Source organism: Diadema setosum, chromosome 9, assembly GCF_964275005.1.
Source record: "Diadema setosum chromosome 9, eeDiaSeto1, whole genome shotgun sequence".
In the NCBI taxonomy this organism is placed as follows: domain Eukaryota; kingdom Metazoa; phylum Echinodermata; class Echinoidea; order Diadematoida; family Diadematidae; genus Diadema; species Diadema setosum.
Window position 1 is genome coordinate 20626337 of NC_092693.1, and position 68889 is coordinate 20695225.

The 68889-nt window shown below is 38.0% G+C and overlaps 2 protein-coding genes across 2 annotated transcripts; one reads left to right on the forward strand and one right to left on the reverse strand.

Moving 5' to 3' along the window:
• Window positions 1–7308: 7308 nt before the first annotated feature.
• Window positions 7309–32144, reverse strand: LOC140233109 (uncharacterized). Its single transcript, XM_072313223.1, has 8 exons — window positions 32110–32144; window positions 18480–18626; window positions 14822–14871; window positions 13102–13150; window positions 11997–12248; window positions 10416–10631; window positions 9446–9713; window positions 7309–8493 (listed from the first exon to the last, which is right to left on the reverse strand). Exons 2-8 carry the CDS (start codon window positions 18589–18591, stop codon window positions 8094–8096), a joined length of 1347 nt encoding a protein of 448 aa, XP_072169324.1. The 5' UTR covers window positions 18592–18626; window positions 32110–32144; the 3' UTR covers window positions 7309–8093.
• A 24966-nt stretch (window positions 32145–57110) lies between these two features.
• On the forward strand, window positions 57111–60448 carry LOC140233475 (E3 ubiquitin-protein ligase NRDP1-like). Its single transcript, XM_072313594.1, has 3 exons — window positions 57111–57349; window positions 59228–59693; window positions 60258–60448. Exons 1-3 carry the CDS (start codon window positions 57179–57181, stop codon window positions 60446–60448), a joined length of 828 nt encoding a protein of 275 aa, XP_072169695.1. The 5' UTR covers window positions 57111–57178.
• The last annotated feature ends 8441 nt before the right edge of the window (window positions 60449–68889 follow it).

Below are 68889 nucleotides of genomic sequence, written 5' to 3' on the forward strand. Positions count from 1 at the left end.
ATTCAAACGGGACTGGATAGGGAATTTTATTACTCATAACATGAATGGCATATCATTGCCACCAGATATCATTATTGGTGTGAAAAAAAATGCATTTTATGTCAAAATGCATGGAAAAAAGTTGCACTTTAGTGATTTGCATTGACTTTTACCTAATACTTGGTCGGCCACTTCTTGGCAAATCTTTGACCTCTCCAGTTTCCTGAAAATTTGCTCTAAGTTTCCTTCCTGGCCACCTCCTTAACCGAAATCCCAGCTTCAAGGAAAGCTGCAGCTCTCCCTCTTTCAAAAATTTGCAGACGCGGCATGATGCAAAATGGCCAACCCAAATTGGAATTAAAAAGCACATGGCTTCGACCAACATTTTCATATTGAAAAGGCCTATTGTTTGAAAAGTATGCATAATATCTGTTTAATAGGGAAGCACATTGTACCTGAAGAAATTCCTGAGAATAATTACTTAACAATTTAAAAAGGTCATTTGCTAACTTGCATAGGAAATGCACACAATATGCTTCATTGAACCTTAATTAAGTGCAACTTTTTTTCCCATGCATTTTGACATAAAATGCATTCTTTTCACGCCAATAATGATATCTGGTGGCAATGATATGCCATTCATGTTATGAGTAATAAAATTCCCTTTTCATTCCAGTTTGAATTTTGAAAATCGGTAAAATACTTTTTGAGATATAGCCAAAAATGCTAGGGGGAACTTACTTTTTTGGTTGAGTGTATACATGTATATGTATATGTATATAATTATCTTACTTAATTGTTACGGATGTGTACGTCTCAATATTATATCAATCATCCACTGTACATCCATGATGTAAGTAATTCGGACCTGTCCATTCATTTTGTTCAAACGCTTCTGAATCATTGATAATATGTATGAAAAAGAACTAAATTGCGTGGTTTTTCGATAGATGGCATGCTGTACAATTGCCCTGAACGTATTTTTTTTTTTTTTTTTTGCAGCTCTAATTGGATATTGCATGTTCACAATTTTTATTGTGCATATTTTCGCCACTATTGTACTGCATTATGTCATTTATGTGCTCACTTAAGAAATGCCAATATTTTTTTTTTCCTTCGGAGACAAGAACTCTACATGCAAATGAGGATGACATCGTCCGATCACCAACATTTAAAGGACGACCCTGGGGTATTATTTTCATCAACCAATGCTTTGTCAGTGGTTTTCATTAACAAATGATTTCTGTAGCTTCAAAACAGTTGTCATTGACAGACAAGTTTGCCAAAACAATTTTAGGAAATGATTTTAAAATGAGAGTGGGAAGGTCGGGGGTCATTTCTCTTTTCTTTTTCTTTTTTTTGCGTTATTATAGGTTTTCCCGGCCAATTTCGCACTTCTGTCAGTCAATTTGATAAAAGGTTCATTCAATTTAGCGAAAATCCTCGTCACTGCACATTCTGTCATTCAAAATTGCAACTTGTTCGTTCAATTTAGTATTTCGATCAATGAAATTCGCACATGTGCCTTTCGAATTCGTAAAATGGGCATTCAAATTGGCACGTGCTCTTCAGTCATTCAAATTCGCCAGCACTGGCGGAAAATGGTATTTCAGTCATTCAATTTCGCGTGTGGGCAGTCTAATTCCAAACATGTTCATTCAAATTGGCGTAATTTTATTTCTATTTTGAAAAGGTGAGAACGGTGATATAAGTATTTAAATGTGGATTTTTGTTTCATCCACACACTGTTAAGTATACAGTAAAGGTATCTTTGACTCTAAATAACTCAAGTTTGTTGTAACTCCCCTCTTCCTTCATATATGTGTTATCAGAACTATACATGCATCAGTACCATAGATTCACTTCACTTTCTTATGTCCAGTCATGGCAGCACAAGTTAGAAACAAGCGTATCTCTCAAGAAGACAGGGAAAGAATCATAGAAGCATTTGAGGGTAATAACCTTGATGATTGATGGCTAGAGCTGATTCAAGAACTTTATCCCTAATGGTGATTAACGCAGTATAGCACCCACCAAATGAAAATAATGAAACATGCAGATGACAGAATTAATCACGACGTAAATTGAAACCTCCTTCTCCCATAAAATGTCAAAACAAACTTAAGATTAATGTATCTGTGAATGAAATAATGCTATCAAACATCATAAACACATTCACATATTTTGAAAGTACTGTTGCAAAGATGACATCAAAATAAAGAATGAATATGAAATTATGAAATGTTATTATGCTTGCAAACAATACTTATGATGAATGACAATGAAAAAAAGGAATACAAACATTAACGTGTCTGCTAAATTGATTGCGGTAAAAGCGAAATTGGATGCCCAAGAATCGAATGAACGAGCGCAGCGTATACGTGATCACGTGACTTTATCATGCTAAATTGAATGAACGATTTACGAAATGGTGCTTGTCTTACGAATCTGAACTGAAAAAGTGCTGATTCGAATGATGTTAAAGGTAATTTGAATGCTCCAAAATGACTTTGAATGAAAAGATTATAAAATTGAAATACCGAACATGACATCTATATAGGCTAAATTGTGCTAAATTGAATGCAGCAATTACGAATTGGACTGAAAAAGATGCGAAATTGGCCGGGAAAACCTATATTATTCCGTATAATGTACGCGGAATCACTGCACGGAAGGGAGAGTTAAACGAGGTCATCCCACGAGACTGACACCCACGAGTCATACAGCCCATGAGTGCGACACTAGGCAGATAATGTCCATGAGTTCGCTCGTTTTTGTTTCGTTTCGTTTTATTTCATTTCCGACACATGATTACAACATTTGAATACACATACTAATGATACAACAAAGCAATGAAAAGCAAACTATATGGAGAGTGATACAATTTTGTAAATTTCAAGACAAGTACCGAAAAAAAAATGGTTGGAAATGGAGGGAACTGGTAAGAGCAGTTCGGCAGTACAGGTAAAATCAGCTCATTAGTTCGACATTAGAGCACGAGGCTTAAAGGGACTGTATGAGTGTACAGTACTGGCTGAGGTGGGGATTCATGTTTTGGACATTCCTAAGTGAGATAATGAAAAGCCTCTTATGAAATATGAAAGAGCATGTAATTTTAAGAAGGATTCAACGTTTATTTGATGAAAATTGTTTTTCAAAAGGCTGAGATATCCAAAAAAGTGCTAATAATAAAAGGCGACATGCCACAACTTTATCAGGATCTCTTTGTTTTACCTTGTTTTTGGATATCTCAGCCATTTCAAAACCGATTTTCATCGAATAAACTTTTGATACCTCTTAGAACTGCATGCTCTTTGACATCTCGTAGAGTGGTTTCTGAATATCTCACAAAACGTTCAAATCTAAATCCTCACCTCGACCAGAACTGTACACACCCTTTAATGTGTCGGTCTCGTGGGCCTTGTTTGCTTAGTGTAGAGCTCATAGGCTGTGTGACCCTTGGGCTGCATTACTCTTGGGCTGTAAGACTAATGGGCTTGTATGACTCGTGGGCTGTATGATTCGTGGGTGTCGAACTCGTGACGTGTACCCAAGTTAAACTGCCCATGACTGCTGCAGGACAGTATACTGCACAGATGGACCACGTTTGCTAATGCTGCTTTATTCTCTCACAGCTGTTGTGCTCATTGAAGCGAATGTAAGGAGAATCATTTGTGTTTGTGGGGCAACACTATACCTGTTCAGTGTTAAATGGCAGTGTTAAATGACATGTACAACATGGAGAAATTTCGACACATACACGCATTAAAAAAAGAAAGAAAGAATGATTCTGAGGGCAAAAACTTTGATGTACTAGATGTACTTGATATGTATATCTCCAGAGGGTGTTTTGTCGGGTGCAGGGTAATTACCCCCTTGGCAATTACCCCGGACCCTTCCCCTTCCCCTAACCCTAATCCTTATCCTAAACCTAATGCTAACCCTAACCCGCACTTATAACCCTAATCTTTACTCTAACCTTATCAGTAACCAGTATTTGGCAGGGGGTAATTGCCCGGGGGGGGGGGGGGGGGGCAATTGCCCTGATACAATTTTGTCTAATGCAAAAACTACTATGAGTGCCGTCTACGAATGCGTTTGTTTCACGTTAAGTTGTAGTCTCTTCATTTTTTTTTCACACCACAATTTAATCAGCGACGTGCAGGTTCACTAAAAATCGTTGTTTCTTTGGCCTGCTTGTTTGTTTGTTTGTTGTTGTTGGCTTTTTTATCTATTTATTTTTTTTTTACTTATCTTTTTTTTTTTTTGGGGGGGGGAGGGGGTGTTCGATGTCTAATTCCTGTATTTTGTAATTGTGATTTCACGAGATGTGAAGAAGTCGCCACCTTTACGTGCCTCTTTCTGAGCAGCCTTGACAAGACGGTTTTGGACAGATTTTTCTTTTCTTCTTCCTCTTTTTTTTTTCAAACTAAAACCACAAAAAGGACAAAGAGTCAACTACAAATATTCATGATACAAAACATGGGAACGATGCAATTCAAAAAAGAAAGAAAATAAAAGAAAAGAAACGTAGTAGTTTCCATGGCACGAAGAATAATCTGACAAAAAGGCAAGCTCTTTTTTAATATAATTATAGCTGATAAGTCACAAATTCTAACGTTCCAGACACACATCTTCTAATATTCTTTTAATATTATATGACAAGGGATGAAAAGTAAGACATCAAGTATAACACACAGGATGCAGCATACATTTCTGAGCAACGGCTTATTTACCCTTTATTGACATGATAAAATAAGTTAACATGAAGTATTCATCAGTATAAACAAACAAACGGCAGTACTATGTACATATCTCATGAAATTACGCCAGCGCGTCACTGACTTTCAATTATTACATATCGCTAACTCTATTAAGGCGACAAACGCAAAAGATTTGTACGAAGACTTCGATACAGATTCTGTCCTGTGTAAAACATCAAGTAACAGGAGTTCGGAAAGAAAACGAAATTATGTCGCTCTCCTCTTTTTCGTTCCGTATCCATTATGAAGTGGATTTCATAGTGCCCATAACCAGCAAGGCAAAAATTCTGCATCAAAGTAAATGTACAGCCTCATTTAAGAAATGCAACAATTGTTTTTGGTTATTACTGTACATTGTTATTTAGTGGTCAAAGATCGTCATAGATCGTTGGTTGTCTCCTGTCGAAGGAACTGCCATTTGTGGTATATGCTAAAATTTTTTGAGGAGTTCTTTATTAAACTGCTGTCTGGATTTATCTATATAGACATCTTTTACATGTATTATCTACTTCTGAAGATGGTAAATCTAACAGAATCAATCCTGTGCTCATTTTGAAAAAAGAAAACAAAACAAATTATGAAACGGGACTAAAGATTTAAAGTAATCTATCTAAATCAAAAGTAAAAACATGTTGTATCATAACGCATGATAACTTTCTCGCAAATCTGAGTCTGACAGTGAGAGAATATTGAGAAGGCATGCACGCTGGATATCAGAAACCTTGGAGGAAATATACTGACACTTATTCCTGTCTATAAACAAGGCAACACGATGGGATATTGATATGGCTTTGAAATACATGTAGCTCTTAGAAGTATTATCAGGATAAGACCAAAGCGCCCAAAAAAAAAAATGAAGAGTACAAAACTTTTCCACCAAAAACTGACATGTAGTAAAATAGTTGTAAGTGTTCCTTATCACTTGTTTTGTTTTCTTATGATACACGCATTTTACAACATTTTCATTTCTTTACAACTGTCATTGGCACCATATAATGAATATTCGCCACTATTAATACGAACATGACATCACTGCTCACTTTCAAGGTTGAATTGTCGGCTTACAATCATCACCAGTACCACCATTTTAATCAGTTTCATTATTCATATTCACACAGCTGCCTCCTTCAGGCACTCGCATTACTCCACCAGTCACTGCGATATCTAACTAGGACATCCGACGGTTACAGTATCAGCTACCCTTCCAACAGTTTAGCTTCACACAAAAAATATAATCTTCTCAAATATAATAAGAGACAGATTAGACACATGGTATAAGGGAGCTACAAGAACATCAGTCTCTTTTCAGCCCATGCACGATTGGGAGACTTTTTTTTCTAAACTTTCGATAATTTTGGCAGTGGACAGATAGACGCTGGGGGGAGGTTTGTTGTATAAACCGAGCATACGAGCGACCTCGTATCTTTTAGAGTACTACTACTTCTTATCATTCATTTATCTAAAAGAAAAAGAAAATGTGAAAACAAATTATGAATAAAGGATGATTGTCTTACCTGTCCTTCCATACGTCACAATGCGGGTTCGATTCGGAAGAAGTTTAAATCAAATCTGGCTTAGTGTAAACACATCACTGAAATAACATTGAACTGCATGGATTTTTAAATACAAATGTACATCTCACCAATGAACCTTCCCTCATTTTAAGGAGTATAATGCAAAACACAAAATCATGTGCCAACATCTTTTACTTACTGTACAAAGCGAATTCTGTATTGATCTATTTCGATTTCATTTCTCCATCATTGTTTGTCGAGTGGCTATATTAGCCGACATGATAGAGACCCAAAATTTCTGATTTAGGCAAAGTGGCATGTTACAGTCACAATATTCGACAACAAAATCGGAAAATATGGGAAGGTTCCAAACATTCGGAACTAGTTTTGGAAAACAAAAGCAAATAAAGATACATAGGAGGGGTCACCACCGATAGATAATGGGATTCGTTTCACTTGTGGGTTGTTATTTTTTTTTTAATCAGCCTTGAAGTTACCTATTTATAATCATACACTTCAAGCTGAAAGGTAAAGACCAGATATGAGGGGCATCTTGTGGGTCTGGAACCACAAAGCATTTCATTGTAGCGAAGATGAACTTTGTTTATGTGATTAAAATCGGTCACAAGGAGGCCTTCAACTTGTTGAATAAGGCCTCTGACTTTGAAGGACAAGTGAGTAATCGCTGGAGTATCCAATGGAATAAGACGAGTAAAGAAAATGCTTCTACTTTTTAATGCTACATCTACTGACAGCTTCCAACTTCGAGCATGTCATTTTGATATCTGTAAGCCGTCTGCAGACAAAAAACATGTGAAAACTGAGAAAGCATACACAAAAAAAAGGAGGGGGCCACTCCCGTGACAGCTGGTAAAACAATCCCGGGGGGGGGGGGGGGGGGGGGATTCTCGAAAAATGCAAAGAATTCAAATTCATATCCTACAATGAGATTATGGAAGGACGTACAGCTCATGCAAAGAATCTAAGAGGGAATAACTGAACAATGGCTATTTTATTTTGTACAATACATAGCCATAATATTATCCCAGGTGACATATCATTGATGCAAGTACAAAAACCACAGGCCATTCAAGCTCCAATCTGAGATCATGTCCCACTAAAATGGTCAAGTGTTGGTAGAGATAGTTAGTCTCGCTACCAAGCCTTTATCAAGGTGACTAATTAATGATCGTTGGTGACAAGCAAACGCAGCTGTCCCATATATTACTATTCAACAGCTCTTTTTATATTCAATTCTTTTCGAAGGTGAGGTTATTGGGCAGTTAAAGATCACACTACATAATAATTGTTCCGAAGCTCCTTAATTCAGTATTTCTTGAGCTGTTAACATGTCTTTTTAATAACCAAGCCAATTTATTCAGTGAACGTCAAACGAGAAAGATTGATATACCAGTCCCAAACATACTCATTTCTCTAATCATAGTCATGTATCATAGGGTTTAAACACTAGTTGACAGATGATTACATAATCATTTTCAAGTCAGCGAGATATCGTTATTAGAAACTACTCGTCACATTTATGTTTCAAAATGCACGAAGTTGGTTACTTCTCAGGTGGTACCAAAGATTGAGAAATTATATCTCAGGAATATGCTCACTATAAGAATTCATCAACTATCTTGCATACGAATACATAAATGAATTATCAATTTTCAAGTATTCCATTTGCCTATAGCATGTAATCGAGGGAGATCCAGGTGACTTGTATCTTCTGTTGCTGAGGAAACGACCCGTGTCATTTTAGCAAATAAACAGCCAAGTTCACAAAGAATACTAAACTATCATTTTAGTAGTCTTATATCGAGGGGTTCATCAGTCAGTTGGTCGAAGTATGGGAGAATTTGAAGAGGCTTGTGTGATACGAGTCGTAATGCTCCGCTGGCTTCACGGCCGGGTTGATCCACCGCACCATCTCGCCCGCCTTCCGCGGCTCGATGCTAGCCGACACCAGCTTCGTGCTTAGCGAGCACGAATCGATGTTCCATTTCTGCGCGAAGCTGAAGCGGACGGCGGGCAGACCGATTTTCTCCTGGTGGCCCTGGACGTAAGCCTGCTTGAAGTTCTCGTTAAACTGCTGCATATCGAAGATCTTCGTCTCGACCTCGCGAGTCAGCTCAACGGCATCGTGATCCTGCCGCTGCGTGCTCGTCCAGAAGAGTTTTGTGTTGCAGAGCCGCTTCGCAAACAAGTCGCCGTTGCGAGTGGTGATCTGTAGTCTGCGTCATAATGCAGATGAATATTGATGTAATAAATCTCACTAGGGGAATTCTAAATACCGAGTAAGATGAGAATAAGAACACAGCGTTTGAGGAATTTCTCCTTTTCCTTTGCCCGACCAACTTGCTTAGATCAAGGGAAATTTGATTTTTTTTTTTTTGGGGGGGGGCAAAAAGGCCCCCCCCCCCCCCCCCTTCAGATCTCGGTCGTGGATCGCGCGATCCTCGCGAAAATTTGCACTACGGTAGAGGCCAATGTAATCTACAAGGCTGTATAGTTTGATTTTTCAAATCTTAATTTATGTATTTTATATCAATTAATTTATCCTAATCTATGCATTTTTTTTTTTGCCTATAGATAAAGAAATAAAGCTCCAAGACTTCTAATTTTTGGTGAACATATTCTTTTCAATATCCTCAACAATAATATTGAAGCAAAAATTCAGTTTCATAATTATGTTTTTTGTTGGTTTTTTTTTGTCAAAATTTGTAGCAGAAACTTTTGAAAGCATAGTTAGGCTAAAATAAATCATTATCAGCCATTGAAAGTAAAGATATTTATTTTTATATGAATTAATTGCAAAAACACAGTTTACATTGGATTTGTACACAAAATCATGTTTTTGAGCAATTTTGGGGTCGACGAATTTGTTTCAAAGGGGCGTGGCTTAAAAACAGTATGCCCGGGAGCGACAAATGTGGTCTCAAAAGTTGCGCGATACTTGAAAGAAAAAAGTCATAAAATGTCGCGGCGAGAGCATCACGCGTTGCGGAATAATCGCGTGAAACGTCGATGGGGGGGGGGGGTAATTGGCTCAAAATAATTTCCTATCGACGAGAAAGATTAAAGAGAAAAAAACATCAATTCACACATGATCAAAAAAAATGACGATGAAGAAGAAAGAAATCGGCGTGAAACAAACGAATAAAATAAACAAAATGCAATGCATACCCTTTGTCGAAATTCTGCAGGATCATTTGCGTGTACTTCTGGTGAGAATCACGCTGCCAGGGCATGTTCTCGTAATGGAACGTTCCGTCCTTCTCCGTCCGAATTCTGGTGGTGACGGGGATGAGCTGCAACCCGGATCTGCTGGATGGGGCCACCGTTGATGCTTGGCTATCGGGTTTGTAAAAGACCAGGCAACCCAAGGGCTTGTTGACTGTCTCCTCCAGAACGCAAGTACCCAGGAATCTCACGGAGATCTTAAACTCGTGAGCTGGAACGGATCGATTCAAGATGGATTACCAGTCATCAAACTTATACCTCGATTTCGAATACTTTAGTATATGGATGATTCAAAAAACCCCGAAAGGACATTAACTTAGGCCTACAAAATAGACTTAAAAACTCTGTAAAACCTTCAATATTCTGAGTTAATGCACATAGTTCGTAGAGTGAGCATCTGAGGAAAAATGAAATAACAATAAACAATATCTAATTCAACCATGATATTTCAGAAAATACGGCAAGGTTGACAAACCGCTGGAAGGATCAGCCTGAGAGGATATGTCCAAATTGCCAATTATCTTAAGAACGGGAGAGGGAGTATTAAATCACGGCAGATGTGAACGTTTGTTAAAATTATATTATCATGGGTACACTATCCATTGAGTAATGAGATTACTTTTTTACAATTTCACTCTAGAGAAATGAAATTCGCAATGGACAAAAACATTTTCAAAAAAAAAATATGCATACGCACAGTTGGAAAAAAGAGCAACTCTAGATTGTAGAAAAGGGTAGAAACCTGTGCACGGCAACAAAATACACATAACCTTAAAAACACCGATACGTACACATATCATAAGCACATGTGTATGTCTGCTTCTATAGCAGAATTAGAAAAGATATATTTATTTATCTTAAATACAATGCAGTTAGGAAAATGCTGCAGCATAATATTGTAATCTTAGCTGACCTTCTGGTAACTTGGGATCGCTCTCCACTGATGTGCTTGTGCTTGAACTTGTGCTTGTGCTTGCGCTTGGAGAGGCTCGCACTTTAGAAGGCCCGGAGGCAGCGTCGTGTCTGTTGGCACTGGTAGTGACGCTGTTGGCGGCACTGGCGGGTCTGGGGCTGGGGGGAACTACTGCAACTTGGAGGTCTTCATGCGTGCGACCTGAAGGTTGATTGCCTGATTAAAAAAAAAGAAGGTCTTCTTTCTATAATGATATACTTGATTTCTGTCATTCCCTTAACCTTACTTGCTCAGAGACTTCTCAAACAAAAGACGTAACTGTGAAAACGACTAAACAAAATAATTTCACATAAGCATGAAATTGCTTGGCAATGTGATTGTTTTCGGCATGTTTTCTCACACCAGAGAGCTGAATCTGTTCTGTAGATTTAATCACATAAAGTCATTTCCGTTTGTACGTTAATTTGCCGTCTTTGCCGTGGAATGTGATGAGATCCTTACGATTTCTTTTAAATTAATTACACACGTTTTCAGTATAATTATATGAAAACTCTTCTTCCTTGTACCTTGTGGAATACTCAACGCTGGATGTAGGGCCTTTGGAGTATAAAAAAACCTACAACTTCATAATCATACTGATCATACATTCATATAAAAACACCCTGATACACTAAACTAAGGTTCAAGTGCAGACTTTCACTTGTGTGTTTATAGTAATACAGGCGACTCCCGTTATATCGAAGTTCTTGGGCCCGGCAGTTTTCTTTCCTTATACCGGAATTTCGTTATAACCGAACAATAACGCTTTATAGAGATATTATGCAGACAATATTTTGGGACCTGCATTTTTACTTTGTTAAAGAGAGTTTTTTTTTTATGTTTTTTTTTTTTTTTTTGGTAACCGTTACATATATAGCGGAAATGCACTTCACCGATATTCTGAATACATTGTATTGATGTGCTAGAGGAACTGATGTGTGTGTGTGTCTGTCTGTCTGTCTGCCTGTGTGTCTGTGTGAGCGTGCTTGCGTTTTTATTTGTGTATGTCGATGAAAGGAGGGGTAGGCATTATTCTCCGTATCGCCAATACGCAAAAAAACAAACAAACAAACAAACAAACAAACAAAAACCGTCTGCGCATAATGAAAAGCCCCGTCACAGATGCACTGTGGGATTTCTCTGCGCCATTGTCGCTTCCGGTTGTCTCTAGCGGGTCTTTAACTAATAGTTCCCATCGTGCAATTCAATGCCATTTTCGTCTGTTTTTCTTTTGCTATTTTTTCATCGGTTAGAATTCAACGAAAAAAACTTTACTGATTTGCGGTCATTAGAACCATGGCTAGCTACTGCGAGGCTTCAGTGTGCTGGTCACATGACGGAAAGCGAAGAGATCTTTAACAAAAATACCCCTGGACAAAGACGGAACGTGACCCGAGTGCATATGCGGCCAAAACCGGGACAAGTTTGTGCCCTGAGCTATCTCATAATGCATCTAAAACGCTGCTCTGCGCACAGCACCTACGTACTGGCGATACCCAGAATTAATAATGTACGAGGTCGTTTTCCGACACCCTTACACACCGGTGCTGAATCTTGATCCGACACTTTCAGTCGAGGTGAACATCTCCATCGCTCCCCGCGCCTCCACAGAATCGATGCGCACGGACGGCTCGATGGCGTCGATGGTGTCCATGTTTGTCACGCTGTCTGTGGTGTCCGTAGGATTCTCCTGGCCGACTGCTGCATAGAGGGCAGGGGCCATGACTGGCGCAGGCTCGTTGGGGATGACAGGGTTCATCGCGTGATACATCTCCTCGTCGGTCTCCATTTGTTCTGTTGAAGGCGGAGTACAGTTTATCAAAACTGACAAAGGTGAGTTTATCAAAACTGACAAAGGTGATACACAATGCGAGAACCCTCAACCCGGTGCTTTCTTACTGCGTAATTTGGCACCGGGAAACCGGGGTATACAGTGCATATTTTCAAGGACACAGAGTATAATGAAGTATAATAAAAAAAAAAAACAACACTCGTTTGGTTACGTTCAATTTTGTTGGCACGCCACGGAGAGCATTATTATTGGATATCAACTACACAGTATTTGCATAATGCAATAAAATGCATATACAACTGAATTTAGGAAAATATTTCATATCTGTATACAATTTTATATCTGTACGTGCTCACTGACAAGTTGGTAATGTTTGCAAAGTTAGATTGTATTAAGCGGAATAATCAATCTTAAAAAAGAAGAATTATGCCTACATTACAAGTAACAACTGTGAGCTAATTGATCCTATTTCAAGCTTTTGAGAATATGGGGTTTCCAATGTGTTCCCGATGTATTTGAATCATTGGATGACTCCATATTGGTATTTGTGACGTACGAATGGACATTCGTATAATTATTATAGAAACAACTTCACACAAACTCACAAACACACGTAAAATTAAATTCGACGTGTTTATGGCATGAAAAATGTCAAAATTAATGTTCATTAATAAGCTAAAGGAAGATGATGGAAATAATAATGAGAGACCCTCTCATAGAATTAATTATTTTTCCTTCTCCTTCGGTCTGTGACAATGTTCCACGCTAGACTTTGACCGATTGATTACTTCCATCCGGATTTTATACATCTTTTTTTATCATCATGAATACAGAAAGGATGGGAATTCCACGTACCTCCAAAGGATGTCTGTGCTGATGTTGGACCAGGGCTTGTAAGAATTAACTACAATAAAACATAAACAAAGAGAACAGATTGCTAAACTTCTTGATATGTATGAAATTGTCCCAACAATCTGCTCCAGCGCTCTTCTGCATTCTCATAATCATGAAAAAATTACCAATGTACGTACTCATTATCATGTAATGTGATGGCGTTCACAGTAAAAGAATTTTGATAACGTATACAAAGTTGGCTTTGTTGTGTGAAAGTTACAATCCTTGTTTCAGCCATATAATTATAAATCACAAAATATCATATTAAACCATAAAAATTATGATTATGAAAACAACCTTATATTATAGGGCAGTGTTTCAAGTGACTGATAATATAATCGGAATCATCAGACATTTCTAGCTGGGACAGCGTTTACTCTTCTTCATAATAATTATGTTCTGTACTAAATATATTGAAGTGTAATATACTATACAGCTTTTCTTATTTAAATTTCTCGAAAATGGATTTGGTTTGACATGGAATGCTTGACATTAAAAAAAGAAAGAAGAATAGAAATCAACTGAGATCATAAACGTTGGTACAGTATTGGTGGAAATGAGAATTGGGCTTTTGGACTTTTTGCGAGATACCAAGAAAACACTAATGATATAGTACAGAACATACCATTTTAGGAGGAATTCAAAGTTTATTTGATGAAAATCGGGTTTGGAATGACTGAAACATCCAAAAACAAAGTAAAACAAAGCGATCGTAATAAAGTGTGGGTCCGGTCCCACACTTTATTAGAATCGCTCTGTTTTGGATATCTCAGAAATTTCCAAACCATTTTTAATCAAATAAACGTTGAATTCCTCATAGAATTACATGCTCTTTCATATATTTTCATAAGAGGTTTCTCATTATCTCACCAAAAAATGTTTTAAACCTGAAATTAGGTCTCAGCCAAAACTATAAAATCCCTTTAACATTCTATGTATTAACTTTTGCATGATCAAAATCCCACAGCTCCAACTTAACACTGCGCATCACACGGGGTTTTTTTTTTTCTTTCTTTTGTTATGTTTTTGTTTTTGTAAAAAGGCAATTAATTCCTTTAAGGATGTATATCAACGTGATCTTACAACCGTTTTGCCCACGGGGTTCAACGTCGTTTCATGAATAATCCAAGTGAGAGAAACTTCTGTAATATCATGATTATATAAACTCTATTCACTTTCCGATAGAGTACCATCTATTCAAGATCTCCATGCACATAAACTCCCTGTTCCAGAAGCAATTCACCAACAAAACACTGTTATCGACCAACAAATATCATTGTTCGTTGAATTTTTAAATGAAGCAATATCCCCCCCCCCAAAAAAAAAAAAAATGAAAATGGAAAGTGGAATTTAGATTTATTTAATGGTTTACTAATATCGTCTACACATGCATATAGTGATAAACAAATGCTTTACATTCCATTGTGAAGTTCCATTTTGATTTAATCACTAACATGCAAAATGCAGCGCTGTTAAAGTCATACTGTTAACTTCGACGTCTTGGGTGTTTGTTATCTCCGAGTAATACTCTGCGTACAGACAATGTTTGTGTGTGCCAATTTTATGACTACGTGCATGATTACGAAAGCCAAAAAACAAAACAAAAACACCGACAATATAATAATCTAATCTCAGTTAAGTTGAAGTGATGAAGCAACGAGAGGAAAATAAATTCACTTACGCTTGGGTCAAGATTATCCAGCAGCTTCAGTATAAAGGCGTCCTCATCCGCTGGATAAAAAATAAGAGGAATATAGAATAGACTACTAGTATTAAATATATCTAAACACTGCGTTATTATGATACCTAAAATGTCATGAATACAGCGCATATATATATATAACCAATATATATATATATATATATATATATTATATATATATACAATATATATATATATATACAATATATATATATATATATATAGGCCCTATATATATACATACATACATACAAAACATATAGCAGATCTATTTAAAGAGAGTAACAACATAGTACTGTGGGCAGCATCCATGGGACGATGAGAATCCGCGAAACTTTCCTTCAGGAAATAGGAAATTCAAGAACAATATTTCATACATTATGCATATTACTCTCGGATAGACGTGGGTGATGTACGAGGCGTGAATATAATATCATATCATATCACACCATATCATGTCATATATCTTATTATAATTATCATTCATATATCATATCATATCATATCATATCATATCATATCATATCATATCATGTACAAGATACTACTCAAGATAGTACTCGTTGGACCTTTGCTATGATTGTCTTTTTGCATGTGCCGGCCTGATATTGAATAAAGCATAACTAGGCGTCAAACCGTTTTTTTATACAGCAACAATCACTGAGTCGCGATACTGTTTGAGATCGCTACCCATAGATAAAATTGAACGTTGAAATATAGGTTGTATCTACATGTATACTTTTATTTATTCAACACTTTCAGTAAAAACAGAGGAAAAAAGACAGAAAATTGACAACACCATACTATAACAAAGAAAAGAATGATCACAATAAGCATCAGTATAACATTACGAATATACAATACATTTGAAAGTGTTCGGAGACAGACAGAAAGGCTATGCCTCATATAAAAGTATAGTCCCAATACTATTTCATTCATAGAATATTAAAATATTGTTGATTTAAAACATTTCTTTATGAATTAATACACACATACATACGCACACACACACACACACACTGACATATTTCACAAGAGAACAATTTATCATACAGTTCCATCATACTGATTTAAAACATGCAATCTTAACTTTCGTTTACACATATTCAGCGATGAACTCCGTCTTATTTCAACTGGAATGGCATTCCGGTTGGGTCCATAGAAAATTATAGAATTATACGATGGCATTGTTCTGGCATAAGGCAGTGTAAATTTATCTTTGATTCTCATATCATATTTTCTGTTATCACTCATTTGATAATAATTAATCAAACATTTTGGAAGCATCTTCCTAACACATAAGTACATAGAAATTGCACTTTGAAAATAAAATATATCATTGGATTTTAAAATCTTCAGATTAACAAATAATCATAAGCGATTTATGCGCAAGAAAATCACAGTGATAAATAATACGGACCATTTTATTTTTTTCCTGCAATAAAAACTATCTCCTGGCATGGTCATACCTGAATTTGCCCAAGCTACTGCACAGTAGTTTAAATGAGGTAATAAGAGAGTATTATAAAGAAGAAGCAACACCATTCTTGACAGAAATCGTTAATATCCGTACATGTTTTGACAATCTATTGCAGACAACACCAGTATGTTCGTTCCAATTAAGTTTGTTATCAATTGTCACACCGAGGAATTTAATCGAACAAACAGTACTTGATTAAAATGTTAATCTTTAAATGTAGTCTTAATTTCATTACATTACAAATGATATGGTTAAAATATGCGCAGACAACTGAAAAAACACACCAAACAAACCCGGAAATACACGAAAAGAAAAGAAAACGTAGACGTTCCTACCAAATAATGAAGAGTGGTTCCTTTTCAAAAGAAGCTATGTAGATGCAGATGTAACCGATTAAAAAGAAAACGGCACATGCAATTGCCTGGCACGCTCTTAAGTCAGAAGTGACTACTCCTGGGCTAAGTTGAATATCGCTTTTATACTGCATCGTTTCAGGTCTGGCTAACTTGGGGGGCAACCACAACCAATGTAAAGGACTATACATGCGTGCTACAAGTTCCGACACGCGTGGAAATGATTAGTCACAGCAGAGCAAAACAAAACATCAACAACAACAAAATCCATGATGAAGCTGCCGTTAATGAAAAAGCAGAAGCCCATTATACCACAAGCAAAGAAGCATTACTTGGACTTGTTTACACTGTGTCATGACAAATTCACGAAGACGCACCCACGCATGAACAGAAACACACATCGCACTCATACTCCAAGTCACCGGAGGAAGAGTCACACACGCGCGCGCGCTAGGGGAATTCCCAAATATTGCGCAATGCGACATGCTCGCCGCGCCGACATTACGCAGTCCTTGGAGTCAACGGTGCACGTGCTCGCGAACAGTCATCATCCAACTTAGTTTCCTAACCGAGGCATGTTACGCAGACAGTGTTAGTATATCAAAGTAGTGAATATCGGACGAATAACGGTAATTTTACGTGGAATCGGTATCAATCTCTAAACTGCACAAAATTTCATGGAACTACGGTGAAACAACCTTGTCTGTGTCGTAACAAATTGCAGTCAAGATGTGTCATAATCAAGGAAAACAGAGTAATAAAATAATTGCTGACAAAACAGATGCCTCTTGCGTGGTAATTTTGAAAAGAAAAAGAAGGCAACGAGGGAAAAATGAACAAAAACGATGAAAAGAAGAGGCAAAAAGACAAGAAGAGGGGAGGAGATTAAAAAAAAAAAAATGGAGCCGCAGCAAACACGGAAGGTAAAAATATTTTATCGATATACCGAAAAAAGCCGGAATACAACAGATCAACAACGCAAGCACACAACATAACCTTACAAAAAAAGAAGAAGAAAAAAAGAATATCCTTTTTCTACATACATCTGGGTAAATTTTAGGAAGTTATTACTATTGTTATTACTATCAATTATTTCACTATAATCATTTTCATGAATCATAATTATCATTAACATTCGACCTTATGCTATTTTTCTAATAATTATTACCTCCGCCAAGGAAGTTATGTTTTCATCTGCGTTGGCTCGTTTGTTTGTTCGTTTGTTAGTTTGTTTGTTTGTCTGTGTGCAAAAAAAAAAAATAATAAAAAAGTTGAGGACGGAATTGAATGAAATTTGCAGGAAAGGCTAATAGTGACACAAGGAACAGATTAATCCATTTTGGTAGTGAATAGTGATTCGGGAATTTGTATGGATTTTTGAAGGATTTTTTATCTTTTTGCAGATAAGGTCAATGACTGACTTTGGGAGTTCAAGCTGTGCTCTGCTGTGGCAAGGCGCGGTGCAGCTGGAAGCTGATGACATAAATAAGACTTCTATATTGGGAAATGGCATGTACTGTGTGTCTGGGTGGAAAATGAGTTGCTGGCCGGCTTGGCGGAGGTCTGCGCTCTCAGAGTGCTTTTCTAGTAATAAATCAAATGTAATCATTGATACCATTATCATTTTATTTCATTATCATTATTATATTATCTTTATCCACAATCACCAATATATCTATTATCATGATTGTCATCATCACAGTTTATTCGTGTTATCGATAATGTTGTCACATCCTCCCCCCCCCCCCCCCCCATCTCATCTGCCTCCCATTCTGCCTGTGAGTAATTCGGACGCTTCACTTACTCTGCTGAGTGTATCCTTGCAGGCCCTGAGTCATGGCGAGCACGGGCGGGGGCGTGTCCGAGTCAACGTGTGCTGCCGAGTTGGCGAAGCCGAATGCATTCATTCCACTCATCTCTGTGTGATCGTCCTGCTGTTTCCCTTTTTTATCTGGATTCAAGTATGAAAGAGCAGGCCAAAGAAATCGCCAACATTAATTCTGGTGAATAAATCCTTCACCCAATTATAAATATACTTTTAACTTTTCTCGGCTAAATCAAACAAGCTCTCTGTAGCTGACACATCATCACAATGATCAGGATGGTAGGTATTCGACGTCGCAAAGCAAAATGTGCAAGCAGTATAAATAATAAATCTTTATTCTGAATTAGACTTATTTTAATTGGGTAGATAGTTCAAATCCCACACCAGTATAGCCTTTACTTCAAGCTGAATCATTTTTTTTTTTGTGCCGTCAAGTGAATTAAAACCAATTTATTTAATGTTCGTATATACTCCAACATGTCTAATGGATACTCGAACATGGTGTGTAAACACTGCGTTCGTCATTCACTCGTGGAGAAAGCCATGCGTTTTGTTGTAAGTGGCCTCGTATATTGTCATCTTCTTTATACGAGGCAATGATAATCGGGTAAACTATTGACGACATTGGCTGACCTCAATGATTACTTGATGAACCATATAACGGTTGTGGTAAGAGTAAAAGTAGACTGATAGTAGTAAAAATAGTGATAAGCGTAATTGTCTTAAAGTGAAACCACTCCCCATGTTCAACTTTTACATAGTCGCTGAGAATCTGAGAAAATGTAGCAACTAAATGGTAGAAGTTGTATCAAAATCAGGCAATATACTTACATTGTATATACAATGAGAAAGTTTATGGAATTAAAAAGTTTGAATACTTTCACCAAACAAACCAACCAGTGGTATCAGTCGCAACCACATTCGTTATGATTAGCTTATGCGATGTCACAAATCTCACAAATCATCGAGATCTTTTTTTTTTTTCGACACATGGAAACATCAACAAAATAAATCCTGGTTTTGGTCGATTATTTTGCAGCGGCAACCCTTCAAAAAAAAAAGTCATAATAGCGAATATTTTTATTTCCATATAAAATGTGAACATCAATTGAGATCTAATGCCAGTGAGCTTTCGAATTATCTCCTGTGATATCAACTTTTTGTAAAGACACATCATACCACTCATGATGAATATTATTGACAACGTGAATATTTTTGGATTTTTCTTTAATATTATGTCATGAGTAATATCATTCCCCGTGATTTCTAACAAGGCTAGGTCAAGTGCTGCTTTGTCAAACTAGAAAAAAGAAGATACGTTAAATTCTTTCTATATTTTCTTTTTTATGTTGTCCTGCAGTGATATCACGAACTGGGGGCATTTCATGAAGGAACTTGTCGGATAAAATATCTGACAAGTCAATTATATCCGACAAGTCTTGAGAAATTCTTCAGTCTGATTGGTTGATTTCTCTTAACTTGTCGGATATAATTGACTTGTCGGACATTTTATCCGACAAGTTCCTTCATGAAATGCCCCCCTGTTGTGGTTTTCCCATTTAGCGACTTCGGCACTGAAACTTTAAAAATCGTAACTTTTTCACGAATTATCCAATTTTCCTCAAACTTTTACTGATACAATCATTGCTGCCGTAACTCACTCCGTATATTTCTATTTTGGTACCATTAAAGGCATTATTTACCATTTGCAGACGAAACAAAACCCAGCTTTAGTGCTTCAAAATAGTTCTTAAATGTGAGTGAGGGATAGAAACAACCAATTTAAAAAATTGAATCAGTATAATTCATGTTAAGTATTGTTAAATATACAAAATGTGAACAACAGTTATAATAAAAATGCTTCTAGACTAAACCGTCTACAGTTATGGTCTAGTGAGAAAATAGTAGTATATCTCCTTATATTTTAGGCTTCAGTGCAAAAATTTTAACATGGTAGGATGTTTTGATACAACTGACCTATGCATATGCCTTTAACGTGTATTTTCGTTACAAAGGGTATACGGAAAGGTTAGTCTATCCAGCAGAGTTCCTGGACCACAGAGAACAGATTAATGAATCATACCAGCAGTGTCTAAGGAAAGCGGACTAATGACAAGTCATTTAAAATGAAACACGGAAACTCTATAGTAAAAGAGAAATCATTTCTAAAAACAACCACAAAAGTATATAATTTTAAATGACATCTCATGGGCAGCTAAAAATAGTCATCTACTTCATAATACGTCATAGTCATTGTATTTTGTTCGGGATTCTAAATTGCCAGCTTTGTCTCATAATCACATTTCTGAAAGAACCTACATTCACATTGACTCTGCATGTATCAAACTAAAAATAAAAAATCGAGGAAAACGATTTTGATACATTCTTCCTCTTACAACGGCTTCGGTTCTTTTATACGAAGAATGGATGATGAAAATTCCGGGTACATATCATTTCATTACTGAATCGCTTCATACAGCGCAAGGTCACATCACAATGACACATAATTATTATAAACAACAACGAGTGATACAGTATCACAATAAGTCAAGCTTTATTTTCATTCGCCAATAGGAAATGACTTTTGATGCATAACTGAATTTCATCCTCTTGCAACAATACATTTTAGCAGGCATTTTCGTCTCTTTTTAATTTCCAAAGTGTATACGAGCGCCCTATATCATCTTCATAGTAGTTAGTACAGTAAAAGCGTGCTATGTGTGATGTGTGTATCCATTATAGAAACTGTGTCGACATATAGATACAATCGATTTTGATACATTCCGTTATGTCTTTTGTTCTGTTGGGTCGTGGTGACACGTCCCGCTGAAAAATAATCGATAAAATCACAGGTGTTATATGTGAGATTTGCACTGAGTAACCCAGCCTTCAATAAAGTCACATTCGTCTATTTTATCTTGACCTCCCCACCGCAAACATCTTCTTATTTTTTTGGTGCCCCTCCGAGAGGAAGTGTTCTTTTGTATACCAACCTTCTTGATTTGGTTGTTTGTTGTATTTGTTTGTTTCATTTTCAGCTGAGAAGATGGCTGGGTAGCACATATTCAGCTGCAATAGCTGGTCTTCCATGGGGTCTGCAGTTGGATGTGTAAGGCGGGACCACTTTCCCTGTTTATATTCGGTGCTCTTTGCGATGAATAAATGAAGCGGGATCTTTTATGTGCATGAGTTGTGACTCTCTTCATACACGGGACCTCCATTAATATGTCCTATCCAAGGGACAGGGTATTTTGCCTCCTACTGAGGGGGCTGTATGATTACACCACAACTTCGCTCAGTGGGACCTGGAAATCGAACCGAGGTCCTATGGATCATGAGGCAGACGCGCTACCGACTGAGCTAACCCATCGCCAGCAATAATACTCTGAATACTAGTAATTTTGACAGACCTTTATCATCACAGTTATATCGAAGGGAGATATTACAATGACTGGGAATTCCACGCAGATACACGGTTCATTGAGATATCGACGGATTGTTTGAATATTGAATAAAATAGCTTTGGCATATGCGTAATATATAGCAAACAGATAAAACACAGCAGGGAATCCCAGCATGATTGGAAGTAGACAGGTGATGCGGGAGCTTATACTTCAAGTGGAAATACTGTAGTATTAAAACCCTGTAATATTGTACTGTGGATAATAATAACAATAATGATAATGATAATGATGATGATGATGATGATGATGATAATAATAATAATAATGGTAATGATGATGATGATGATGATGATGATAATAATGATAATAATAACAATAATAATAATGATAACAATAATAACAATAATAAGGTCTTATTTACCTAGGGTAGCCTCTTCAGTGCTGCCACTGCTCTACCAAAGGGCCCTGCTATTATCACTACCCTAGCGCTGCCAGGTACCCATTTATACACCTGGGTCGAGAGGGACATTCCGTATAGACGGTAAAAACATCTTGCCCAAGGACGTAAGCACTGGGCGGGATTCGAACTCGGGTCCTCCGATCGGGAGTCGGGAGTCTTATCCACTATATGCCACAGCATATCATCATTACTGATATCATTCTCATCGCACAACACAAAACACACAAACAAACATACAGGTGTATTAGATGGAGTACAGGGAGAAAGAGGGTGTGCGTTCCTTTATAGTGGCAACGGTCAGTGACGGTGCATGGCTGTTATTTTTTCCGACGAGATTAGAAATATTCTTAAAAGACAAGAAATTGTTCCTCCAAAGATATATCCAGGTCTTATCTTATGCTATCACTATATATAAAGTGATGTAAACAGCCTGGAAATTAGAAAATAACGATGCAGAGAGCACTGAACAGAGGGTTTCGTGATATGGGGAGCAGCTTATATGGGGAGCAGCCGGTGTAGGTGATATCCATAGAGTAGGCTACATGACCAATAATTGTATTTGGGACAACTTTTTCTGGCAAAGTGTCTGAGGTATAAATACATGCATAGTGGCTGATTTAAAGCCAAATCTTTATATTTCTCATTTGGAATTTGCTTGCAGGACATTGAAAGGGTCTATCGAGAAAACTTGTTTCGCTGAGGCGATTTGCCAGGATATCGAGTCGTTTTGTGAGTATATCCAAACCAAAGGTGTAAAATAGTTTCGATCGTAGTGCACGAGCTTTTATTCCCGAAAGGCCCTCGCCATGCAGTGAGTACCAGGTAGGTAGAACGTTGTACGTGATGATCGCTCGTGCCCTATAAAGGAATCGTATTTTCCAATTTTTGAAGCTCCATTCGATGCACTGATTGCGGAAGATCGGTTGATGTACTTAAAAATGTTACCCCGTTTATACTCCGGGCGGGTTTCAGAGCCTAGTCCTCGAGGAGATTCGTATGCCCGCTCGAATAAGCGGTCTCTTGTCTGTTTATACTGTTCAGTATGAACGGGTCTACTACTGATGATCGATTTTAAAGGTCCAGTTTACCTTTGGGAGCAGTGATTTCAAAAATTTTCCAGATATCACATTTGATGCATATGTGTAGGTCTGTTGTATCACAAAATGTTCTACCATATAACATTTTCGCAATAAAGCCAAAAATAAGTATAAGGAGATATCAGAGTTTTTCTCAATAAACCGTAACTTAGACGGTTTAATCTGGAAACATTTTTATTATAAGTACTGTTCACATTTTGTGTATTTAACAACACTTAACATCAATTTTATGGATTCAAATTTTTACAGTGGTTGTTTGTAGCTCTAACTCACATTTTAGAACTATTTTGAAGCACTAATGCTGGGTTTTTATAGTAAATTATACGAAGCAACCAAGATCGAATATGCTCTGAGATTACACTTCCGCCATATGCACCTTTCTAGCTGATTTGTTTCTTGTTGTTGTTGTTGTTGTTGTTTTGTTGGTTTTTTTTTTTTTTTGGTTTTCTGGTTATTACTGTTTTTGTTTTGTTTTCGGGTTGTTTTTTTTTTTTTTTTTTTTTGCATTTTCGTCGCTATTCCCACGTAAAATTGTGTTATCACAGCGTTTGATATTTCACACATTTCGTATAAATACTTGTACACTCTAGAGCAAAAATCGACAGTTCTGCTGGCAAACTGTAGTTGAGAACAATGTTTTCACTTTAACGAGAGGTGGATAACCGTAATACCTGGCGGCACTTTATCGTCAAACATAGCGAAGGGAGAAATACGAATGGGAATTCCAAGTTTGAGACAATTCAGATCACTATCGGGATATCAATAGATTACATGGTTTATTGAATCGCATGCTCTTGGTAGGTGCAAGTAGCAATAGATAACAAGAAACTGGGAATACCAGCACCTTTGAAAGGTACATTATTCCTAATGTGTTTACCAGAGTATATCACTGGTGATGTTATTATGGCGTGTCGTTTTGCGCAACATCTTTAGTGTCATTACTGTGGATAAGGCCAGGAAAGTCATAGCAGTTATATTGCCCACACACAAAATATATGGGGCCTATACAATAAATGCACAGACAGAGGTAGAAGGGGGGGGGGGTGAATAATATCATAGATACAATTATGTTCCCTATGTTACAACAAGAACAACAACAGCTTTCACTCCCGATATGAGAAGAGTATTCCAGAAAGTTTTAAAAAGATCTATACAAATGATTATGACATTTTCCTGATTAACGCAAAACGATGCGAACTTCCTGTAAATCAGACATGATCTTATATGCCACAATTACGTTTTGTAAGCAGAGCATGTATATTTTTATATAAGGGGCGAGTTTTTATTATAATATTATATTCAGCTATGCAATATCCGTTGTACTGTACTGCATTAGTTTTCTGCATAAAATCAACATAATACACAAACGACAATCAAACAGTGTGGAATATGGTTGGATTGACCTGCTCAACTGTTGTGTCTAAAAAAGACACAGCTGTTCTACCGAGGGGTCCAGGAAAATACATAAACAGAAACATTTTACATCAAAAACTGAATTTCAGAAAACAATATGCAGCGATAATAATTAAAAGCAGAAAGAGGCCTACACGCAACCAAAATGAATAATAATAATAATAATAATAATAATAACAATAAAAACACTACACCCTGCTCCCCCATACACACCTATTTCAAAGCTAAAGTTGAACACAATGCTTTGCATTGGTCAATAACTAGTGATGAAAGTATGGGTCTATGTTGTTGAATAATAATAACAAAAAAAAAAAATCATTTATCACTTTGTTGAAAACGTTTGCCGGTAAACTTGAATAAGGCTTTCATTCTGGCGGTAAATCACTATAGCTACAAGTTCCCCTGTAAACATAATGTATATGTACATTATTCTACAGTATTCGGTCTTGTTCTTGGGTAGTGGAAGATTTTCATTCGAACGAAGGATGTACATATTATGCGGAATAACTTTACACGAATCTTCACGATAAAGAGGACTTAAATCAAGTAGACACTTAAAAACCCGGGAATACATGTTGTTTTTACGTCCTTTCATCAATTTTATTCTGTCAAATTAATCACCTGTAATTGATAATGATACGATTTACGGGGAAGTATACTGGGAAGATAATGTGTATACTCAGTGAATACAGGTAACAAACAAACAAACGAAAACCCTACGGACACACTCCGCGTGAAAGGTTAAGAAAGATTGGGCAATCCATTCAAAAGTTATGAGTTTTCCTATAAGTTTGGGTAGACTCCACATGCCGCCATCTATAGAGGAATTCAATACGGTCATGCAAATTGATCGAGAACATCCGCACTGATCTCTTCCGCATACGTTCAATTTGTTGTTTGTTTTTGCTTTTTTTTTTTCTTCAGCGACTGCATACATGCTTCAAAGAGAGAGAGACGCATATAGAATAACAATTCAATCTCTCTCAAGGAATGCGTAAGAAGAGATCATAAAGGAATTTATGTATATGAGCTCATCCTTTTCAGGCCGAAGGACTCATTTACAAACACAACATGACATAAAATTTTGTAGGCGTTTTAACGTTGTTCACAAGTTTTATCGTCACTGTCTTGCGCAATATGCACAGGGCAAGTCATTAGACACGTGCGTGGAAATGCATTAAACTTATTGATAAAAAAAAAAACTGTACGATTCGATTACGGTTAATGAGAGGCACCTATAGTATATAGGCTTTAAAGGAAAACATGTTAGAAAAAACAAAACAAAACAAAACAATCATGCGTCCCGTACAGAGGTCAACCTCAATCCAATTATGCTATATCCTTGTAGTCGTTTCGTACTAATATCAAACCGCTGCATGCTCGCCGCCACCATTTTTCATGCCATGTCGTAATCCGCTTAACCACCCACGTACGGCTTTTGCAAATTTCGTTTCCATTAATTGCAAAAAATTTGCCATCGGCTTCGTGAAATATTCATCCATGGAAGGGAGGGGGGCAATGTTTTGTCTCTTTCTCTCGATTAATTCATCGAAGCCTTATCCAACTGGCGCGCTTGCAATACCCGTAATGACTGTAGACCAACCAACAAGAACCGGACGCCGCACGCCTCTTGCAACCTATTTTGACAATGATGTTTACTGTGACGAAAGTTACTCGTCGATTGGGATGACCGCACGAAATAGGACGGGGGGGGGGGGGGGGGATTGCTTGACCTCTGGTTCCCCCCCCCCCCCCACCACCACCACCATGTTTGATCAAAAAGGCGCGCAAAGCAGGATGCAGGCTGCAGAATGAACGAAGCCACTGACGGAGCGCAGTCAAGGAGAACATCATTTCTTGTTGTCGCTGACTCGGAACATGCGTTATTTTCTATTACGGTCCAAACTTAAGGTAAGTGGTTCATACATTATTCTCTTGCACGTTATCTTTCTAATGAATACTGTGAACTTAAACACAGTTCGGAGAGCACAAACGCCGACTGATATGACAATTAAAGTATTATTTTGATCGGCATTTTATCATACGTATAGGCCTATAGTCAAAATTATTACTTGATGGTAGGCTAACGATATCCGTCAGTGGCTCATCTTTTTGAAATCATTCCCCAAGACCACGCTAGATACATCAGGATTGACGGGAAATATAATGTCACATTCCATGCCGTATCAATACAAAAATACTCTTATAGGCTTGCACATCGACATCATCAAGCAACATGGTACGCATCTTGCTATCTATTTATCAGAATAAGATGATCGGGGGAAAAGGTTGGATGCGGATTTTTTTTTTTTCGTATCTCGAGGACTGAAAAATACGCAGACGAAGTCACACACGGAAAAAAAAAAAGGCAAAAAAAAATGTGTCGCGTTCATTCAGCCAGCAAGCTTGGTATAATAGCTCAAGAAAAGTAAATACAATGTATACAGTGTAGCTTAGGGCTGGCACATACAATTCTCGGAGAAAAAAAAAAAGAAAAAAAAAAGCACTGGTAACCGTATGAGGGCGCTCGTCTCGTTCAATGTCTTTACCTCTCGAGCTCGCGTGCGACGGAACGACTGACACAAAAGAGCATGGAGTCCTACGGACGTTCGAGACAATCAAATACTAGTAGCAGATTACAAGAGCACATCTCCCCCCCCCCCCCCCCCCTCCGCCTGCCCAAGTTCTTGTTTTTCGTTTGTTTGTCAGTTTTTTGTTGTTGTTTTTTAACTCGAAACTTGATGGGAAAAAATGCAGAAAAAATACCTCAACAGAAATTGTTGATCTGTACAGTAATGTTGGCATAAGTGATGTTGTGTAGGAGTTTCAATTCTCATTGGAGTTATTACAAGTCAATTTGCATCCAGTGTGTCAACTTGATTTGGGAGATGAGTATCCGAGTTGCCTCAATCGGCCTTTTGTACATGTTAATTTATGAGTGCATATACAAACACTGAGGGGGAAAACAACAGAGTAATATAATATTATGCTACTGACTGCTACCGGGTACTGACTGTCATATTCTATATTCCCTGGGTTTGTTAATGAAACACACAGCTACACATAGGCTACATGTAGCAAGGGTGGAATGTGTATGTGTAGGTAACATGGAATATGTGTAAGAGTAGAATATGTGTAATTCCATCAGCTTTAGGGAGAGAGAGAGAGAAAAAAAAACTCTTACCTACAATGTATACAATAATTTCATTGCAAGTACCAGTTAACAGGTGAAGTTATAAATTCTTTGAAGACTAATGCTCGTATATTGGTGACTTGTGTATGAGGTGTAGATTATGAGCAAGCAAGTGTCAATCAAGCTCAGATCTAGTCTGAAAGTTTTGGCCTGTCTCTGGAGGATATTACATAGTGATCAGTCTTATTCTATGAACCTTGCCTGCAAGGAGGTTCATGGAGCAAAGGGAGAGGCAATCCTGATATTATGCTGCTTTGTATGAAAACAGAAAACTTGTGAGAAAAGTAGATCAATGAAAATTTTTTGGCAAAAAATCAGACACACTTACAATCATGAACTGACAAAGCTTTGAATGTAACACAAATGGGCAACTCTGCATGACGAAAGTGTTGATCAGCTCTCCATTAGTTTTGTACACAAAATTTCATTACTATTCATTTTCTCAGATATTTTGGCACAGACAGAGCTTATCCAGTGAGGAGGATATCCAAAAAGATATTACAATGTACTCTTATCATACAAAGTGTACACCAAGAACAGATTTGAAGAACATTCTTTTTTTTCTCATGAAAAAAAGAAAAGAATTTGAGACTTTTTGTGTACAGATGGAATGGATAGCTGCTCAGCATCTATGTCACACAGAGTTGCGAAACTGTCTTGCTCTTAAAACTTGAGCATTTTAAAACTGTGTGTGTGTGTGTCTATTTTTCCCCAAAATTTTCAATGATCTTCTTTTCTGATTTTTATGTTTTCACACCAACCAACTTGATATACAGGGGCATTTCATAAGCATTTCGTCAGATATTTGTTTTTTTCCTGACAAACTGTTCTAAGCTACTGAAATCCTTGCATCTGACTGGCTGAGAGCAAATTTCCCCTGTAACTTAACACCACCAGGGAGGCGAGTACAGGTGTGGGCCCCCTCACTTACTTCCCTGCTGCATTGACAGGGGGTTCATGCAGCCAGACTGCACTCGGTCAGCATAATCCAGCTACTTTGGAGGCAGGGGCAGTGATATGGCTCAGTCGGTTGCGTGTCTACCTTCAGATCCATGGGTACTGGGTTTGTTTCCCCGAATCTCACTGAGCAATGTTGTGTGTACAGTGTATTTTAAAGCATTCTTTCCCCTCTTGTAAGAGGCAAACCAACCATGGCCCTCAGATAGGACATTAAATGGAGGTCCCGTGTGTGAGTTAGCCACAACTCACGCACGTGAAAGATCCCACTTCATTCACTCATCGCAAAGAGCAGGGTGCCAACCTGGTGAAGTGGTCCCCTACCCTCCCACACAAGAAAACGGGCGAATGATGCCAACCATTCTGGTTCGCCCCTAGCAATAGTCAGCAAATAGTATCAACCAGGCACATTGTGTCATACGCTTGAATGATCCCCTGATGAGACGGGCTGAAGCTTTCAGACCAGCTCAGACCCAGCTAGCCATCTCGAGAAGAGACTACACCACCAGCCTTGCTAATTTGTGCTCTAATTTTGTCGTATCAGAATTTTGAGACACAAAATCATACCCCCACTCTCTAATTGTACCGGAATGTCAGTTACAATTTATAAACCTTAAACAATTGTTCATGGTGGTACAATACCAGAAGCAGAATGTGCATACATAGTGTACATGCACTATATTATGATTACAACGGCCAATGCACAAATGAATAATAAAAATGTGGGCAATTTTATTGCAATAAGGGACTAGGCCAAGGTGAAGTAAACTTACAAAGGACTGAATATGCAATCGGAACAGTTGTTGTCTAGAATAGAGTTTGACAGTGTGTGCATCATTTGAATCGTATTATGAACACAGTGTATTCATATAACACCCTGGGCATCTGCTGGGTATAAAACACAGTACAATTACACTATTGATTGGAAAATTTTTTTCATGATCCCCTCCCCATGCCCCTTTCCTGACAAAGGACTACATTCATTCTGCAAATGGACATATATTTCATTTGCATGATTGAGGTCCTCTTGTACTGACAGTTATATTTTGAAGAGCATGCGCATGTCTCACTATGGCTGTGAATTCAGTCATGTGAAATGTATTTAGCCATGTTTATTTATCTACAGTATGTGATGAAACCATACCTTCAAGAAGCTAGCTATTGAGTATATACTGATATAGACTTAATATAATGTGCTTATTTTAATCTTTCTTCCAAGAATAAAGATCCCAGATATTCATTTGCAAGCCCTGGCTACTCTGCTGTATCAGACTGCAGCCCTGCTTCGATTTGTATGAAGGCCCTATCTTAGTACTAAGTGTTTCAAAAAACATTTCCCACTTTTGATCATTAATAGTTCAACAACTATTCATCCGATAAAACTGTCATTGATATGAGTAATAGCTGAATAGTGTACAATTTTGTTGGAGGTGATTTGAATGTGAAAGCATAAATCAGTGTCATTAAATCTAAGATTGATTTTGAAGTAAGGTTTCAGATTTTGGTCAAATTTTAACCCTCTGTACAAAAATTGAACTTTGCACAGGAACCAATGATGTGTATGTGGGTGTGTGCTGACAATGGCCCTTAACAATGGACATGCCTGAACCATCTGTTGACTAGGCGTCAGTCTCGCGCTCCCAGGCACATGAATGCTTAATCAATAATTCATGTGGATTGCCCTGGGCACTGCTAATCTGAATTCATGCACGGTAAAGGGTAAAATGCATGCATATGGAAAAAGTAAGCACATGTTTCCATGTGCTTGCAAACACCTCATTTCATTCCAGCTGGCAATCATTTTGAACCTAAATTTGGGAGATAAATAAGCATAAATTATCTTAAGTTCCTCATTTTAATACAACTGTCTACTAATTAAATAGTCCGACAAAGTTTTAGCTTTTTCGATAAAAAGAGCTCATTTTTGGTAAAGAGTTCAGCAGCATTTATCATTGGGGCGATTTGTTTCACAGTAGATTAATTCAAGGCTTCATATACACAAGTGTATACTCTGATTGATTTTCTTTGCTTCCTGTCACCATGTTTACGATAGAACAGAAGGTAATCATTGTAATTTCGTTTTTCAAAAGTAGGAGAGCACTAGGGAGCTGTCACGACTCAACGACAGTATCGGCAGGCGTTTGACTTTACACAGATACTGCCAGAGGCTGAAAAAAGACTAGTTGTGATAGTGGAATTTCTCATGAATAAATAATGAAGCATTCAAACCCTGGCCATTGTTCAGGACCATTGTCAGGGTGTTAACCACACACTCCCATACACACCCATTGACCCCTGTGCAAAGTGAAATTCTGTACAGAGGGTTGAAAATAGAGCAAAATCTGGAACCTAACTGTGAAAATATTAAATCATGGATTTCATGAAACTGAACCAAATTGTACACTATTCAGCTATCACTCATATCAATGACAATGTTATCTGATATAGACCTATACATGTAGTTTTTGAATCATTAAGAATCAAAAGTGGGAAATGTTTTTTGAAACACCTAGTATATATATATATATATATATATATATATATATATACAAAATAAACATTCCAAGGGCTAAGGTTATGTTACATACAACTAGTCTACTCGAGCTAAAACACTAAACAGAGGTACCGCATGAAAACACATACAACTGAGTGTAGAAGCTACGGTGTATGTGGTTTTATGTGCATTTATTTACTCATCGTAATTATATTTGTAATGTCCAAAAATGGCAAGCATGATGTAGGCAATGAAAATTATGACTCACCGAAGTGGCACAAAGCCTCTGTTCTTGTGTTTATGTGGCAATCAAGGTACGGTACGTACGGTGCAACTAGCCCACGCTTTTTCGATGGACCCATACACACATAGACTACACAAAATACAAGCAAGGGGCTCCGGACAACAGCTACTGGCGACTTACGCACTGACTAACTCACTACTGTACTGAGACTGAGTACACAATTTTAACAAGCAATTCCACTCAATCACAACTCTCTGATAGATGGTGTCTTTCGTCCGAAATATTCCTTAATGTATAACATCACAAAATGTCACAGAATGACATGCAGTATTGGCGTTTGTACTCACGAAGTTGGTTAACGTCTCGACGAGCACTTACTCTCGACGTGTACTACACATTGCAGCTAGATATGTTTTTGCGGTGTGGTGGACGACACCGTACGTAGTACCCGCGTTAGCAAAAAGGGATTTTACACACTACGTCACGGGGAATTCCCATTTCGCAACTAACAGACGTTAGAGCGCCCTCTGTAATACCAAAACAAAATACGTGTAAACTGAGCTCATGCAGAGACAATCGGGGATTCCCAGCCAAGCTGGCAATCTAAAAATACCTAATACCTGTAAACATCAGTAGACTTTCTCATGTCCATAACATTGCGCACCAGCAATGTCCAAGGAACAACCTACTATTTTTTTTTCTCTGTCTCCAGATCAGTTGCATCACATCCGACCGTCTGAGGTCTAAGATTTCATGAGCATGTTCTACACAAGATTGTCTTGACTCGAAGAACAACATATTTCAGTTCTCGAATATTCTCGACTAATAAAATGATACATATTCTATGAAGTTTTAAATTCAGTCTTTGGTAAGTAATATATCATTTTAAGATGCTTGCAAGACTCTTTATTAGGTTGTTATCGTTAGGTTGAGAAGTATGGAACAATTCAGTTGTATGATAATTCGAATGAATATGTCTTACAACTTACTAATACGTGGTTTTCATGAAAATGTTACAAGAAATAACTTGGTAAAGAAGTATAATGAAGAAACATGAGCAACGACTGTCATGCAGTGCACAGGGAATGTAGTTATAATGGAGCTATCTTATGTTTTGTTTTTTCTTCTTCCTTCCTCCCCAGTCCCCTACCCGTTCTCTCCCTCTCTCTCATCTCTCCCCCTCCCCTCCCCCTCGCTCTCCTCTTTCTATCCTCTCTCACTCCATTCTCTCAACCCGCGTGCATCTAATTATAGACCCTTTCTCTTCCCACCTCCCTGCTCCTACACAGCTATGTAATCTTCCATTATGTCATGAATACGCATTTGTACGATGTGGGTGTGGCCTGTTCAATTCAATTCAATTCAAAGTTTATTTCATTTTCCGACAAAACATAAGTTACACTTCTTTTGACAACAGAGAATAAGGTAAACAGAACATTATGTATTGAAAAGAATGTACAACAATTGAGGACCTTATAGTAATTATACATTGTTGTAAAAAAGAAACAGAAGTGATCGAAATGAAGTCCATGTATAACTTTGCTTAAAGTATGAAAAATGGAGAGACCCACTAAAAAGACAGAGCTTGTAGAATGTGGGCCCCTCTGTAGAATGTGGGCCCCTCTGTTCGGACCACGTTGAAAAAAAAAATGGATCGAGGCTGGGACCATGCCGTTTGAAGAGGCGAAGGAAGAATAACGTTTTCGTTTTAAGTTTGATATCATTGGTGGTGGTGATTTGTGTTGGTGTCAGAATGTGTGACATGTTGTTGCCCCACCAGGATTTCTCTCCCTTCCGTAATAATTAGTTGACCATATTATTATTATCGACAAATAAAATCATACCAACAAAACAGGTTCCATAGTCACGCTCTGAAGCACGCGCACACACATTGATTATGACTCGTGTATAGTGTGAGAACAATTACAGGACATAAGTCGAAAAGAAAAAAAAAAAACACCTGGAAAAAAATACCAAAGCACATTTCAAGTCATCCTTTCCAAAGGCTGCAAATTTATTTGACCACACCAGGAGCAACGGACATACGTAGTGTTTTGTCTCCTGAACGCAATTACAATTTTTAAAACAGATTACATAAGCTAGGAACATCTACGCGTTTACATACAAATTCATTAGATATCATCAGGGGTTAAATTCTCACTTTAGGCAGTGATACGAGCAGAATAATACATAAGCAAATATACTATTGCTCCATCTTACACATAAATCATAGGTTCTGAAATAATTGTGCTATCCAAATTGACTGTTAAGACACATTCATATTGATATGATTACCTATTAAAATAAGAGATGTAATTTCCATATTTTCAGGGAGATTGGACATTTTCATATCCTATAAAATCCACAATGTCAGATCATCATTTTCTCTTCTATGCATGTGACCTAAAAGATTTTAATGCAACATTAAATGCAACAATTTCCCGTAGCAGTCCTTAGTTGCTTTCAGATTGTTAAAATGTTACCTTCACCGATAACGAAGACAATACACGCGCGTGGTCCTGTCAAAGTGTCGGCATGTACGCACAGCCAGGAGGCTTATACTGGTCCCTGTTTTTCGTCTGTAGTAATCAGATTTACAACGACGCCCCTTTTTTTCTATTACACTGAATATCTGTGGTGTTCTTATGATCCTTACACAATTTTGACTAGCACCAATATCATTTTAGAAATGCACTGTTCCTTTTTTGAAGCATACATGGTACAAATACAAGTGAAGTCTTTCCGATGACATCTAACATAAATTATGGAAAGTTCCCTATAGATCAGTAGATTGTAAATTAGAATGGACAAAGATTCTACTGCAGTATTTTAACACAACATAACAACAAACAACAACAACGAAAACGACAAAAAAGCTGGACACATTCATAATTAACGTCAATATTGCCAAATATAACAGTGTGTTGTTGAAGAATTAAAACATTAAAACATGTTCATATGTGTATTTTTTTTTTTTTTTGTGGTACTAGACCGATTACAGTTAGGATTCAAGATACACGCTAATTTCGATGGTCATTGCAAAGTCGTGTATTTCTGTGCAAATCCAGACCTGAACATCTCACTATAAAGTCACTCATGTCAATATACGTATAGGTAGATAAAACATTCAATATTTTAATATGTACTATTCCATCTAATAAAGCACGGTAGTTTTCTCTACTGAGTTCTGTAGTACATCATCTGCAAAAAATGAAACTCCGTATTTAGATTTCCAGTTTCTTCTTCTTTGTTATCTTTTACTTGCAATTTACATTCTACTGACAACCCCTGATCCTGTTTTTTGTTTGTTTTTTGTTTTTTTTTAGGTTTTTAGTACATGCAGGTTAATAAAGAAAAAATATATATAGGCAAATTCACGATATATTTCATTCTCAATTTACAGCATCGCTGTTCCGGGAACACTCTAATCTTGATGATATATATATATATATATATATATATATATATAACATATATATATATATATATATATAATATATATATATATATATATATACATATACATATATATATATATATACATATATATATATATAATATATATATATATATATATATATATATATATATATATATATATATATAATATATATATATATATATATATATATATATATATATATATATATATATATAATATGCATACTGGCCTTAATTGTCGATGACGGAATATACAGGACAGTGAATTAACCATTGCTAAATCACTGCGCGATGTGTTTATACTAGAGTTCTGTTTATAAGCCAAACTTAAGTAGAAATATACATTTTCACGAGGGTTTGAATTTTTATTTGATTTTCTTCGTATTGTATGTGTTTGCGCACTCTGTTATGCAGGCCGATCCATTCAATCGATTTGAGCATGGTTTTATTGTGTGAATCAATTGGTCACTATGATTTATTTTGTTTTGAATCATTGTGATCATAATCATTATCATTTTGGCTATGCGTACCACTGTAGAAAGAGGAAGGATCGAGAGCTAATGGCATCTACATCTACAATGTTCTGAAGCCGCGGGGCAAGGGCGCGTGTACCACCCAAAGCCCATCTTCAAATGACCACACGTTTACGATATTTAGTATTATTAGGCCCTATGTCTTTCAACTTGGTTGATATCATGCTATTACGATACTACGATACAACGATAATCACCCAAACAGCGGACGCACTGCGTCAGTTGAAATCTTGGTGACTGGTCATTTGTCGCTCATTCAGTCATGGGCACATCTTCCATTTCCTGCAGCGGCCTGTCCTCAATTGAGAAGTGGAACTGCTCGCTATGAAGTGATTCGTAGTGTTCCAGGGGTTTGATGTCCGTATCGTCCCGGCTGATACCCGTTACCACCTCCTCGGCTTGCAGGTGCTGGATCCTCGCCCAGACCAGCTTGGTGGTCAGGGGAGAGGATGAGCTATCCCACTTCTCCGCGAAGACCAGCCACACGGCCGGCAGCCGTTGGCCCGCCATGTTGTTGTTGGCGTACCGCAACCGCTGCTCCTGCTTGAAGGCCTCGTAGTCGAAGATCTTGGTCGCAGCGCCTCGCTCAAGCGGCTGCGCCTGAGAATGGGCGCACGCTGTGCTCAACCAAAATATCTTCGTCAGGCACATGCGCTTGGCGAACAGATTCCCTTCTTCATCAGTGTATACCAAGATCCTGCAAACAAAAATAGAGTATGCAAAAATGATCAATAAGTTTTGTGTAGTTTCTTTTTTTTTTGTGAAATTTCGTTTAGAGCTCTGCTAGCACGCTTAATGGTTTTCGCCTTAAACCGGGTAATCATCTCAGTTTGTTTTTGAGGAAAACAATTATAAAAGTATACTCTTATACCAATATCCATGAGATGAAAAGTGCAGATTTTGATATGTAATGATACTCAATAAGCATCATCCAAAGAAGACCAGAAACCACCTTATGATAAATAAAGATGTCCTGACGTGTGCCGTCAGTGCATGGGATCATTACGGTTTTTGGTCCGATCAGCAAATTATTGGCACAAATCGAAAACGCCCTGATGATGGACCTGCACGTGATAACTAAGATAAAACCATGCCCATAGGTTACAAACAGGGAGATGGAGACGTTTCACCTCCCTGTTAATTATTTGAACTTTTACATTATTTAAATCATTAAGAATTACTTAAATCGAATCGAACTGAACTGAATTGAAGAGCAATATTCTTGAGTAATTGGAACAAGATCGAGTAGTGATCCATTTTTCGAAGTTTACGTACTGTTATTTCATCTTTATCACTTCAGTTCTCCTGACAACAAATTATCACTACAAGGTTTTATACTCCTCAGTTTACTTTGTTTTGCTTATATGAAACCTTATTCTCTATTACCAAGGAAAGTGAAATTTCTATATATGTTCTTTTCCAAAAATAAAATAGAATTTGAATTGAACTGAATTGAATTAAATCAAATCAAATTAGATTGAATTGAATTAAATCTAGATTAAATTAAATGAAATCAAATCTAATCAAATTAAATTAAACTGAATGTACCCTGCGCTGCATCCTTCCATTATCCGTCCCGTGTAGATGCGATGCTTTTCGCTCGCCCACGTGATGTCAGAATCACTGTCGAGTCTTTTCTGTATCGACAGTGGGGTAGCAGAAACAGAACCAGACGGGTGGTTCGGACGAGGAGGGTGGCAGAACAGGCACCCGTGTGGATTTTGCACTGTCTCATCCATCATTAGGTTATCCCTGAACTTGATCGTAATCCTGAAATGGCGCTCTTTGATCAGAGAGAGAGAGAGAGAGAGAGAGGGAGAGAGACGAGGGGGGAAGGGTGGGGGGTTATCATCAAAGTACATGAGTATGACTATACCTACAGTTACAAGCTCTGCCTTTTATTGTTCCTTCCTATTTCACATCTTGTTGAAAATAATCATCATTTTATGTAGATCTCCTACATGTACACGGAGACACGCTTTCTTGTTATAACTAGGTATAACTATACTGTAATATTTTGTCTTTTGTATTTGGTTTCTTGTTTTGTTTTGTTTTTTGTCTTCGGTTTGATATGACAGTATCATCTCAATGTCACGTAAAATATTATGAAACTAAATGTGCTGAAACTGTCCACTGAGTTTCAAACAACATGCATAAATCAAATCTTTAATTTGTTTCGATTTGGTGATACATCTCTGCATTTGACTTAGCTGTCTTCAGGTTTTGATTGTTACGTGCGTGTGTCTGTGAGTGTTTATGTGTTTTAATGAATGTATTTTGTGAGATTAAAAAAAAATATACAATGCAATTTCATATTGTTGTGAGGGGTGAACGAGCTGACAGGACGTGGATTTGCGCATTTATCCTGCACTTCGGCAACGTGCGGTTATAATCTATACAAATTATAGTCCTTGTTAAGAACCCTGGGGGTATTATGTCGATGTCTCCCTGATAAGACTCTTTAACCTTTGCTTGCTTTATTAATTTCCTGCCCAAAGGTATGTGTGAGAAATTTTACACGTTATTGACCGTCTGGAACAGAAAGGGTTAATAGATTCGTCACTGGGTGTGGAATAACCAAAAAACAGCCCAGGCCAAGGTGTCTTTTTCAAAAACTGAGACACAATAACATTCAGTTACACAATCAAACAGTTACAATGTATTTCTCTGCGCTTCCTTCTCGTATCACTGGATTTTGACACATCGGTGTAACTGCTGCTTGAGAAAATGTCATCATAAATACTTACCACTGGTTAAAGTGAAATTTGCTGGAATGCTTCCCCTATCATCCCACGAGCTACACTGGGCCTCTTCAGTCCCATTCGTTGCCATCGGTGGCCGCTGACTCTGAACTTGATTCTGCCTGTTGGCTCGCTGGGAATTTCGGCGTTCTCGACCTCTCGTCGAGGCACGTTGAGGTCTGCGCTCACCGTTTTCAGCTGCTGAATTATGTGATCAAGGTAAATGAAAGTCAGAATCACATAACCCAGCAATTATATGGAAGTCGCCATACACTCCATTTGATCTTTTAGTTTGTGAATATTTGCTTATTTTGACTGCTCGCTATAGATCGTGATACACATAGGCCATATTGCTAAAAATTATGATTTCATGAGCTTCTGGAGATTTGATTTATTTTTCCATTATTTTTACATGATTTGCAAATATTGAAACAACACTACAAAACTTTGATAACTATCATTGATTGATAGAGACAGATGCTTTTATTCCCTGATCATTATCTTTGCAATTGTTCACTGTCCTCACACAAAATCATAGTGTCAAACCGAAATTGTCAAAAGCCGACAATTCGAATTAAATCAATGACAAGATCCATCAAATCCAGTAACGATATTCGAGCATGGTCTGACTTACTAGTCAGAATCTGAGAGATTCTATACGATTTACATTGTATGAAATGAATATCATCGCTATAATGCTGATCAACGTACCTTCAACTGGACCGCTGTAGTTTGGCGGCGAAGATAGCTGGATGGTGAGTGTTCAAAAAAGTTGGGACAAGTCGATTATGTAGGGTGATATACAACAATATACACTGAATCTAAGAAAAACTGAAACTTATATCCATTCATTTTCAATTGATTTTATTTTTGTCTAGCGCAACCCGGTCAGGGGGCAAAAACATGCTGATACATTGTAGATTGAATCTGAACAAGATATTCAGTCTACCATAGATTCAATTGAGTGCGTTATAACATGAAATATATGGTAGTGGTCAGATTCCCAAATAAAGCTGAAAAAAAGTAAAGGTTATAGAGGGTTGGTCATCTCGACATCTGAAAGAACTGTCGGTAATACGTGGGTATCTATAGCTGTGAAGTATGCTTCGAGAATATCACTGTTTCGTGTGTGTGAAGAAAATATCCACAAGAGTTAGATTATAATTGTTATTATTAATATTATATAAATAAATATGAACTGAAACAAAATAAGCCCATTTCATCGCCGTAATGTAAATTTATATAACTCACTCAATATCCATTCATGTGTCCCTGTTTCATAATGTAAATATCAACCGTGTTAGATGTCATTACAACCAAGAAGAAAATAGGACACATTGTTGTGAGCTGCGCTTGTCTGGTCTCTGATTGACTTATTTTCAAGATCGACTCTGAATAATAAGAGCGAACGTCTGGAAGTGAGAATCGGGCATGGTTTCATAATGAACGTCCGTCTACCCATGGACCTAGTAATCACACGATATGGTGTGATTTCTCCAATCACAGGCAGAGATCGACATAATCCACAAACAGGGGCGGATCCAGGAATTCCGAATTTACAAAATTAAAAGGGGGTGCACGCGCCCCACCCCAATTATTTCATTTTATTTCTTTTGTTTTACCCAAAAATAAAGGGGGGGGGGGGCGCCCGATGCACCCCCGCCTGGATCCATCACTGATAAAGATATCTTACTACATTGTATTTCTGTCAGTGCTTCATCATCAACTGCCACATGCACTGTTGTTATGATAATGATTGTAGAGTGCTTTTCAAGATCAAACCTATATATGGACAGTTACGATTGTATGGAAATTACACAGCCGAAGCTAGATTACATTCCAGTCCTGGGTTTTACTCAAAAGGCGTTTTCACATCAGCCCGATGTTTCGCAATAGCGCGTGTTTTTTTTTTTTTCTGACTTGGGGAAATTAACCCGATCACGAAATAGCGCGCTATTTGATAATGTGAATACAAATTAGCGTGCTAATTGATCGAGAAAATTTCTCGAGTCCAACTCGGGAAATTTCCGAAATAGCAGGATAATTAATGCGAACTAGCGCGCTATTTGATAATGTTCGGGCTGATGTGAAAAGGAAATGAAATAGCGCACTAATTTGCGATCGCGAAAAATATCTCGAGCTGGGATTTCTATCGGGCTGATGTGAAAACGCCTTTAGGGAAATGGATTAAATCAAGGCAGAATAAGCTGAGGAGGGAGAGGGAGAGAAAGATGAATTCAGAAGGTGAAAGAGAAAATGATGAGAAAGCTTGATGTTCTTGAGCAAGAGAGGGAGACATCCCGGAAGGGGGTATGTTTTTGTTTTTGTTTTTTGTTTTTCCTGTTTTAATATTCATGTGCCTTCATAGCTTCCGGCATTCAATATCATTCTGTTCGATTACTCACCAGCAGGCCGATGTTGCTTGACAAAATTCTTTCTAGTTCTGGATCTGCGAGTAATGGAAAATATAAACAAATTGAGGGTCTAACATGAACTCACATTATCAATTATTAATGTTCCGAATCAGAAATTTATAGCGCGTTATTTCGAAACACCGGGCTGATGTAAAAAGGCCCTGCCCGAGTGCAGTTGCAGAAGTAATCGTATAGCAGTACTGATATGTGGCAGTAAAAGTTGTTATTTGACAGTTGTTTGAAAAATAAAAAGAATGGGTAATTGTATTTAAATTAAAAAAAAAATCAAAGTTGCAATTCAAACAATATTGTCGTTAGAATGTTTTCATACTCACCTGTCTTTGCTTTATTGTGTATGATCATAGTTATATACTGCAGGCACCTTCAACATTATTTATCGCAGAGCACTGGCTTTTAAGCCAATAAGTCTCGATTTCATATGGACATAATGTGACTGATAAAATTTGCTCTTCTGATTATTAGACACTATAGTTGAATGTATGGTATAAATTTGGGGTTTAATTAAAGAGTTAAAGGCATATATACCAGTTTCAAACCAAACTTGTTACATGATCTATGCTCTGAGGAAAGACAACATAAAAAAGGATTATCTTGATATAAAAAATGCACTTTAAATGTATTATCAACCTTCATGCCTTTCTGTCTCACGATCTGAACTAAAACTGCCGATGTTTCGTTTTGTTTTGTTTTTGTATTATCGTGAGCTATTATGATGCAATATGAAAAATCACCTGGATTGGAAAGACATCTTTACTTTTCCAGTAAATTAATGAATTTGGAGAAACATCTCCAATTGCAGCCCGAAATACCGAAGGCTAAAGCAGCTCTGTAAGAAAACAGTATTTCTTGTATTTTATATCAGCTATTGTTCTTGAGTAATATATGATATATGTTAGTTAAAAAAAAAGTTTTTTATTTTTTTTAATTGATGTAACAATGATAGTTTGTAAATAATGTACCTTTATTTTATCTATATACAACTTACGATTAAAGGGAAGGTATAGTATTGGTTGAGGCGAGAATTCATCTTTTAACTGTATGTGAGATATTTAGAAACCACTTCATGAAATGTTAAGAAACCTACAATTCTAAAAGGAATTGAAGTTTATTTGAGGAAAATGGGTTTTGAAATGATATCCAAAACAGAGTAAAACAAAGCGATCCTATAAGTAAAATGTGGGTCGCACCTTTTATTAGGATTGCTTTGTTTTGGATACCCCAACCATTTCAAAACCAATTTTCTTCAAATATTCTTTGAATTCCTTGTAGAATCATATGCCTTTTCATATTTCACAAGAGGCTTCTCACTATTTCAAAAAATCATCATAAAAAAAACAACGTTGGAAACCTCAAACCCTATTCTCATCGGAAACCGTACGATCCCTTTAAGCTGTCATCTAGTGCTATATGTATCGATTTTTATTTATCAATATCCCCCTTCCTTAAATTCACAATGCTTATCATAACATGCTGTGTAATGAAATTTGAGACAGTCATCTAATGATGCAGACAACGAGCCACTGTAATATCAAGGCGGTTAACACTCCTTGGTGTTATCATAATTGACCGCAAAAGATGACATGAACATATCAATACATGTTGGCCCGAATTCACGAAGGTGGTACAAAATTGAAATCATGGTTTAAACCATGGACAAAAACCATGGAGCGCCAAGTGTCGTACGGAGTATTTCGTCACGAAATTGGTCATTTTCGTCGACAAAATGGCCGTTTCGTTAACGAAATTTTCATTTCGTGGACGAAATGTTAATTTAGTTACAAAATGTTGTCATTTCGTTACAAAATAATAATTTCACCGACGAAATGGCTGATTTCGTAACGAAATATCCCATGCGACAATTGGCGCTCCATGGTTTTTTGTCCGTGGTTTAAATCATGGTTTCATTTGTACCACCTTCGTGAATTCGGGTCATTGAGTCTTGATCTTTTTAAAAGTTACCAAGCGATTCTGCTTCCGTAAAAAGAAATAGTCCTTATTATATTTAGACTTTATGAAGCTGAAATCTTAACACTGAGGAAAAAAAAATGATGACAAATACAGCAAATTTGACAGAACATATCATTATATCATAAGCGGCACAATATCGAATGAGTTGAAGTAATAAAAGAAAACAGTAAACTAAGAGGAAATAAAACAAAACAAAAAATAAAACACGATTCAGATTTGTATGGCTAACTCACCGCAGTACAAGATTGAAATTGTGTCTGGAAAAATGCTGATCTTGAACAGGTTATGTTCCTAAAGACTTCGTAGAGAATGTCGTATGAAATGCGAATCTGTTCGACACTTGACTTAATAGACTTCGGAATTCCCAGAGCTCTGATTTGTTTGTTTCTTTGTCCTTTTCCTACACGTCGTGCTTCCTTTGAACCCAATAATGTGATTAAGACAAGATAAGGCAGTACCCTCAATCAAGAGTTTTAAAAAAAAAGAAATATGCAAAATCTCTCTGGTAGGCCTGACATATCGCTCTTTTCTGTGACTGCATGGAAGTTGGACAGCATTCGCACAGCAAGTAATTAAAGGGCTTGAACTGAGCCTAGCAAATCTACGGGCGGGGAATGGTGCGCGCGCTGCCTTGCGCAGTGGCGAGTCGTGTGTGGGTATCAAGATGCGATTTCTGCGGTTTGCTCGGTCGGTAGTCGAGATTGCGCAAAACGATTGACACAGATCAGAGCGGTTGCTTCATCGATTGCTTCACCACTTCAGAGAAGAAAAATGGATTTCAATGCTCCCCCCCCCCCTCCCCGACACACACATACACACAAATGCATGCACACACATACCAGTCAGATAGTACATGTACATGGTCGCATAATAAAAATATTACAAACTAATACACTTAAACTGAATAATTTAAACGAACATGAACAGTGCAGGAAAACAATGTACGACCGCTAGATGCTCTTTATAATATCGTTATGTTAAGTTAAACTCTATGCAACTCACCGCTTCTGTATACAGAACAGGCGTTGTAAACTATTGCAAACGATTGGCTCCAAGCAATGTGTTTTCATTCGGTAGACGTAAATATGGACTCAACACAGTAAATTCAACCTCAACTTTATTATGTCGTTCTATGCATTAATTTAATACAAAACAGAAAACATGCTTTAATGTTTATTTTCTTTTGTACAGCGTTGGTGTGTTGTGTGTACGGGGGTGTGCAAATTAAGGTGACAAAGGAGAGCCAGACCGTATTTCTATAATGAATTTCGATTGAACTGTTGCTTTTCACTTTGTCTTTTTTTTTTTAATTTATTCAGGACGAAGGTGTCAGCCGGTCAAAGTATCGAGGAATGGGATAAAGGTTACCTACCTATTTCCACATCGTCGTTGAAACCAGGTGGAATGTCTGGATTCATGACGTTATCGGTATGGTTGAATTCATTGGATGCCATTATGCCGACCAGTTAGATTATTTGGAAGTAGATGGTAGGTTGTTCGTAGCACTTCTTTCCACTGAAATACAAAGGAATGGTAATCAATAATGTAGTAAGACACTGGCAAAGATGGAAAGATGGTAAGAGTGATTAATAGATTGGCAGACAGATAGAAATATAGATAGATTGTGAGAGACTTAATGACTCCCACTTATCTGCGAAAGATTCTGCCGTGACTTTTTTTTTAATAGACTCGCTAACACACGCATATAGGGCCTACACATACGTTGTGCGTGTCTTTACAGAGAGAGTGTGTATGGGGGGGGGGGGGGGGGCGGAGGCTGAGGAGATAAATGAATGATCAAAATGATGATTTAATGAGGGAGGTGGAAGAAATCCACCTCCCTGATTTAATGAATATTTTCTTGATAGGGTAATAGAGAGGACGAAATGATAATGCACTGGTACGCTCTTTACCCATGAATCTAACGGCACTTCCAAAATGGGACATATACTTTCCGCACGACTTGCAAATTTAGTGACTCCATGAATCCACGATTCTGAGGCTAAAATGTAAACAACAACAACAACAACAACAACAACAACAACAACAACAGATCCAACTGCAGGGACAGTATAAAGACCTAATACTTGGAAATAATGAACGGGATACAATTGCAGATATCGATATGACGGGTCGGATATACAGTGACAACAAAATATAACTGAAAAAAGAACTTGCGTTATGCATGCAAGAACATTTTAGCAAAACCAAACAAACAAACAAACAAACTAGCAACCAACAAACTAACAAAGAGATGTCGACTCTAAACAAGACGAAATTACATCATTTCTATCCGTTGATGTTCTCTGGGTAACGCCTGTGAGCTACAACGAATCCACAGAGTACAACAAGCACCTCGGTATGTAGCGTGTGGTCTAGTCTTTTTTTCCAGACTCTTTGCCAACTTTAGTCCCTTCCACAAATGCGCCCTCCGCGGGGACGGAGGCAAAACATGAAAATTCAGCTCTCACTCTAAATTCTTTAAATAGAGATGGGGGAACAATTCAAATTCAGATTGAAAATCTGAATTTGATGTATTTAGAAGTCAGTCTTTTTTCTCAATCTTAAATTGGATTGGTCCCTCACAACAATCTTATAATAGACACTGATTTCCAATCTATGGAATTTTAGAGAGGCGACATGCTACATGTAATTCTTTCGTCGTTAGAGAGGGTGTGAATATTCTGGATGGGAAATTATAGTACGGACAGATGGTCTGAAAGCAAGACTATCTGATGCAGTCACACATGTATTGACAACACTTGAAAAGCATGGGATGAGGCATTGCGAAATTTCAGTCTGCTTTGAAATTCCAGGGTCTGTAAGTAACATCCGACTGCAATGGCACTGGCATTACAAGCATCGGACTTTAAAATTGCATGCAAATTTGCGACTGCAAGTCGGGGCAAAACCGACAAATCTCTTTCAATGAATGAATGAATAAATAAATAAATAAATAAATAGAATACAGGGATTCGTGGCATGATTCGTACTTGATCTTAAGACTAACTGAAATTAAAGGATTTTTTTCAATGATACAATTATTTTGCCATTACAACAAAACTTTATATTTACATTAAAAGAGTAAGGATTACATCACAAACTGGAAATTTAATATGTAAAAGAAAACTTAGAATGCGCTCAATCGCATAGAAATTGTACACAAAAGATAAATGATAGAGGGAAGGAAGGGAGAGAGTACTGGAGAAGAGCACAGCAGGTATCATTAATGCTGATGAGCTATGTAATGTCAGGAGTACTACACACACATGAACACTAAATCAATGGAATAAAATATTCACACTCGAGCCCTTCTCATAATAATAATATACACACAGACAAATGCGTAATATCCATATGCATACATTAATACACTTATTCAAACATATACCGTACAGAGATGCGAACACACACACATGATATGGACACATAAATGAATACTAAAACATTCTGTGATAGTTATCACGAATTTGTCCCTTCACCGGGACAGATACAGGGAATGATACAGTTGGACGTGTAGAAGAAGGGGTATATGGAGTCGACGTGGGCTATTCTTGAAATTTGGATGGAATTTGCCTATCAAAAAGAAAACACAAATGATAAATGTATCTGTACTTATCGATCTAGTACAACGATACTAACCTGGTGGTGACTGCTGAGGCAATGTCCCAACCAACGATGCGGGTATGAATGTAGGTCTAAGAGTCGTCTGCTGTCGATCGATATCGGTGGGCGCGAAAATGTGATGCAGTTTCTGCTCAACGCTATCATGGATGGCTGATCCGTCTTATTTATATATTTCTCGAATGCAGCAAAAGCTACATGTTCATTGATCTTGTCGTTGTTGTTATTGTATGCTAATGTTAAGATTGGCTCAATGTCAACGTCAGTTATCAGTTTTCACTTTATCCATGTTCTGATTTCGTCCCTCCCTTTTGTTTTCTTTTTTTTTCAACAAAAAGGAAAACAACGACTATCGCCCAGTAGCTCCTCCCTAACATTCAACTTTGTATTTCCTTTATAATGTATTTTTAGGGTATTTTGATAAAACGTCATTTTTGAAAACAGAAACCAGCGGTATCTGGGACAAGGGACTTTTGACGCTTTTCATGCACTTGATTCACATTACTCACCGGGACTTGCCCTTCTTTCGACTATTCAGATAAGATGCCATCTTTGATTTTGCGGCGTAAGTCGGTTTAGGATGTATTCATTCAAGTTGTACTTGTTTTATCTCATGGTGTAGAGATATGAATTCTCCCAAGTAACCGTTTTTGGATGACATGATTTTTTTTAACAAGTTTTAATTATCGTACTTCTTGAAGATAGGTATAGACGTTGCCATGGGGAGATGGAAGGTTTCGTCGCTTCATTGTCGAAAAAAAAAAGACGTATAGACAAACAAATAGTAGATCATCTTTGAAGGTGGAAGTTTGCATCGTGGTGTCGGCAACTAAGATTGAGTTTACGTTTTACCATGTGGTAAGTCCTGAAAAGGACTGTTGGAAGAGGAGATAGTAGATAAAGTGAAGAGGGAGAAGCGAGAAAAGGAGAGGTGAGATGGAGAGTAAGCGAGAGTAAGAGGTATTCTTTCTTGAAAATGGGTGAAGTCCTGACAAGGACTGTGAATCAGAAGAATGGGCGAAGAGAAGAAAAGAGAGAGCTCGACGTTCCGGACAGCTTGACTGTCCGTCCTCAGGAGACAAACAGATCATACCTGACAAACCAACAAACTATCAAACAAAAAGCCATTAATCATGGTACCTGAATGTATTGTGCGGTTATTCAACACTGATATTTTTTTTTCTATCATTTGTGGATACCTCTTTTAAACTTCGTAATCATCTTCATCCTTAAGAGGATTGAGTTGATCAGCCGTAACGTCAATCTTTCGGCGAATGGTTTGTAATGCTTATCCTCAAAAATCTTTTAAAGGTTGTTGTCACAATGCACTTTGTACTAATGAAATAACCTGAAATCCATCATTAATATGTGTGTCAGTTTGCCATATTGGTTTGTAAAGGCGATCTAATTCTTCCACTTCCACTGTCCTGCGTCCTTATGAATTATTTCAGCATGATCCTGGGAACACTCGGCCTACTGTCTATAAAAAAGTTCATCCCACTTAAAACTGTTTTTCAAATCTCTGCCCCTTCGAATGATGTCCACATTTTCATGCGTCACCTGCCATGATGTTCTCCTGGTCAAGTTTGTCAATTATTTCCCATTAATCATCCAACCTGTCGCTAAACACACAAAAATACCCCCGAGGAACCCGAGGTCATTTACTTTTTCGTCAACTTGCCGTCACACAAGTGTCGAATTGGAAAGAGCGCCCTCTTTGTAGTATTACAGTGTACAACCCTTTGTCGTACTGTCTTATGGGTTGGCCAGCCGTGTGATGATCCCCCCCCCCCCACACACACACACACACACACACTGACACACGAAACGGAATATACGACCATTCACTTTTGTGGAATTATTCGTCATGATTTGAATGTTAAAGTCAATTGCTTACAGGAGCCTTACGTACATGCATGGAATAAACTGGTAAAACCGTACACTTTTTTTTTTGATTATTCTTCTTGATTAAAAAGGACTAAGGTATATGACAAACTTTTTGCTAACGCGAGCCCAGTTAAGTACCATGCGTGAAATATGGATAAAGTTTTCTTGTGAAGCTGATAAGTTAGCATCCATCATACGCATCATATAGTGTAGCATTCTGTTCACATAGCTAGCGTGATTAAAACCATGGAGGTAAAATAATGTATCAGATCAAGACCATTAAAGGGATGGTACAGTATTGGTGGAGATGAGAATTGGGCTTTTAACTTTTTGCGAGATACCAAGAAAACACTCATGATGAATTACAGAGCATACCATTTTAAGAGGAATTCAAAGTTTATTTGATGAAAATCGGGTTTGGAATGACTGAAACATCCCAAAACAAAGTAAAACAAAGCGATCGTAATAAAGTGTGGTTCCCACACTTTATCAGAATCGCTCTTTTTGGATATCTCAGCCATTTCAAAACCAATTTTCATCAAATAAATGTTGAATTCCTCATAGAATTGCATGCTTTCTCATATTTCATAAGAGGTTTCTCATTATCTCACCAAAAAATGTTAGAAACCCGAAATTAGGTCTCAACCAAAACTGTACAATCCCTTTAAAACGGTCTCTTTCTACGTGTCACATCCTTTGCATTATTCCTGGCATTATTCCTATTCTAACAGAGACAGCGCGAGGAGAGGAGGAGAAATCGAGGGATAGAGGGGAAAGAGTTGGGGGGAGGGGGGTGAAAGAGGGGGGGGGGGAGGGGAGAGAGAGGGGGGCGGGGTAGAGAAATCCTTGCATGGCTACCATTTCCCTTGCGTTCGAAAACAAAACATAGTTAATACCTAGAAAGCAAATGCTCAGCATTATAGCTGACATGCATTTTCACATGTCATTAGAAAAAATGCTATTAAACAATTAGATTATACTCATCATGTTGTACCTTAATATAGTTATCCTTCCGGTCCAACCAGTGCTGGTTCTAATCATTATAACATGCAGCGGGGACTGCGTAATCATTCGGGATAAGGCGCCTGTCCGATGATCAGGAGGTCGCAGGTTCGAATCCTACCTGAGTAAGTATGCCATTTTTTTTTTTAAATAGATATATATATGTGTTTTTTTTTAATCATGGCTACTACTAAAACACTGATTAATTCCGTGCTTATTTACGTCGATATAGAAAAAAAAAAAAACCAACAACAACAATTCAACGTAAGTTGCATTTCGTGGATTTGAACAATAAATCTGTTTTTTATATTCAATCCGATTACAAGACATAGTCTGGTCTTGCTCAGTCTTTTCTTGGTGCATAGATACCCGTCAGATCAGCTCTTTATCTATAAATGACTAAACACCTTTATTTACTTCAAGAATGCCTTGTTTTTTTAATCAAATAAAATTGTAGTGGAGATAATGAAATGGAATGATACATGCATGAGACTTACAGAAATATTGATTTCTTCTGGAATTTTTGCTTTAAAATGTTCTGGACAAAGATTCCTCACATGTGTTAAAAATGTCCTCCCTCTATATAACAGCACACGCATACACACTCTTAAACATCAAATACCAAAAATTGCAATGCTAGCAAAGAAATAAACAAACAAACAAACAAACAACCCCCCCCCCCAAAAAAAAAAAAAAATAGACTGTGCTATGTTTGATCTTCCTTGCATTATCTAGTCATCATCATCATCATCATCATTTGTTGAGGGCAGAAATTATGTCTATATATGAAGAGTTTGTTCGAAAAACCCGATAAGTCCATTTCTGAAGATTTTGAAGTACGGTCTCTGTCATAAAGTACAAAATAATACCTTTTAAATGATATATTGGTCACTACATATAAAGGTACATTTTTGAAGTTATGGTCAAAAGAAGCAAAATTTTTCTTATTATTCTCTTTATTTTTCTTGACCTTTAATTGCAAATATCTCCATTTGGCAAATATGGACTTATCGGTTTTGCGAACAAACTCTTCATATTCAACTGCTCTGCAAATATTTTGCTCCACCGTGCTGAATAGTTAGATATTGAATGAATATCAAATTATTTAACATGGAAAATGAACCGCGTCAAAAGTCTATCTAATTGTAACTCCGTAGATTTCGAAGTACCCGAATGACGTTCTGGTGTAGCCCATTTAAAGCCATGTCGTCCCTCAGCATATTTTTGTCAGGATGCACAATGGCAAACAGAATCAATGGACTATTGTCCTCGCGTTTATTGAGCCATGTAACCGCGCGCTTCTGTGGAACTCGTTGTATAGCAGTTAAACAGGTCTTCACGTAGTAAACAAAGAAGCATGGTAAAGTCTATTGCATGGGCCTCGCCCCTTTTACCTAACTATACTAGCTAATGTACCGGTACGTTGAATTGCAGTTTCTTATCAATCACACGTCGGGGAAGAACATCGCAGTGGCTTAATTCACTAAGCAAAATGGTCCACCTTAATATTCGTATGGTTTCATTGTGAGACTGGAACCCGCCACCATGGACTGAACGTATAACTATTTCATGTCGGTAAGCTATTAAGTCAAACAACTTAAATTTGTATCTATAGAAATAAGTAGCGATCGAATGAACCAGACCCCTCGTTGTTCGACCCACATAACTATAATAGCAAAAGTCAGCAAACGGTATCAACCAGGTACACTGCATTGTGCCATTATAAGGCATTATATGAGAAAAAAAAATGGTGAAGAAGGGGGCCCTTTAACCTTGTTTTAACTGCATTTCAAAGCTCTCGTGCATACAAATGCACTATATAGTAAACTTCATATTCCATTCGCAGTGCGTACTCACTGTTGCACATTACCACTTCCATGTATAGTGACTAGATAAGAATACATATTATTTTGTCATAAAAGAAAACAACAACTTGTTAAGAATACATATTATTTTGTCATAAAAGAAAACAACAACTTGTTCACATGGATCATTATGATGATGATGCGCACTTGAATCTTCACAGAGACTCGTCACAGGGCCTAAAGTACAGGTACCTTGAATGACGGTGTGTACACCACCTTGCAGTGCGCTGATCTTCAACGATGAAGGATGCACTTTTACATCAGAAGGAAAAGAAGAAGAAAGGATGAAGAATATGTAGGAGACGAAGAAGAAAATATCACAACATGCGATGTGATGCAAGTGCTATGACTTGAACCATTCGATATAATATGCATGCATATTACTATTGATCTACAACGCAGTTGTATAGCTTCATGGTAATAGCACAAAGACAATGACTATTCGACATTTGATTTTGATTTGAAGGAGTAGTCACGGATTGTCATTCATTTACTCTACCGGTGTAAATTGAAACATTTTCTATGTTGTTCAAAAGCTTACTTATTGTAATATAACTGAGGAAGCAGTTTGTGGTAGCACCATGTGTATGCAGTCTTTAAAAAGACTGTTAGTTGGCGAAGAAACACCTAGAAGAAGGAGGAGGCGGAAAGCGGCATAGGGAGAGTGTTACTTTAGGAAGGCAAATAAGGCGCGGTCACACTGGCAAAAGATCGCGAAGTTTAAGATCGCGATCTTTAAGATCTCGAAGTTTTGCCAGTGTGACCGCAAACTTCCCGCGAAACTTCTCGCGAAACTTCTCGCGAAACTTCTCGATCTGTTTGCGGGCGTTGTCTCCGTAGCGCGAGGCCATTGTCATGTTCAGATGTGCATTGTTACATCACAATCATTAGCCATCGGACGGTGCACTCTTTCTTGCGCGCGTACGAATGGCCCAAACTTCGCGATCTTAAACTTCTCGATCTTTTGCCAGTCTTGATATGACCGCGCCTTATAGTGACAGTCGAAAGGCAGCGGTTAGTTAGGAAGAACAGATCTCGAGTGAGACAAGAAGAAGAAGAAAAGAAGAGTGAACATTTTTTGCCTCTCAATTTGACTTATTTCCACCGAACGTATATGAATAGATGATGTTGGAAATGAATATGTGATAGACTATGGCAAAACTGATACAGTAATGATAATCATGATATTTGGAAGAAATCAAAACTACATTGTAGAATCTCAAAGTAGTTGTCCAAGGCGGCAGCGCTACCCCTTTTCGAGAAGCGTTCGCTATGAATAAGGTGAACGGGGAATACAGCCTGTAGATCGGCAAACCTACGTTAACCATAATGGAGACAGCCATTACAGCAGGAATAGGAAAAAGCCAAGAAGCTCACTTCTGTAAGAAAAAAAAAAAAAACAACCCAGCAAATCAACGACAACAGTACGAATTTAATAAGGCGTGTTATACTTTCCAAACCACCACATAGGCATTGATAATAGTATCACTATGAATTTACAAATGGCCGTATAATGATAATTATGTTACTCCATAAATTATACCCTTTATCTGATATAAGATATAAGTGTGGTAAAAATCATGAACCGATAATCAATGGTGATCGCATTACATCGGTCTTTTTTTACCACGTCATGTTGAGCACCTATCTGTTAATTGCCTGTCTTGCTGCCCGCGTGTCTACCTTAATTGTATTATTATTTTCGGTTGTCCATCCTATTGATCTGTATTGTTCTCATCCAATACTTTCGCTGTCTCTCTTAATATAACAACATAGCTCTCCTTCTTTATAATAGCTTCATTTTTTTTCCCCACAGGGTGCTGCCGTCTCCTTTATCCCACGCACACCACGATACCACCATCACCAAGCCCTTTCTCTTCCTGCTCTCCTAATCGCTTCTTCTTGTCGACCATCACCACCACTGGTACCACCAAGGTACCACCAGTCTCTACGTTCCTCCGAAAAAAAATTCCACCATCGCTGCCACCACCTTTTGGTGCTCCTCCTTCTCCTTTTCACCCCTCATTCCCCTCCCTCTTCTTCTTCCCCCTCCTCAACATCTTCGTCCTCCTTTAGTCTTCTCCCGCCCCTGCTGCATACAGCAGCCATTATAATTTTGATAAGGAATGACACCGGAGACATTATATTGGATTCTTCAGGGGTATAGGTCGACTTGAAATCGATCCGGCGGCGTCTCTTGAGAGATGTTCTACGTTCCAAACAAACCTTCGTGCGAGTGCGTTGGTTGCAAATACAATTTCTGCTACATAGAGGTATAGAGTCGGGCGTATCGTGAGCTTTGTATCAGCCAGAGTGGCCCGTTCAATGACTTGTTAGCTCCGGAAGCTGCTTGCACGAAGAAAGGGTCTGTGGAGGGATCATGCATCGGTGTTTTTTGGAATAAGAATGCGGTGAATAATAAGCTCCAACATCGGATGATGATGATGCGTGACATTTATACAGGTATGAAACATAGTTCGTCGGGGAAGAATAATATATATACTCACTTGGCTTGTGTAGAAGGCAAAGTGGCTCGCCCTCCTGCTGTCTTTGCATGTATTTAAGAACTTCATTGCATTGACATATTTTAAATACAGGCCTTCTGTATGTAAGGCCTATTACGAAGAGTCGATTTATCGACGGGCTTTAAATTGGAAGGAATTAGAGGTAGGGGTGCATGTGCTCATAGTTTCTATAGTCTTACATGGTAAACAAAAACGAAGGCATTCCTAACTTCGTGATGATGGTTTGATGATTTTGATGGAAACCATGACGACGTTCTATCCACTTGCCGTTCAGGTTTGAGATACAGAAATACCAGTGTCTTATATGAATGAAATAATAGGAGTGACCGCGGCGTCGAGAATGGCAAGATGGTCTGGATAAGTCATTTTCACTTCGAGTTCAAATTCACATGTACACGATGTAGTTTTCAAAATGATTATGAACGTATCACGCTTTTTGTTAATAGCGATAATCACGTTATCTATTGTCACTATTGTGATCTAAACCAGTATTGTAGGCCCTACACTATAGTTTTAATGATACCCGACTTTGTGATTTTTAGATGTTTGAAAATCGTTAGTTATATCCGTACTGAATATATACCAGTATGTTCTCACTGCTTTGGTGGATGTTCTGTAGTTATATCCTTCCCAGGCGTCAACCATTGAACGTGTTCCTGATAATGTAGAGCTTCAATAATTGTAGATGCCGCCGCTGCGGTATGATGATGATGATGATGATGATGATGATGATGATGATGATGATGATGGTGATGAAGAAGAAGAAGAAGAAGAAGAAGAAGAAGAAGAAGAAGAAGAAGAAGAAGAAGAAGAAGAAGATGATGATGATGATGATGATGATGTTGATGTTGTTGTTGATGATGATGATGATGATGATGATGATGATGATGATAGTGTTATGCTTCGACTCGAGGCTGTTATAGCGGGTCATTTATCCAAAGTTCAAATATTTTTGAGTCGCTGTGTTCTCATTATTGTGGCTGTAAATTACTAAGATTGTATGCCTCCCTGCTTGGATTCTGTGTATGGTTCTCTCGCCGCATTGCACACATCTCTCCAGAGGGCAATGACAGAGATCGAGAATAACATTACAGCGCACAGAAACTAATCCCTGCTAAATCAAACAATCACACACACGCGCACACACAGACAAACATGGCAACTGGAGACCGTTCGGCCCCATTAGTCCGAAAGACAAACTTGACTTTTGCACCTTGCCTAAATGAAAGAAAATTATATAGGACCATACCTTTTTAATAGCAACGTATGTATAGTACTAGTTAGGTGACCTCTGGTATTACAATATCCAAACAGCCGAAAGGGTCAAGCCGACCTCGTAAATTTACAGAAATTTAAAGGTGCAGTGTGATTATTTTTGTGTGATTTACGTCGAAATCTCACCTAGATGTTCATTCGGTAGAATCTATTTGACATGACAACGACTGAATGAATCATCAGTTTGAGAAAGCTTCTAGCTATCAACGGTATTTTTTTAACGGAAAGAATCAAGATCAGCGTCATTGATACATAGACATGTTTGACAGAATAATTTTGATCGTTGTAATCAATGCAGGAGCATATCGATGGATACAATATGTCTGAGTTATATGTCATGCATTTTCATTTTCGAGCCGCATTACTTTGGACCGGGTTTAAAGTGTGGACAATATTCATGCTGGCTTTATTAAATCTATAGAACTAAATCGCAATGATAGATGATTCATTAACATCCAGAACTAAAGGAAAGAAAGTTTATATGTTTTACATGTTTTTTTTTCATAACCCTTCGATGTTTAAACATGTGTGTGTGTTACAACATAATGTCGTTGGTACAGCGAAGAATTTGACCAAATAGATTATAAGCCTGCACACACACACACACACACACACACACACACACACAAATGCAAGTGAATGAAGCCGGTCAATCATTAAGACTCATTAATACCGGATTAAGATGTCTTACATAATATAACGAAATTCCCTTACTCCGTGTCGTTAGTATCAAACGTAAACCTACCATAATGGTCTTACTAAAAGAAAGTTGAGACTAAAGATGGATTTGTCAGTGGTTCGACGTCGCACATCACCTAATCTTCATCTTCGTTGACTTCCATGAAAATACCAACGTGTTAAACGCGTTATTTCCTCATTTGGTTTTATGAGGACTTGTGCATACAATTCTTTTAAATAGTCCTGAGCGTGTACTGCGCCTTTAAAATAATATAATAGATCACTGCTTTTGAATACAACGTATATAAAGTTCTAGTGTATTTTTCTATCTCCGCGTGGTACCTTGTGCAAGCACTTGACGAGAAATTAATGAATTTTTATGTGGAATAAACGCTCTACATAAAGGCAGGTATACTCGCATTCAGGATCTGATTAAGGCGTACTCAGTTCTCCTTCTTTCACCATGGAGCAGAATTCAGTTTCTGGGTGTGATAGTGTCTTGTCAACAGCCATCCCGTGACCGGGTTCCTCTTTAGGTTGCGTGGATCATCAGCACTTTGAATGCTCTTCCCAAATCGGAGTGTCAAGGGATTTTGCATTTATATTAATTTTTTTCATTGACAGATTTCCGTACAGGAGAGGAGTGAATAGTTATAATTATGTATCCTAAACTTACTTCATACAGTAGTTCGTATCAATAACTTGGGTCTGAAACCATGGAGTTGTCCAGACGAATTACTGTTCTTATGCTAATGTAAACTCAATGCACAAATGATGTTTGAGATTTTAGTCGGTGTGACTTCGTTTTGATCGAAACATGACATCGTCAGTATTTTTCTCACACATAGAGAGTGTGGGAGGGTTCGATATTTGTTTGTTTTACGCGACAATTCCTTAAACTAGTTTGCACGTTCATTGTTTTTACACAACATTCATTTTGCAAGTTATTCGTTTCAGAATAATTCATTTCAGTGTTACCCATGTGCAAAACAAATTCAAGAGAATGCACTATAGGCCTACCTTGAAGACTCTATTGCCTCAGTGAGTTTGGACGTACATAAGTTGATAATTATTCGTGTTATCCCAGCGATGTTTACGTCTGTTTACAAACCCATAAGGAAAATTGCATTGAATTGAAGGTACGTGCACGTTTGATTAAAAAAAGAAATGACTGCATGATTATTGTTATTGTTTATTTTTCTATCATCGTTTTAAGGGGCTGCTCAGCATGTTTACAGGGATGCGATGATAACACCTTCGTCCCGTCGCCACCGACCGACGACCACATTATAACGGATCGGTTGCGCGAACTCGTCTGCAGACACGATATCGACAGAAGAAGAGACCGCGAAGAAACAGGGGGGTCATCTTCTCGTCGTCCGTATGAAAGCACCAGTTCCGTGACCGTTTTTATCGTGGTGCGACAGCCGACCAAAGTCAGCATGGGTTACGATCAAGACCGGTTCGTTAGCCCAGTGAAGGACGGACTCATGTGCGGCATCTGCAAAGACGTTCTGGAGGACCCGCTACAGGCGCCGTGTGAACACGCCTTCTGCGCCACGTGTATACACGGATGGCTGGTACACGAGCGAACCTGTCCTGAAGATCGCAAGGTATATGGTCATGTTCACACCGCATATAGATACATGAGCTATTTCTTTAATCTGAATGTGTTGTCTGTGATGATGTACGGTATTACAAGTACCTAAGTAGTAGGTTTTTGATAGGCGCTTGTCTCATGAATTAACGAGAACAAATTGTGAATTTCCAAGATGTTAAAAGAAATACACGTGACTTTTTTTTTTTTTTTTGGTGATTTCATCTATAACCTAGGATTACATTATTTTACAGACTTACACCTATAATACGATAACAGACATCATTACACACGACAGCAGTTACTGACGTCGAACCGTTTGTTGGCCTTCTTATCAAACACTGATTAAGGTAGAAGAGAACACGTGTATATTCATGCACTAACATTATAGACTTATGTATGAATTGGATTTGTCGAAGATAGACATCGATTCGATGTCGATATGAAAGCAAAGTCGAACATGTGTTTCAACAAAAGGAAAAGTTATTGGCTTGACATTCGGTGTATTCTGGTGGCAGTCAAAATCAGCAATTAACTGCAATGTGCAAGGGAGTGGTATTCACGAACATACACAAACTAGACAAGAAAAAGAAAAAAAGGTTCGCAGAGTGTACCTCTGTGTGAAAAGAGGTTTGATTTGGCTTCTACCTTTATTGGCCCGTAACAATGGGATTGGAATGTTTCAAGAAAGCTTTCCCTAGGCAATAGTTATTTGTTTGTAGACGTGAAAGGACAGTACATGTACATGTTTTCCTTTCGGTAACTGGGGTATTCAACAGTTATACACTGGGTTAGAGGGTGTAAACAGTGACACCAGACGTTCCTCTTTTGTCGTGATTCTGTCCGTGGTGTGAACGGGGGAAAAATGCAGGGGTAGTTTTCCTTCATTTTTTGGACCAGCTATACATGAAGGGAATAATGGCTGTCAACATATTTGCTTCCTTTTTGTGCGAGCTCATGCTTTTGTTTTATAAGACGCTGCATTATTGGAACATATGATTTGAGCATTCATTCGACTTGTTTGTCAGCATTATTTGGCAAGTTCATTCACAGTTTGCACATTAATTTAATTGTGTTTTTCAAGATCCATAAAAGTCGAAAGCCAATAAGAAAAAAAAAAATGACACACACACACACACAAAAAAAAAAAAAAAAAATCGAGATAGCAATTTTGCCGAAATTTCGGCAATCGATCCCATGATCATTTTTGGATGATTATTGAAAAATAACGTTGGTTGCAGATAAAACTTGTGGATGACAGCGAGGTAATTCAGGAATAACTCTAAAATGTCAGCGCGTATTGCTAGGCTCCATAATCGGTTACAGTTCGTTATTCCGAAGATTCGTTATTCCCAAGGTTCGTTAATCCGAAATGTGATAAGGTTTGTTATTCCGAAGGTTCATTACTATAATCCGAAAATGAAATAAGGTTCGTTATTCCGAAGGTTCGTTAATCCGAAAATGAAACAAAGCTCGTTATTCCGCAGGTTCGTTACGGATCCTATTTCATTTCGGATCAACGAACCTTCGGAATAACAAACCCTATTTCATTTTCGGATTAACGAACCTTCGGAATAACGAACCCTATTTCGTTTTCGGATAAATGAGCCTTAAATAGTGAACCCTATTTAATTTTCGGATTAACGAGCCTTCGGAATAACGAACCTTCGGAATAACGCCACAAATGTTCGGACTATCGAACCCTTTTTCATTTTCGGATTAACGAACCTCTAGGTATAGGGAATTTGTGTGTTTCGGATTAACGAACCTTCGGAATGCCGAACCTTCGGAATAACGAACAGCACCCCCATAATCACTTATGTTATTAACACACGTTTCTTAAATCTTCATACATATTTTTGGTTTCTCTATTTTGTGTGCTCTATGTGCCTAGAATCTGAACGAATCTGACCTTCGACCCCTCTTCCGGTACATGCGCAATGACCTCAACCAGCTGCAGCTACGCTGCATCAATTCGGACAACGGCTGCGAGGAGGTGACCAGCCTAGAGGTCATCGCCCGCCACGAGCGCGAGTGCGCTTACGGCGTCGCCGAGTGTCCCAACAAGTCGCGAGGCTGCGACGCGGTGCTCGAGCGTCGCTTGCTCGATTCCCACCTGTCCGCCTGCCACTATCGCAGCTCCAAGTGCCAGCGAGGCTGCGGACTCACGATCCTCAGCTCCGAGGTGGACTCGCACAACTGCGTGGCCGAGCTGCGCACGGAACTTGAGCTGCTTCGGTCGGAGATGATCTGCAAGCAGGAGGACATGCGGCATGAGATGCAGCTGCGGCTGGACTCGCAGCGAGCTCATATGGTGGAGAAGGTAGCCGTCATGCACCAAACCATGGACCAACTCAGAGGTACAACAACAAACTTGGATACACCCTTTACAACCAATCCGTTGATTATGTTCACAGAAAGCAGACGATCTGGCAATGAAATCTATACACATCTGTATTTCGTATTCACAAAGCGCCACACGCATTCCCTTCCTCCCCTATACCAAAAAATAAAAACAAGTAATAGTCCCCTATCAGCTTACGATGTTGTCCAGTTATGTCTCGTTATCTTTACAATATGACTGAATCATTTTATCATTTCTGTTACATTTCATATTGCTCTTTGCTCTTTCTATTTCGACTTCAGTAGTTCCTCTTCTTCTTCATTTGTAGTTTCGCGATTATGCCGTGTCTTCCTCCTTTAGTACTTACTTTTGTGCTGTAGATGATCCCTTCATTGCTGATTATATTTTTCTGCAACACTGTTCTCTTTTCATCACGAATAACCTTGCTTTTATTTACCTTATGTCCATTTAACAAGCATTGTACGTCTCATTCGACGCCAGTTTGCCGTAAGTTCCTCCCGCTCAAGCATCATCATTAAATTTTCTCTTAATCGTGTGTGATTGATCGTCTGCCATCTAGGTGACATCACGAGTCTCCAACACGAGCTCAGGGTGCTGAACGCGCTGGAGACTCAGCGGAGACAGCACATGGAAGCGCTGGAGCTGGAGCGGAAGGAACTCGTGGAACTGCTGAAATCTTTGAAGGAAGGGGAGACCGCCAAGAACACGTGTAGGATGTGCACGAGGACGGAGAAGATCACTGCGCTATAGAGTCTGCGCGTAGGTCTTCGTGTAGGTCTGAACTTGGTTTTCAAGGCATCGTCTGATGAATCTACGACATCACTATACCTCGCTGTACCACGTACACTAGAGCCCCTTAAAGCACTCAGATTTTAACTTCCCATTCGGACACCACAGTGCAAGTTTGTTTGTATGTTATCTTCCAGGAACATTACACCTGATCAGGTAATCTTGGAACTGCGTTTTGCCTTGAAAATTGAACTACATCCGAGGCAAAGGATATTGTTGTATTAATGTCATCATTGTCTTTTGTGGACATCAAGTTGGGTTTTTTTTTAATGACAAATAATATTGTGAACATTGTTTTATTTTATCTTTTCATAGGGTACGACGGATTATACGAATAATAATGACAAGGTATAATCCTGTTCTCATCATGTTCTTGCCTTCTGTAGGTAGAAGATTTAGTGAGGGGTTGTAACTATGATGATCCTTGCTTACCACTTGAGAGACACCATACATGACCAGTTCTTTAGTTCTGATTTCATATCCAGACTCCGCGCTGATCTGTAATCGCAATTCTGGCTTAGAATCTGTCAAAACGAGTCCTGTTTTTTCTAGATGCAAAGCAGCGCGGCTGTCCTCGATCTCACAAATATCTTCGGGATTTCCTAGTGAAGTTGTAATTTACCATAATTTTTAAAAAACGCGCCCAGGCTACAGGAAGCCAGATTCTTTTGATGCTTGGTGAAGTAGACTTTACGATGGCTCGCTATTTGCCAAATGAGTGTGTGTAACTGCTGGCATGTGTGGTTGTGTTTTCATCTTGGAGATTATAAGGCCAATGAACATTGTCGAGCGACAGGAAAAAGACTCTTAACGTGACATTTGAGAACTGTCTGAAATCTGTGCGGGGCGCCTTATGTTTGGAGTTAGAATGATATATTACAATTTATTTGCAGATGATAAAAGTATTCAGTCACACGCCATTACATTGATGTTTAAAAAACAAACCGATAACGACCAATGGATACTACGGACACATTTCACTTTGCAAACAGGAGGGAAATTATGGGAGTTGGAGGGGGAGGTCTCCTCTTTAAATGCTACCTTTAAATACCAAGTGATATTTGTGCTTAGAAGTCGGTAGAAAGAATCGTCAAATTCCATGTAATATAGAGCATGCAGTTCCATTAGTCGTAGTGAAGTGCGAAATACAATAACACCAAGTGTAAGCGTGCGTGATAAAATGTCAATAGATAAACATTGTTGATATACTGGCGATGGAATGCGCGAGGGTAAATGCACTACATAGGAATTTGTTATGTGTATACGCCGTTGCCGCGACAACGCATCAACTCCGTTACCTCTCGGGTCATGACTGGGGGGCAAGTGGGCGAACAGGAGGTGGAGATCGGAATGCCTGCCCACAATATATTCACTTCCAGACGGCGGGAGAAGAATTTAAGGCTTGTAGGATTATATCAATTTTTATCCCGGAAGGCAAACTGATTAGATAGTAGTGGAAACCAAGCAATGATTCAGCAGAAATATAAAGGAAATTGTTACTGTTGTTTTGATGTGATGTAATTCGAAACATACCATTTTTCCACGATGGTGGCCATTCTTCTCTGGATGTCATTATTATCCTCCAACAATAAAAACAAAAACAACAGCAATGATAATGATGATGATAACAATAATAATACTAATAATGATAATAATAATAATAATAATAATAATAATAATAATAATAATAATAATAATAATAATGATAATAATAATAATGAAAATAATAATAAAAATAATGATAACAATAAGATAATAACAATACCTTAGATTAGTATTTTTTACTTTTACTCGATCCCAGTAAATTCGTGAAATAAAGCAGAGAGGATATACTTGATGCATTGTAGTCCTATCAGATTTTTTTTTTTCTGTTAAATCTCGGAGTGAGTTATTCTGAGCGGAGAGTGCGTCACATAATAAGAGCTGGAATGTTAATCATGAGATTTGAGCACTGTAAAAAATCAAACAAATAAAAAATGAACAAATGCTATGGAATATTATTATCGATATAGTCACGTGATGGTGGGGTCTGTTGAGGTTCTTGTAAGATTACAGACAATATTATAGCTCCCACCTTCAGGTAGACACAACCGTTTTTTAGCGGGGTCTTTGTGTTGTTCGTTGGTCATAAATGGCACTTTTCTTCTATGTTTTGCCCAGACTTTAAGCGATTTGCCTTCTGATTTTTGTAATGATTTCGTTCATGATTATGATCAATATCGTCTGTAGAACATAACCTCCTAACCTTTATCATTGTCATGTTTTATGTGAGAACTGTACGTATGACCGCTTGGGGGATTTTTGATGCTCCTTCTCCTCCCAAGCCCCGCCTCCAGCGACTCATCACAAAAGTCTCGATCGATATTCCTTCAACCGGGCTTCTGGGTGTGTTCAATAGAAACTGGGACTTTTACAATCATTTTGCCATCTTGAATGCTCACATGCGGCTCTGACGAAATCTTTGCTGTGAGGTTCGTGCCAACAAACGCTCTTTCGGCAGCACCGAAATATCCCTGGGGTTGACGTCACGTTGAACCAAAGGTAGAGGTCTCATACATGTAAATAGAATGAGGGATCTATATAGAGCCACACCTCTCGTGTCATACCCACCGGGCATACCCATTACATACTTGAATTAGCCGGGGGAATATTCTTTAAGAAACCCAAAGCTTGTTATAAACTTTTTTTTTTTTACCTCGTGATTAATGAAAATGAATGATCATGCAATAAATATATGATCCGAAGTATACCTCATTGGACAAGCTGTCCTCGAAGTTTAGAGGAACTGAATGCGTTTTGGTGGAAATTCATGAAACATGATATTTTCCTTTTAAGAGTTGAAATCATAATGGCCTTCTTTTAAACTAACTCAAAAAAAAAAAGGCTTTGGAGTAGACTTTCATCCTTGTAAAATTCCCCCACCTGAAAGTGGTCATTTTGTTTGCGTGTCAAATTCACATTGCAAGTGCATGATTGACATCACGATTATGTGTCAATCAGATGAAATGACGTACACTGTTCTCCACATAACACGTGTCATAATCTGCAAAATTCCCACGATGCTTGCAAATCATTGCTGTGTACACTTACCCTGTAAATCATGATTTAATTGCATCCAATTATTTTGTCGAAGCCCACATCAAGACACACGCGCATGTATCTCTCTATACAGAATGTTCGTGTTTCTACGTTTTTAATATTATGCAAATGTATCTCAGGGTTTGATGGGGGAAAAAATCGCTGGTTGGTCGAGAGGCCAATCGCCGTTATTTATGGTGTGATGTTTGATGCCTACACAATATTTGCTACCACTTACATACAAGTTTATCATGACATGGTTTAAGCAGCAATGTTGTTAGATATTGTGGACAATGTTGTGATGTGTTGTCTTTCTCAAACTATTATATTATTGGCGACATAACAACGTAAATGTATACTCTAAAGGAGGTTCCATCCATACTTCATATAGAGACGCTTTTCTGCGCGCTTAACATAATATTTATAGTCAGTTGCATCGTAGCAATTCTAGACTTGGACATGAGCTTGATATAGGTACCTATACATGTATAATGTATTTTGGCCTCGATTTGAACGGGAAGCATTCGTGGCGGTGTCCAAACCTGTTGACAACGATCGCTGTCACTTCCATATGCCGTGGGCCCGAGAAACTGGTTTATATGCCAGGGCGATGAACATCATTACAGGTGCAGATCCGTCATGTACAATAGGCTATACGGCTCCTGAAGTAGTACATGTGTACATGCACATACTTTAAAATAGGTGACCTCTGCAGGAGTGCGAGAGACGTGTAACCTAATTAGTGAGGTCATTGGGTCGCCCATTGGTCAGTGTCTTACATATTTATAGCAAAATTGCGTTACAAAAGTATACATATCTCACTTATTATGGCTAGCTTCGCAGTATTTGTGTGTCTGAATAATGTACCCATTTCGGAGCTCAATATCATCAGAGTGTGCTTGTGACAACGGGATTTATTTGTAGTTTTCTGTGTGCTGCATGCGTATATAATCATACGTTCCCATTTGTTTATTCTGAATTCCCGCTATCATCATTGATCATGTTGTTACCGTTATATGGCGACAATATTATAACTTTCTAGCTTCACCAAAGCCAACGTGCTTTCAATTAGACTTATCGTAACGTCGATCTTCCCATTTCTTTTTTTCTTTCTTTCTTTCTTTTTCTTTTTTGTTTTGTTTTGTTCAAGTTGTCTTCCTGTGGAAAATGACATTAATTCTTGCTCCACAAAATATAAGAGTACCGAGTATGTTGGGGAAAACCATGGAGTATTCACCATTTCAGTCTTTGAATACCTCCGATAGGCAAGTTGCATGATGTTGAGGGGCTGCTCATGACGTGTCCACTTCCCATCAAGTTACCAGTGCGCCTGCAATGCTGCTATACTATTGACAATCAATTAAAGTCACAAAAACCCCCTTGCCATTAGTAAAGCTCTCTGGAACGACTTTCCAGTTTGTTATGTTGAATACCGAAAATGAAACAACTGTATATCGACTGCCATTTGCTGCTACAAGTCGGACACCTTCAAATGTAACATAAGCAAAAGATAGAAACTGTCATAATATCTCTTTCATATTACCTTTCCGCATATATTTACATATATGGTGCTGATGACTGTGTAGAATGATGTTTTGTCAAAGCTATTTATTCATGCTCATGGTAATTAAATCATGTACGCTTTATCGAAAATGCTTAGTCTATTGGCTGATTCCAGAGGCATTTGGCTCAGTTGCTTGTAACTCCTACACGCTACACCTGAACCCTGCAACGTGTCCTTGACATTGGATATTGTTGTTTTTATTGTCAGCAGTGTGGGTGTTTGTGTTAGTGTTTGTGTTGGTATTGGCATTGGTGGAAGAGGTTGTGTGTGCGAGTGTCAAAGTGTTCTAAGACCTCTGAAGTTCGCTTACATTGTTGTTTGGAGTTGACAACTGCTGTCTCATAGATTTTTTTTTTTTGTTGTTGTTGTTGATTTGTTTGCAGCTACTCACCGTGAATAAGATCGCATGCTCGATCTGTATACATGTAGATCATGAACAATCAAGTGAAAAAGACGGAAATAGCGTGGGATTTAAACCCGAATCACATACTGCTTGCCGAGCAGCGGCACTACCACTGAGCCGGCCAGGACACGGAAGTGACATGATGATGTTTGATCAATACCCAATGCCTCACCTGTCTTTCATTCTCGCGTGATCTTAAGTCTTAATTCGTATTTCATTAGCCTTCATAATAAGCTTTTATAATGTTCATCCTGACTGTACTAAAACAGCGCGATAATTATAACGTGCCTGGGAGGCCCGGGGATTCCCCGAATACCTCACAGTGCAGTGAGTTTCTAAACGCGCCATAGGTGAGGCATGCATTGCAGTTTGCCGTGTCCTTGAGACATCGTGTGACACTGCGAGAACATGAACTGGGATTTCCACTCAGAGGAGGCCATAGAGAGGATAAAAAGTCGAAGAGATAGATATACAGACAGGAAGAGGAAAAGATAGGGTAAAGAAGAAAATGGAAATAATCACACAAATATGGAAAAATATGTATTTTCATGTATGTACTGTACTTATCTTTATACATATAATATACATACATAATATATGAATATATGTTTGATATATCTATATAGAACTAATATATAATAGTGTGTACATATGAAGAGTTTGTTTGCAAAAACCGATAAGTCCATATTTGCCAAATGGAGATATTTGCGATTAAAGGTCAAGAAAAATAAAGAGAATAATAAGAAAATTTTTGCTTCTTTTGACCATAACTTAAAAGATATATCTTTATATGAAGTGACCAATATATCATTTAAAAGGTATTATTTTGTCTTCAAAAATGGACTTATCGGTTTTTGCAAACAAACCCTTCATATATATATATATATATATATATATATATATAGAGAGAGAGAGAGAGAGAGAGAGAGAGAGATAGCAATACACATACATTTATATGAACATGTACATATTTATCTGTTTATAAACATTCATGTATGTAGGTCCTCTGTATACATGAAAATTATGAAGAGAAGAAGAGAGAAGGAAGGATGAAACAGAACGATCACGGTCTCTGTCGTCAATCTGAGGCTTATCTTCCACTAAATGTCTTCCCAATCTTCCTGTCATGTGCTGCACCGACTTTGTGACTTGGCAGAGGACGGCCCTGTCCACTCCAGGATGTTATTATCCTCCTCTGCCCCTTCTTCCATCCACCCCTTTTGTCTTCCTCCTGGTACTGTGCCTTATAAGATGTTTTTCTTTCCAAGGCTGGTTAGTCTTGTTACCTGTCATCCCCCCCCCCCCCCTCCATCTCCCCTTGCTCCCACCAGCTCCTGTTTCTTGACGATGGGGAGCAAGCCGTCATATGGTGCAAAAGAAAATTCTGTCCCTGACTTCATCATTTGTGACGATGTAACAGGATAGTAGAAGAGCCTAAATCATGGTAGTGGCATGGATTTGACAGGTAGATACAGATAAATTTATGATATCTTATCCTGGCACTATCGAGGCCATTGTCCTCGTCAAGCGTTTGCTTATGATGATGGTCTCCTGTATATCTGTAACATCAAGAGTTGCTTAATTTGTCTTTGAACAACACATACAATGTATAAGGATCCTATGTTTGCATAGATATATGCATGAAATAATGCCTGTTTGTTTTCATTTTGCATTGTGTAAGAAAAAATGTTGGATATCTGAATCAATCATTTATTCGTTTTAACTGTCAGATTCAAATTACATTGTGCTCAATTAGTTCGTTCAATTGACTTTTATATTGTATTTCATTTATGTAGGAAAAAGAAATTCTGAAATAAAATCAAAATCAAATCAAATCGAAACAATAAGCCAGTTCGGGGTTAGCTCATGGGCACATGGGTACAAATGACCTTTCTTCTTTCTCAGTTGATTAGGCACTCCACTAGTTTCAAGCGACAGAAGGCATAAGCTTGCCCAACGTAACAATTTATGGAGTTCATCAGTCATGTTCAAACAAAGGATGAACTTGCGTAGACCAGGTGACCAGAATGATCCTTCCATTGGCATTTTGGAAAGCATCCATTTCATTATTTTGCATTGAATGTATTAACAACCTCTTTCTGTTGATATTGTCAGATGCCGCTTTTACTGTCAGGTGGATGTGCTGGCAAGCACCACTTATAGGGATGACTTGAATAATTATTATTACATCACAGATGCTTATCTCAGTGAATTTAAAAACCAACATGCTCTGCTGGTACAGATGACATTTTTCTGCTCATGCTCAAAGTGGAACCCCAAACTGGCTTATTAGAAATCGAACTGAAGCATAAAGTTTGTGATATGATTGAATGCAAAGCTGGATGCATTTCTTTCAGGCAGGTGAACAGACGGGCCTTGGGAATAAAATGTAGTTTCACTGTTTTCATGAAATGGCAGAACGTCGGGTAATTCGATGCCATGAGCAATAGCAAAATTCCTTTGTGAATCGACAATACTTGGTTGCTGGATGTGACACGCTATATCACGACAATGTGGAAGACTTTTTGGCAAAAGTTGATGGTACATGTAACTCCATGCTCCATTCATTTGTTCTTATAAACCACCACGCCATTGTTTCGAGAGAATTAAACCCGTTTATTGACAAAACGTTAATCAATGACAAAATATCTGTATTACATAGTCAAGAATTTAATTCTTACATGAGAAAATAACAAGTGGCTCTCCTTTCCATACACAGTTGTTTGGTTCACCGGTGAATCGCACAATTCAATTTTCAGACATGGTAAGTATACATCTCAGAGTCATCTTCTGCTCTGTTACACATTCTGCACAGCTGGTATGTTGGGAAGTACATGTAATACAAACTTCAGCTGATCTCCCTATACAATTGTACTTGTACACATACCTGTATTTCATACAGTTTGTTTGAATCTCCTGTGTCTGGCTGTCCCTTTAAGAGACAAAAATCAAGTAAAAAAAAAAAAAAAAAAGAAGATATACAGAAGAGCAGTATGCACAGCATTTTGAGGATGCCTTTATAGTAAAAAATCACAGAAAAAATATTTAAATAATAATACCAACAATGACAATAATACCCCTTTCAGTAACTCATGCATTTTTGGCCAGCTCTTGGCTTGAGCTAATTTGGCCCACGCCAAACAGTAAAAATTGCGTTCCGTAAACCAAGGTAACTATAGCAGAGCCGTGCTACTTTTATGATGACCCATTCACGAACTCGGCCAAGGAAGGGATAACTACCATGGTAACTGAATGCGTGCTCCAGCGGAGGGCACAGCCAGGTAATTGTGACCTTTGACCATGCCAGGAATTTTGGCCCGAGCCTGGCGCTGCTATCGTTCATAAACTCTTTGATCG

What these genes read in the sequence shown, in the direction of transcription:
- LOC140233109 (XM_072313223.1), bottom strand. Translation starts at nt 18,591, where the DNA reads ATGAGTGGAATGAATGCATTCGGCTTCGCCAACTCGGCAGCACACGTT. An exon ending in TGGATAATCTTGACCCAAGC is followed by an intron (nt 13,151 to 14,821) that starts GTAAGTGAATTT and finishes GTTTTATTGTAG; the next exon opens with TTAATTCTTACAAGCCCTGG. An exon ending in CGGATCAAGATTCAGCACCG is followed by an intron (nt 10,632 to 11,996) that starts GTGTGTAAGGGT and finishes TTTTTTAATCAG; the next exon opens with GCAATCAACCTTCAGGTCGC.
- LOC140233475 (XM_072313594.1), top strand. Translation starts at nt 57,179, where the DNA reads ATGGGTTACGATCAAGACCGGTTCGTTAGCCCAGTGAAGGACGGACTC. An exon ending in CCTGTCCTGAAGATCGCAAG is followed by an intron (nt 57,350 to 59,227) that starts GTATATGGTCAT and finishes CTATGTGCCTAG; the next exon opens with AATCTGAACGAATCTGACCT. An exon ending in AACCATGGACCAACTCAGAG is followed by an intron (nt 59,694 to 60,257) that starts GTACAACAACAA and finishes TCTGCCATCTAG; the next exon opens with GTGACATCACGAGTCTCCAA.